Source organism: Phaseolus vulgaris, chromosome 7, assembly GCF_000499845.2.
Source record: "Phaseolus vulgaris cultivar G19833 chromosome 7, P. vulgaris v2.0, whole genome shotgun sequence".
Lineage (NCBI taxonomy): Eukaryota > Viridiplantae > Streptophyta > Magnoliopsida > Fabales > Fabaceae > Phaseolus > Phaseolus vulgaris.
The window spans coordinates 8,304,316-8,360,325 of record NC_023753.2 but is presented as its reverse complement, the minus strand read 5'-3'; the positions used below and the strand labels follow the sequence as shown (position 1 = coordinate 8,360,325).

General features: G+C 31.9%; 6 protein-coding genes across 6 annotated transcripts; 4 read left to right on the top strand and 2 right to left on the bottom strand.

The window, feature by feature from the left end:
- The first annotated feature begins 2,034 nt into the window (after positions 1-2,034).
- Positions 2,035-4,793, top strand: LOC137828536 (uncharacterized). Its single transcript, XM_068635154.1, has 3 exons — positions 2,035-2,342; positions 2,565-2,645; positions 4,077-4,793. Exons 1-3 carry the CDS (start codon positions 2,184-2,186, stop codon positions 4,446-4,448), a joined length of 612 nt encoding a protein of 203 aa, XP_068491255.1. The 5' UTR covers positions 2,035-2,183; the 3' UTR covers positions 4,449-4,793.
- Positions 4,794-17,302: 12,509 nt separating this feature from the next.
- LOC137829991 (uncharacterized) lies at positions 17,303-24,031 on the top strand. The gene is made up of 3 exons (XM_068637047.1): positions 17,303-17,444; positions 18,265-18,890; positions 23,566-24,031. Exons 2-3 carry the CDS (start codon positions 18,337-18,339, stop codon positions 23,633-23,635), a joined length of 624 nt encoding a protein of 207 aa, XP_068493148.1. The 5' UTR covers positions 17,303-17,444; positions 18,265-18,336; the 3' UTR covers positions 23,636-24,031.
- A 1,236-nt stretch (positions 24,032-25,267) lies between these two features.
- Positions 25,268-28,288, top strand: LOC137829990 (light-harvesting complex-like protein OHP2, chloroplastic). The gene is made up of 2 exons (XM_068637046.1): positions 25,268-25,888; positions 28,022-28,288. Exons 1-2 carry the CDS (start codon positions 25,485-25,487, stop codon positions 28,134-28,136), a joined length of 519 nt encoding a protein of 172 aa, XP_068493147.1. The 5' UTR covers positions 25,268-25,484; the 3' UTR covers positions 28,137-28,288.
- Positions 28,289-33,079: 4,791 nt separating this feature from the next.
- On the top strand, positions 33,080-37,884 carry LOC137829534 (probable serine/threonine-protein kinase At1g54610). The gene is made up of 7 exons (XM_068636355.1): positions 33,080-33,837; positions 34,501-34,785; positions 34,870-35,187; positions 35,362-35,583; positions 36,003-36,097; positions 36,805-36,904; positions 37,377-37,884. Exons 1-7 carry the CDS (start codon positions 33,412-33,414, stop codon positions 37,722-37,724), a joined length of 1,794 nt encoding a protein of 597 aa, XP_068492456.1. The 5' UTR covers positions 33,080-33,411; the 3' UTR covers positions 37,725-37,884.
- Positions 37,885-46,768: 8,884 nt separating this feature from the next.
- Positions 46,769-49,471, bottom strand: LOC137829535 (peroxidase 12-like). Its single transcript, XM_068636356.1, has 3 exons — positions 49,035-49,471; positions 48,451-48,645; positions 46,769-47,570 (listed from the first exon to the last, which is right to left on the bottom strand). The coding sequence occupies exons 1-3, from the start codon at positions 49,281-49,283 to the stop codon at positions 46,950-46,952; spliced, it is 1,065 nt and encodes a 354-aa protein (XP_068492457.1). The 5' UTR covers positions 49,284-49,471; the 3' UTR covers positions 46,769-46,949.
- Positions 49,472-52,257: 2,786 nt separating this feature from the next.
- On the bottom strand, positions 52,258-54,546 carry LOC137827881 (peroxidase 12-like). Its single transcript, XM_068634240.1, has 3 exons — positions 54,255-54,546; positions 53,790-53,975; positions 52,258-52,997 (listed from the first exon to the last, which is right to left on the bottom strand). Exons 1-3 carry the CDS (start codon positions 54,543-54,545, stop codon positions 52,383-52,385), a joined length of 1,092 nt encoding a protein of 363 aa, XP_068490341.1. The 5' UTR covers position 54,546; the 3' UTR covers positions 52,258-52,382.
- Positions 54,547-56,010: the final 1,464 nt, after the last annotated feature.

The following is a 56,010-nucleotide window of genomic DNA, read 5'->3' as shown; positions in this document are numbered from 1 at the left end:
TATTAATTTCAAAAAAGGAGGTGCATCGAATTATTTAATCTGGTATAGAAGAACAAAACAAAACAAAAATACGTGAACAAAAACGATGAAGAAAAACACACAACTCACCATCACCACCAAGAATCTGCAACAAACACCCACCGCAATGAACCACAACCTTCAAAATGAAAAAGAACTCACCCAGGATAAAAAAAACCTAACATCTATGAAGGATACAATTGGTATTTAAAAATTATATGGAGGTGCAGGAAGAACCAATGAAGGTGCATGGAGAATTTTCTATGTAAGGGTGACAATAAGGGCTCGTAGACCTACATGCTAGCCCGCATAAGAAAAAAAAAATCTATTTTTGAAGAATTAGATTAAATCTAACATAATGAAAATGTCTATCAAAAATACATCATTACATAAGAGAACAATTGTAACATGTGGATAAAGAAAATGAGTAAATTGTTATATTATGACTAGGAAGTCTCCATAATTACAACACCACATCAAACACATTTGTTATACCATTTCAAGAACATTGGATGAAGCCTTAGAAAAACTTTCATCTTCCACTTTTTTATAGTTATAATTTTTCTTATCATCTGTATAATGACAATGAAAGAATGAATATAAAATAAAAATAATACAATAAAAATATGAACTGATAAATAATTAAATTAACCCACAATGCCTCTAACATGAATCAATCTAAAACAATAAACAAAAATTATCATAACCAAAAATATTAAAATAGAAATAATATTATGACATGCTTATTTTCATTCAACGAATTTATATGTCATTTTGTTATTGGAATACACCAAATGATATCAATATAAAATCCATAAAACAAACACCATAAAAATGAATACAAAGAAAAGTTTGTAGTTAAAATAACAATTTCACTTTAAATGAGGAAGAGTGATAAAAATTGCATATTGAATGGATGAATTTTATAAAATTAATAGTCCATATTCTATAATATTAGATTCATAAGTCATACAATAACTCATTAAGTAGCAACAAACTTAATAAAAATATGCTAGTGGACTGACTCATCTTATTTTATTATTAGGTCACGCAGACTGTAAGACGAGCCTAAATAAATCAATTGGCCAAAATAGTGAAATCATCCCGCATTTTTCGTAACAGTGTGTGGACGGACCCATATCTACTCGCATTGTCACCTGTACTTATATGGTTGTGAAAAAGAAAAACGAAATACATATTGCATACTATATTTTTTGTTATTACATTAAAAATAACTTTTCTTTTCTTTTTTCATATGATTGTTGCCTAAATAAATAAAAAAAGGTGTTTATATTTGCAAATTAGACTATATGTCGTTCCACTCCCTAGTGTTACCAAACAAAATACAATACTTTCTTTCTCTTTTTTCCATTTCTATGCTAATAAGCCTGTTGTGAATGGAAACAAAGCTTAAAAATATAAAAAGTAATAAAATATTTAGTAGTGAAAATGCGATAGGATGCAAAAATAATAATAAAACAAAAAATATAATACTTCCTTACGATTTTATTATAAAACACATCTTAAAAAAATATTAGTTATTTTTATAAGATAATTTATAATTTCTATATTTATCTATTTATTCTATTAATTACTATGGGTATTTGTATTTTATATTAAAAATAATTTTAAAATTACTAATAATAAAAGTTATTTTATTACATTGGTAATAACTTTTAAATTTTCAATTAAATTTAAATTAATTTTCTTTATTATTCTATTTAATTTAATTATCTTAGAAATGTCTGGTATTAAAGATAAGGAGGTAATAATCTTCAATGTTATCTAATAATTCAATATATATATCACCAATAATATTATATGATTCCTTATAATATCTCACAATAAAACATTAATTACAATTTTGGTTCTATTTTATCACTGCCATTAGCCCGAAAAGAAACAAAAGATTGTCTCTTGAAAACGTAAAACAAAAAAGAAAGATTGAATAAATAGCATTGTATAAAAAATGAGATTAAATCGATTTAAAGTTGGATATTTTCACCAAAGTGGTTCAAAGCAAAAGACAATCTTTTATTACCAATCCATGGAGTGGAATAATTTTTGTATTGGTGGAAACCGATGAAAACCGAAACGCCCTCTTTCTCCTTCACGCATAAATCCCACTCACAACTTCTTCTCTTCAATTGGGCACAGGCGCAAGCATGGCGAAGAAGAGAAAATCCATAGCCACAAGCATGGACGAGGTGGACCGAACCATGTTCTCTTCATTTTCCACTGCTGCCAATTCTCTCTCACACCTCTACACTCTCTCCATGAACCACCACAAACTCTCCTTCCAAGCCGGTGAACGCCACTCCCTTGTAACGATTTTCTCTTTTATCCTCCAACCCCTTTTCGTTCCATCAATTTCCTGGACTTTTCGAAAACAAAAAAGCTAACTTTTTTAATTTGGGTTTTAAACTCTTGTTCCTGTGTGCAATTGAGTCCTTACCTCCGCATTTTAACTGTTTTTGTCCTTGTGTTTAGGGTTTAAATAAACTATGTAATTTGTTTTAATTGGTGTGAGCTGTGTCTGATTTCAGGAAGAACTTTATCAGTGGATCCGGAGGCAACAAGAGGGTGGATCAAGAGTTGCAACTGTCGATATACTCGGCTACATTAAGGTTGGTTTCATTCTCTGGCTCTTTTTGTGTTGTGAGTATCATTGTGAAGCAAAAAAAAAATGCTAGAGGGTGAGGAATTATAGCTTGCTGGTTACTGACAAGATGGTGCTCATGTATCATATCATACAGCAAGGATGATAGCTAGAGGAGCCTTGAACTAGTTTTGGGTTGTTTCTTCCCTTGAGACAAATGTAAATTTTTGAAGGACTTTAAACCAAGCATAACTGAATAAAAAAATGGTCAATTTTTGCCCAAACCTGTTTGTTACCAATCCAAACGGCGTTGTGTAAGCCTTGTTGTCAACCTCACTTGGTGGGATAAGGCTATGTTGCTTTAGTTGAAGCTTGCCCAGATCACACTCTTAAACAATGCTTATGGAGAAGAAAAAAAGTACTAGAAAAAAATCTATAAAGTTCATGTTAGTCTTGTTGTCTTTGTTGGAGATTTTGATTTCGTTCTCTGGTATTGACGTTTGCTTAATTGATCAGTTGTTTTGTTTCTGTAGACTGGATTAACGCAGGTCTTTACCTTTTTCTAAATTGCTTTTTTTTTTTCTGTCTTGTCCGTTGCAGTTTTATCTTTTTATCATTCTTTTATTTGTCTCTGTTCTTTGTGGAATGTCTAATTTTTTGTTTCCTTCAATTAATTGGTGATTATGCTGATGAACTGAAATTGATAATATGAGTCTTTTTGTTTGGCTATGTGCAAGTTATAACAGAGAATGTTGGAAAATTTTCTTGGTATGGGGCATGAATTTTTCACTAGAGAAGGTCTGGAAAATTGGGTAAAATTTTAAGTGGGAGAAATGCATCTTAATTTGTCCGATGGATGTTGCCCTTTTCTTTTATTTGATCCTTTGTCTGTTTAAATTATCATTTTCTAAAGTTATTGAAGAGGTGGAATCTTTAGTGTAATTGCTATTTTAAATTTTTTATGGAAACAAGTGTTTCAAATTTTATGTTTCACTTGTGGGCTTTGAGAAGTTACAGAATTACATTGGGATTGCTGATTGCCAAAAGAGGTAGATAATACAAAGGATAGACAAATTTCCCCAAATTGGAATGGCAAGTATTATGATTTAGTCACTTAGATATTTTTGTAGCAGTTTAGTTGGTATTTATCGTAATTCTTGAACTATATTACATGGTTGTAAGGGTGTCTAGGAAGGATAGAAAAGGCGATGAAGCATTATTTTTTTTCCCTTCCATTTTAAAGAGTTGTAAGATTGTCAGTTTTTAAGAAATTGTTGTCTCAAACTTGTGTGCACTTGTGGCTAGTTTGATATCTTGCAGTTCTGAAAAAAAAAGTGGTTGATAACATGGCAGGTTTGGGCTACATTGGGATGCCTTTGTACTTCATTCAATGTAATATTGGTTTTTGTTGTTACAGATCACTGATTGCATAAATGAAATTTGATTTTTCTGCTAACAGAATGAGCTGGATTATTGTGGTGAGGAACCGAGTATGTCACCTAGAGCTCCACAGCAACACCAACAATCACAACCACTAATGCATGCAACTGTCACTGGTTCAGGCTTTCCCGTAACTACAGGATTTCCTGGCCAAACAATTATGGGGCAGGGACTCAGGTCTGAGCACTGCGATATTCAATCAAAGAATTCCGTGTTTTCAAATGTTTTGTCAAATCCTGTTCGTCAATTTGGTGAGGTAGGTAACTACTCAAGTGGTCTCTCCATGGGGATTGGAAGCCGTAACACCGAAGGCAACTTTCTTCATCAGCAAAGCAGGGACTCTGCTGCATTCATTTTCAATGATGCTGCCATGGACATGCATGCAGACTAGTCTGCTGTTTCATCTACTGAATGTGTTTGCTTCATCAACCCTCGACATTACCTGCAAAAAGAATTGAATAACCAACAGAAGGGCATATCTGAGTCTTGCTAGTTGCATCCTACAAAAAACAGCATTAACTTATTACAATGCATGCTTACACCATCCAAGTGGAGTAATATAGCTTAGGTGTTCAATGTTCTTTGTAAAGTTTATTGTTGAAATAGTTTAAAGGTATTAAAATTTGTACCCTGATCTTCTCTCAAAGGCAACTTTATTACAATGTAGGCATATCTTAGCTCAGGGATTTTTGGTGTCATGGATGTCCTTCTCTTCTAATCATTAATTTTTGTTGTATTTTTTGCTGCAAAATTATCCATAATTCTTTCATAGACAAGATTTTTTTAAAATTTGTTTTCAGGAAAACTATTTAGTATTTTTTGTGACACGGTAAACCACAAATAAAACTTTAATAATTTTAGTTTTGAATTTTTTTCCAGCGTATGCAGTAATAAGAATGGATAATATTATTCAGTAGTATTTTAACAGTTATATGTGCAATGTCTTTAAAGAATTCATTATCATAAATATAATTTATTACTCATTATTATTTTATAAATAAAAATACACAAAACATTAATTAAATAATTTTTAATTCTAATGTGTATATACAGATTTTTTTTGTGCCTTCCGAAGTGGTTCACCTTGACCATGCAGAAGGCCACTATCAGTCCATCTCACAAATTCTATATGCTGTAATTCACAACTTCAGCATCTTTGGTATATCCCTTTGCTTTTCATATCTATTTTGTTAATCCTTATAGCTTCTTCTCTGTTATTGTCTTTGTACTATTGTCAATTTACCAAGAGAGGGAATAAAGACACCCATTTAGCTGCAATTCACACAGCCTTTTTAGGATGAACTTAACAAAGTTCCTAGGTGATGATGCATTGTTGTATACGTTTGATCAAAGCTTGGTAGTTTCTAAAAGAAAGAAAAAAAAAAGGGTCTACACTTGAGAAATGCAGTGTTAAAGCATGGAATGAGAAAAGAAGGGAAGAAAACTTAGCATTGGAATCGCTTGTGAATGAGATGGCTTTGGCAGAGAAGGCATCTTAGCATCAGAAGAATACTTGAAGCTAAAGGATAAGATTGTGTCCATGTGTACATCTAGTATTATTCCAATACTACATACGGAAGAAGTTATTGTCTTAAAATTTAAAATTTCTACATATAAATATTGATCATTAATTTTAATTATATCAATCTCATTGTAAAGTTTTAACACTTAAAACACATGCATTTTCATATTTGTAAACGTGCAATTATTGAACATAAAAATAAAATATCAGTATAAAATTTTTTAAGAACTCACTCTTTTCCATCAAAATGTATAGTTTTTTAAAATTTATTTTGTTCATAATTTTTTCATTTAATAAAATGTGTGAATAAGAGTATTAGAGTAAACGTCCTTTTATAAACGGGTGTGGGAAGTGAAAATTTGAGGAGCAAATAGTAATAACCATTTGAAATATGGATATTATGAAAAGCCCATATATATACACGATTTTTACTGAATTTCGTATCGTCTATATATTTACAAATGACTAAATATATTATTAGTACAAAAATGAAAAACAAATAACATATTATTCTTACTAAGTTATTATATTAAACTCGTTTTCTCTTTTTGAGATTAGTATATTAATAAATATAGTTTATGATTTATTAATAATTAATATTCTAGTTTGTGTATTGCACAAAAATAAATATAATTTCATACAACTAAACTTATGATAACTAAACAATTCAAATATATAAATTATATCATAATTAAAATTGTAATGAACAAATATTTTTAAACTTATAAAATATATTTTAGATTCATGATAAATAAAGTGCATCGTGGTATATTGTTGTTTTTAATTATTGATATTTTTTAAGGTATTAAAATTTAAGTTAGAATTGAAAATCTTATATTAAAAGAGATAAAAAGTTTAATCATTCTTCTAGTATTGAAAGCATAAGAGGAAATGTTTGGACCTATTTGAATACTAGTTTCCTACTAGCTGCAAACGATTATTCATATTCAATTACAACTTGTTAATTTTTTTATTTGATATTTAAAGTTAGTGTAAATTTTACTTGACTTTAAATAAAGTAACTAAATGTTATAAAGTAATTTTAACTTAAGGTTAGTGAAGGTAGCTTTAAGTCAAATTTTAATTTGATATCTTTAACTCGGTTTTATTTTTAAGACATTATCATCATACGTTATTTTAAACATAGTTGTCTCAATATCAATTAGGACATCTTCAATTTAACATAAAATATCATTAACATTATTTTAATTAGAAAATCTTTAAAATATAACTCAAATTTTTAATAAGAATTTATTATTAGAAAATGTATTTTAGACTTAATTCAATCCTATAAAATCAGTTTATAAGGTGATATTTGTATTTACTCACATACTATACTATTAAATGTTCTTATATTCTTATCTTTAGTTAATTTATATCTTCAAGAAAAATTGTCAACTCATCCATGAGACTATATATTTATGAATGATCCAATAGCAGATGACCTGATAAATCAAACAAACTGTTTTTATGATAGACTCTAAATGACTTTGATACCATATTAAGAGCTGAATTTTAAATATAACTTAACCTTATAAAATTGACTCATAAAATGAAGTTTGCACTTACTTATATATTATGAAATGTCATTATCTCTAATCGATGATAGATTAATATTTATTTTGTTTTAAGTAGATGTTTTTACCTTTGAACTTTTACAACTTTGACTTAGAGATAGACTAATCTACTTTATTCAACAAAAGTTTCTCAATTAGACTTTTTTTTCGATTCCACAACTAGACACCACTTCACATTCAAATACTTCTCACCCTTCTTATTCAGATGACGGGTAGAACTTGAAAACTAAGGTCGCCACCTTCTTGTTTTTTGTTATTGAAATGCTTTAAAAAACGGCCAACATTTATATAATATATAGGATTATTAATTTAGACTCTTAATGCTTATATTAATGTTTGATATCACAAATAATAAGAAGGGAATTAAATTTGATCTTTTATCTTTTAAAATAAAATATATTATATTTAAACTCAGTTTGTAATATGATATCATAGTCTATTCTATTGAGATTTATTAGACACATACTCTCATCTCTTTCCGACGTTGCTAGATTACTCATAAATATTTAATTTCATACATAAAAAATATTAATATTTTAAAGTATAAGATGAGTTAAAAATATCATATAGACAAAAGATAAGACTAATTTACAAATTCCACTTTATATAATATAATTTTATATAATTTTGTAACAAGGAGTTAAACTTTAAATTATGATTTATGTTTTGATAATGAATAGATTAATACATTTTTTTAAGAAATTGGTTATTAGCTAGGTAGTTGGTGGGGTAAAGATTTTGGTTGAAGCTAAAGCATCCGACAGTGTAGCCACCACAGATTCTGGATCGGGTCCAAAGGAAGAGTAACCTTTCCATTATTTGCACCCGTAAAATTATATGTATATGTTAGAAATTTCGATTATCTAAACGTAATTATTGATAAGTTTTCTTAATCTTAGCTTCACAATATAGTAATATCTCTAGGTCTGGAATGAGATGAGACAGCAATTGTGATTAATTAAGATAACAGTGATTGAAAACCATTGACACTTCCAAATGAAGTCATTTAGTATTCATTCCAATCTCAATGACATGTCATCATTATTTTTATGATGTGTTGCATTAGATTATAAAATGCTACTCCATTTTATAAATCTAAAAACTCATGTGATGTAAGTTTTATTTATAGCACGTGAGAAAAGGAAAATATAAAAACTATTTATATGTTGTTATGTAAAGCTCTTTTTATTGAAGAGCTTAAATGATTTCATAATTTGGATGTAAAAAATTTGAAAGCAAAATAATGATTGATGCAAGAGAGTGGTGGGCTACAGTGATGCTCACACAATGATTACGTGGATGACCAAAAAGATTGCACTTTCGTGTTTCACTCTTCACGCGATCATACCAATCAATTCTTTATACTACTTCTAAACTTAACTTTAACCGTATTTAAAATTTAAATTAATTTTATTATTGTAACTTATATTTATAAATAAATAAATTTAAAATTATTTTTGAGTTTTAAAAAGATTAAACAAAATGGCATTTAGGAATATGGTATGATTAAATCTAAAATCTATAATGCATTTTTTAAATATGGGTTGGAGTAGTCATGTTCATTTTACTTTTTCTTTTTGCACGTCTACTTAAGAAACATTCCATTTTTAATTGAAACTAGCATGATACTCGTGCGTATGCATGAACCTTTTTTTTCGTTTGTAATTTTAAATTTATCATTAAAATTTAATATTTAATTTTTTTATATAATAAAATTTGAAAATTTTAATATAATATATACATTGTTATTGAAAAAATATGTCTAACAATAAAATAAGAAAGTTTTTTATTGTATGAAAATATTGTATTTTATAAAAAAAATATTTTATATTAATAGTTATTATAATTATATAAACAAAAGGTATTCAATCGTATCTAAATTACCATTTCGGAATTTTTAATGGAATTAATATCTTTGAAAATATTTTTAAATTTACTATATTAATGGATTATATATTTAATGTCGATAGTTTAAATTCATAACTTTTTTTAATGATCATAGTTAATAAATTTGAATAATATAATTCTCTCTAAATTTAATATTACTATCATAACCCTTTAAGTATAGTACACCTTGCATATATTACTTTAAATACAATTATATACATAATAATTTTTGTTACTCGTATCTATAAGGTACATTATACACAATTCCTTACAATAACAAAACATAAACAACTGTGAAACCTAAACATCAACATCGGTTTACCTAAAAAATAGTTTTTTTTTTCATTTTGTACTGTATTTTTAATTGCTAACAGTTGTGCTGATGCTAGTTCATATAACACTTGATCCTCAAATTTAATCTTTAAAGACAACCTTTTTAGATGATATTATATACAAATCAAGATTTAAGTCATGATTCACTATTTAAAAAAAAAATCGTTGTAAAATTGAAAATATATATATTAATTGTTAAACGAAATAAACTTACACTATTGTTCAAGTCCAAAACAATGCAATAACCATAAACTATATTCAAACACAATTAACATTTAAACTCACAAAAACATATTAGTATAAACAAAAAAACAAAACTCTTAGTAAAGAGAAGAGTAACAATGTATATAGTATAGCTTTCAAGCAAAACAAAATAATATAGTAGAATTTTTAGAAGCACAACTTTAATTATCAGACAACAAAACTCCTAATAAAGGTAACAACAATGTAAATACATTATTGTTATATATTTGAAACAAAATAAACATATATTAAAAATTTCGTAACATCAAATTTCATAGAATGCAGGGATCACAAACTATATTGAAAAATAGTTAATATATTTGTTCTTACCTTATGCCTCGATCTTACAAAGACCTTAAGTTATTACATTTCCCTAGTATAATATGATGTGTGATGTTGTTTTAATTGTGGTGCGATTTTGATACTTGATGGGCTCTTGATGCAGGTTGATATTAATACTAAAGTTGGAATGTGTGTCTGCTCTCTTATTTTTCTGTTTGTAATATTTTACTTGACGTTGGATTTTACTTTATGATTTTGCTCCATTACTTAGGATACCTTGGCCTATGATTTATATTATCCATAAAAGTCACTAGTTACTACAAGAGTCATGGAACATCTTCATTTTCACCAACTTCCAGTTGAAATTGTAAACTTTTTGCTTCTTTATTTATCTTCTTATTATTTTATGAATAATTAAAATATTCTAACGTACTTACCCCTACCCATTATGTATTAGAATGTCATTGTGGCCATTACTTGTTATTTTGGTTATAATCAAGCAGATTTTGTCATCATGAACCAATCATTAATATACCGTGAATTCTTTCAATCTCTTTTTTTTTCTCGATCATATAGGTATGTTTGTTGCTTGCTATTAGATTTTTTTTTTCTTTTGATTGGTGTTTATGATTTTTATGATATGTTGCATTTTCAACTTTTGCAGAGATGAAGAGAAGAAGATGGGGACCCTAGTCAAGGAAGATTTTGGTCGTCTAGATAGAACTAACACCATGGTGAAAAATTGTGTTGTTGGAGAATGATTCTTCATGTTTTGCAATTTTTATTTGAAACATATCAGTTTCTTGTCTGTGGTTTATGATCGAGTTTCTTTTCCAAGACTTGAGACATGGTTCTTATGATAAGTTGGATGATGATGGTCTTGCACCACTTATAAGTTTATGATTTTGTTGTTTGTCCCCAAGAAATTGAATAATAACTACTTTTTTTTGTTGTGAAATAGGGCACGAGAATATTTGGTGGGGATGTTATTATTAGAAAGATGTGTTGGAACATTTTGCTCAAAAAAATATTGTAGGAAATTTTGTTATTACAATACTAGAACTTTGAACATTTTTTCTTGTTGCAATCTTCTCGTCTTTCTGGTCTTTCGGTTAGGCTTCTTTTGGTTGGATCTTCTTTGGTCTGGACACGATGGGGGAGTACCTGCAAAGACACTCCGACGATCAAATCAGACCGAAAGCTAGGTACTAAAAGAGTAGGGAGTGAATAGTTACCTTGGGTGTTGTGCCTCTTCTGCTATTTATACTGCTCTAGATGGGCTATGGTTGTTATGGGCCTGCTTTAGGGTCCAAACGAAGGCCCAATTGTGCCTTAACCGTGCTTATCACCTAAGTTGGCTTGTTTATACCTAATTACATGTTTAGCTTTGCATCTTGTCGTCTAGTCGGCCTTTCGACCATCCGGTAGTACATATGCCCCAGGCTCGAGTGAGTTGGTTTAAACGTAACATAGAGTCGAATTGCTGTGAGTGTTCGCAGGCCGAGTGTGTTCATGATTGCTCTGTTGCTGGATGTCGAGTGTGGTGACTTGTACTCAAGGCGCGTGTATATGTAGTGGTGAAAAATGTACGCTAGATGTAATCTTTGGCCGAGAGGTTTTCTTTGGAACTCTCTTGGTCGAGAGGTTTTATTGCGTACTCTCGGCAGGGATTCACGGGTGAATTCTTCCTTGGCCGAGAGGTTCTCTTTCAAACTCTCTTGGCCGAGAGGTTTTTATTTCGTACTTTCGGCAGGGATTCACTTGGGTGAATTCTTCCTTGGCCGAGAGGTTTTCTTTCGAACTTTCTTGGGCGAGAGGTTTTTCTTTCGTACTCTCGGCAGGGATTCACTTGGGTGAATTCTTCCTTGACCGAGAGGTTTTCTTTCATACTCTCCGTAGGGATTCACTTGGGTGAATTCTTCCTTGGCCGAGAGGTTTTCTTTTAAACTCTCTTGGCCGAGAGGTTTTCTTTCATACTCTCGGCAGACATTCACTTGGGTGAATTCTTCCTTGGCCGAGAGGTTTTTTTCGAACTCTCTTGGCCAAGAGGTTTTCTTTCATACTCTCGACAGGGATTCACTTGAGTGAATTCTTCCTTGGCCGAGAGGTTTTCTTCGAACTCTCTTGGCCGAGAGGTTTTCTTTTGAACTCTCTTGGCCGAGAGGTTTTTCTTTCGTACTCTCGATAGGGATTCACTTGGGTGAATTCTTCCTTGGCCGAGAGGTTTTCTTCAAACTCTCTTGGCCGAGAGGTTTTTCTTTTGAACTCTCTGCAGGGATTCACTTGGGTGAATTCTTCCTTGGCCGAGAGGTTTTCTTCGAACACTCTTGGCCAAAAGGTTTTCTTCGAACTCTCTTGGCCGAGAGGTTTTTCTTTTGAACTCTCTCGGCAGGGATTCACTTGGGTGAATTCTTCCTTGGCCGAGAGGTTTTCTTCGAACTCTCTTGTCCGAGAGGTTTTTCTTTCGTACTCCTGGCAGGGATTCACTTGGGTGAATTCTTCCTTGGCCGAGAAGTTTTTCTTTCGTACTCTCGGTAGGGATTCACTTGGGTGAATTCTTCCTTGGCTGAGAGGTTTTATTTCAAACTCTCTTCTTCGCTTTTCTTTTTTAACAGTTCCATCTCCTTTTGTATCTTCAAGATTAGTGCCATAGGATCTAGGTGACTGGTTTCCTCTTGTGCATTTTTGTCGTTGCCCGTCATGCTCCTCGTAGTTACCATGTGGTTATTTCGTGGGGTTTCCTTCTTGGCCCCACGGTGTGCGCCAAAATGTTCCTGCAAGACTAGAACTCTGCATAACACTTCCTCTTGTTGCAATCTTCTCGTCTTTCCAATCTTTCGGTTAGGCTTCTTTCAGTTGGATCTCCTTTGGTCTGGACACAATGGGGGGGGAGTACCTGCGAAGACACTCCGACGATCAAGTCAGACCGAGAGCTAGGTACCAAAAGAGTAGGGAGTGAATAGTTACCTTGGGTGTTGTGTCTCTTCTGCTATTTATACTGCTCTAGATGGGCTATGACTGTTATGAGCCTGCTTTTGGGTCCAAATGAAGGCCTAATTGTGCCTTAACCGTGCTTATCACCTAAGTTGACTTGTTTATACCTAATTACATGTTTAGCTTTGCATCTTGTTGTCTAGTCGGCCTTTCAACCATCCGATAGTACAAATTTGATACAAACATCTATTAATGAGATGTAAATTAGTATACTTAAAATTTTTATTATAATATTTTTATTTTTAAAAAAAAAATTGAAAATCAACTTTAAATAAATTTTTATTTATTTTAGGCACAACATGTTGGAAGTGGTGCTCTATAACCAAACCAAAACAATGTAGGATCAAGTGAAGGGAGTACGACAAATTAGGATGTGTCTTGTACTATGTCAAATGTAGAACAATTATTTTAAGTTATCATTTTTATGCATTTGTAGTTTGGTATGCTTAGAAATGATATATGAACTTTGATCTATCAATGAATGAATGAAGTCTTCTTTTCTTATAAATTTGTGTATATATTATTCAATTATTAGTATTTATGAAGTTCAATTATATTATGAAATTATTTTGTAAAAATAGGATTAATTATATCACGAAAACATGTTCAATTAAATTATAAAAACAAGTTCAATAAAATATTAAAAATTAAAATATTTAATACTCGAATTATTATAATTGTAATTAACGTATAATATTTCATAATTTAATATAATAATGACAATTACAAACGTCATTTTATAATGTATAAAGTGACATTTCATTATTATTATTTTTTTTATAAAAGTTTTCATGTAAGATTTTATTATGCAACTTGACATCTCAACTAGGCTGACACATCAAGTAACAACAATCATATGTTATCAAACACAATGTAAAAGGGCTAACATGAACGAGGTGACATATTAAGAAGTCATTCAAAAAAACGTCATTATTTACGCTAAAATTATTTTAACCAGTTAAAAAATTATGACATCTATAACTAATATAAATTGCATGATTAAAACCTCACTTTATATAAGATGTTATATAATGGAAACTATGACGGTTCACAATAAATCGCCATATTATATTTTGTGACAACTAGATCTATGACGACATGCAAAATCATCATACACATAAATAAAAAAAATTTATAAATGATATTATATATAAAAAATAACTGTCATTAAATACACATATTTTTTCTAATAAAAACAATGGACGAAGAGAAAAAAAAATAACGTATAATAAAAATGAGTAAATATGATGTACTTTATAAATATTGTGACTTATTACATCGATATATATATATATATATTATAAAAAATTAATTAATTAATTAAAAATATTATTGCCTTTTAAGTTTTCTCTTATTTAAAGTGAATTACTAAATAATGTATTTTGCTCCATGTGAATTTCCATGATCACTATTTACCACCTGTCCCAATAACTTTATTTAGGTGTATTTGAAAACTTTAAAAATATATCTTTATTTTTTCTGTTTCCAATTTCTTGTTTCCACTTTATTCTATAATCTCAAAAGAATTAAAATATAAATGAAAATATAGTAAAATAAATAGAAAAACTAAAGAATGTAATAAATTGAAATAAACTTTCCCGCTTAATGACAAATATATTGTTGATAGAGCTAGTTTTTTCTACCCTATTCAAGAAATATACTTCTAATATAGAAAATAGTTAATATTTTTTTTCTTTAATTTGAGACATATTTTTTATATGCATGATAATACCAATGACATTTTTTTATATTAGCCATGACTTTCAATTTTTTAAATAAGATTCTAGATGTGATAGTGTACAGAAAGATAAGTGTACATTTCATTAATCTCAGTTTTTTTTTTTACAAATATGTAAAAATTACAAAATGAAAAAAAGTGTTAAGATTTTATTTTTTATTATAGAAAATACTTGTAAGTTTGTAAGAAGTAATTCATTGTGACTGGTTTTGCCTTCAACCTTTGATGCAATTAGTTCATTGTGGATGAAACGGTTGCTTACAGTTTTAGTAAGACAATGGAATTGCTTTGAAAACATGACATGAAAAGTATAAAGGAAATAATATTCTTGATGACAGATACAAATAATCTAACTATTGACCTAATTAATTACCTTTCTAGATAAACACATATTTTCTTTTTAATGGTATTATCCTTTTAACCCATTGTGGTTTTGCCTTCTATATATTTCTTTTTTCATGGAGATTAACAATTTTGTTTGGTTCGTAGCTAAGTTTTAACAACTTATAGTATTAAAAGCCTCATTCCCCAGATTGCAAGAAAACAATCAAAACATCAAAAGCTATGCATCATTACAAAAATATTATATTATACAGATTATAATATTAGGTTAATTCTCTTATGCCTGTGAAATAGTCATCAATAATTATAAATACAGAGTATTAAATTTTCTTTAAATAGTTAAGATAATTTCTAAATTTGATTATTTATTCAAAGTTGTACCACTTACATAAGCAGAGTTAGGCCATGTTTGTTGAAAAACTTATTTTTTGACTTGTGAGATATTACAACTCAAATGGAAACATTGGAAACATCTCCAAGCCACTTGCTAAATTAAAATATTCTTATTTAATGCATCATGTGTAAATTTTGATTAATGCATTAGTAGATATGGATCAAACTACAATTATCTTATCCTGAATTTGTACTATAGTTATGAAACAAAACTAAATTATTAAACAACTATAGTTTTGAAATGAAAGAAAGTGTAAACTACTGTTGTATTTCTTAAGAGAATTAAATTAAATTAAATTAAAATATGTAGATAAACATGAATTAATAAATAAAATAGTATTTAATAATTAAAATTTATATTTATATATTATATTTGCGCATTTTCAATTTATAATATCATTATGATTTGGACTTTATTTTAAGAGTAATCTTATAGAGCGTTGAGAGATCCTCATACTCTTTTGACAAATTAGAAAAACTCCAAGTGCCCTGCATGTTCAATAAACCGTACAGTCTCACTATAGAAAGAAAATATACTGATTAATTATAATAAAGAAACTGTTACAATAAATATTTATTATTATTTTATTTATTTAAGAAACGAATTTTTAGTTTTCTGTAATATAATATTATAACATCTACACAAATGATAAATTAGGATGAAATATTTAACATTTACATGAAAATTTATTTATCACATAAAAAAATTGACAAAAATTTATTTAAATAATTTTTTTATTAGAAATAATTAGGAAGTCTAAAGTTTGGATTAGAAATAAAAATTAATTTTATGTGAGTGTACAAAAATAAAAAATATATTTAATCATTTGTTTTATATTAATACTATAGTGTAACATGTAGGAATGATTAGGGTGTTGATATGTTATGATAATTAAATCGATGGCATAGAAATCAAAGAAGAGGAATGGAAAATAACTCGTGATAACCGAACTTTTTTGCTGAAATAATCTCCTCTTTGTTCTGAAATTAAGGCTACTTACTTACCTCGTAAAAACTATCTCATTCTTAAGTGATTTTTCACTATAAATTTGACACTGTTTTTTGTTGCAGTTACACAAAATAGCTTTTATACTATACACAGTTTCCACACATTTGAATAATCTAACTCACTCTACAAACAATTTCATTTCATCTGTTGTAATAATTGGTTCAACTTACTTTTGAGACATTAAATAACAAAAAGTGTCCACTTTACCCAATGAGGGAATCTGGCCAATAAGAACACAGAACTGTTTCAAAAAAAAACTTTATGTCTGATTTAATTATAAAAATGTCAGTGTTAATTAATGTGTACTTGGGGAGACACATTGTATCCATTACTAAAACTTGCTCACTGGAGTTTTCTTGGGTAAACATATATTGACTTGTCTTAATTAAGGAAGAAGAACATTTTTTTTTTCAAGTTGATCCCTCTTTTTGTTGTCAAAAAGCTGAACGAACCAATTTCCACATATCAGTTTCATCATCACTTCTAATATTTTAGTTGACGTCTTATCTTCACTTAAGATTCACCACACAAAAAGCAAAACAAGTTAAAAGGAGGTGTAATTACACTGTTTGGCTAGTATTTCCTTTTCTAGAATTTTCCAAACATCATTTGTTTCTTCATTATTGAAACTATTTTGTTTAACTTTTTACTTCAAAGGCTTGCTTTTCTAGATTTGTCGTCACGATTATTTTTTTTCTCGAGAAAGAAAGCAGAATAAACAAGCGATTAAAATTAACTATTCTTTAACTACCAAAGAAGTAAATAACGACAGCTAAAAATAAAACAGTTATGTTAGACAAATTAATTAATAAATAAAAAACATAACATGCCATTGCGCACACTGAAAAATGGGGTCACGTCGCTATCATGCGCCGTGTGGGTCACTATCCTATCCTCCTTTTAAATAATTGAAACCAGAAGAAAAATATACAGAACCGGATTTTTTTTTCCTTCTTATTCATCGTTCAATTCAATTACTCGCCGAGTTTTTCGTCCGGATGCTCAAAATAGTTGCTGTCCATCCACTCGCCGGCGACCTACCGTTCTGATTCTCCGACACCGTTTTGGTACTGTAAACTCGCTCCTTCTTCTTCGATCTAGGATTTCCATTTTGTTTCCCGGAGAAGTGAGGGAAAGCCGACACTTCGAAATCTCGCTCTGTGTTGTTCGATTTGAGTGTGATTTCAGTGTGCTCGGTGTTTTTTATGTTCTTTCTCATGCATTTTCAAGTAACTCAGAAGCTTTGTGTTTTTTTTATCTTACCTATTTTTGGTTTTTGCAATTTTATTTGGTTTCTTGGATTTTTTTATCGTGTTCGAGAAATTGCTCACCAACGTATTCTCGGAGTGGTTGCATTGAGGTAGAGATCTTCCTGTATCTGTAGTGAATCAAGGGAAATTGTTTATTTATGTGTGTATCATATGCATGTTCAATAGGACGGTAAGAAAATATGCATGACGGATTATATAAGATGGTTGGGAGTATTGATAAAGCGAGTTGTGTGGATTTCGAGTTTTTTTCTTTACAAATATTTTGATGATTTTGGCTCTAAACGTATCTCAACTTGTGGCAACTTTAGCTGCGTGGATTTATTACCTATTTACTTTGAACAACAGATTCACCACGTTTTGAGCATCTGGAAACTTGAGGATGCCTCGAAATGGTTTTAGTTCTGTGAGATTGTGCTTCTCTTAACTCTTAAGGCTTTTCAAATCTGTGTTTTTGCTATGAAATGTGCTTTTCTTATCTAATCGACATTGAATTGGCTCGACGGAGCATATTATGGCTTTTAATAGTTGAAAGAGTAAGTGGAATGAAAAGTATTGTTAAGAATGTTTTATAACTAAGGAAAATCATTCTGATCTCTTGTTACTTTTGGTTGATAAGGCTGTTAGGTTCTTCAAAGAGAAGGGAGCCTTACATAGAAATCATTTTATGGTGCGCCGATGAGCAGAACTGATGTTATTGGCAGTAGAAGGAGGAGGATTCTTCTCTGCTTCGGCTTCAGGGTATACTAAGGGCCTGAGCCTTCTCCTCTTGGGTCAGAGGGATGAGGATAAACCCATGAGAGTAGCGCCGTGGAACCAGTACCAGTTGGTAGACCAAGAAACTGACCGCGAGCTCCAGCTGGCTTCTACAAAGAATCGCCTCTCCCGCGGCTGTGCCTCCTTTGTTTGCTTTGGTCGCACTTCCGCAGGACTTGATACTCCGTCTCCTCTTAAAGTGGGCCCTGCCCAGCAGCATGATGTCTCTCCAGGGCCTCTGGTTTCCAACAAGGGAAATGATCCTTCTGCACATCTAGATGATGGAAATGATAACAGAAAGCTTACACTTAAAAGTAGTATAAAGAAGCCGCAAATTGTTAAACCCGTTAATGTTGAGGCTGCTGGTGAACAGGAAGCAGCAGGTGGACAGGGGATTTGTGCTCCTGGTGGTCAAGCAGAAAGAAGGAAAGTGCAGTGGACGGATAATTGTGGTAGCGAGCTTGTTGAAATTCGAGAATTTGAGCCCAGGTATTTGAATGCAAAATTTTAACTCTCTTGTTTATCGGACTTTATCATGGAAACTCCTGATACTTAATATTGTGTGATTGACATCAGTGAATCAGATATACTTTGCCCTTTTCATTTCACCCATCTTTATTATAAATGACACAAACATCTGATGTTGTGATAAATATTATGTGAAGCATTTAGCATTTTGGCTTGAGGCTAAGTTGAATGAAATGAATTTTCATTTTTTTCAAATTGAAGTGTGAACTGAATCTGATTAGAGAAGGAGCATCTATGGTTTCTCCAAGCCCCTAAGGAGTTTTATACTCATTGAATCTAAATGCTGTTAGGTCTAACTGGTATCTTGAAGGCTAAACTGGTAACTGGGCTTGATAATTGAATGAAAATGTGTTATGCCACCTGGACACACTTTGTGTTGAAAGATTGGCATTCACACCTTCTATTTTCTACTCTACCAAACACACCCTAAACAATCAAGGGGTAAAAGGTGTGAAAAATTGTTAAGTCAATCGCATGTTTAGTTTTTAAAAATATGGCCTATAGAATAATAGTAAAATAATTTTTCTTACTCAGAATGATTAGGAAAAAGTCAGACTACATGGCTGAGGTCTAAGATACGTGTTCTAACCTCTAGTTCTACTGAATCCTAGAAATGTCTTGTGGTTAGGATGACCTTTCTTGATGCTTTATTAAGGTTTTAACTTTCAACAGGAGTTTGAAGTCTGTTCCTCTTTTCTTTCTCTGGTCAAGTTCTGTCTGGTAATTTACATAATAATAGTCATTATGGAAATTTACCGTTATGTGTTTATTCATTTCCTGTTTTTATTTTTTGTTTTTACTTAACCCATGATCAACCTATTACTTCAACATTTTTTCAGATGCTTTAATCCAGGATAACTAAAAAGATTTGCTCTTAATAGTAATCCTCTAAAACTCATTGTGTTATTATGAGCTTCTTTACTTAGTCTAAAACCAAAGCCATTTGTTTTTGCATTGTTTAGCTTTTTTGTATTTGTAATGGATAATGGTGGTATGACTTAATTTTTCCTTGCAAACTTAAGGCCTATTTATTTATTTTTTAAATGTGCAATTTCAATTAAAAGTGTTAAAAAGGATGCTTTTCTCGTAACCTAAAAATAATAGCTTTTGAAAAATGTTCTAAAAGAAGAGATATTTCACAGGCCCTTTTTTTAAAGCTTAAACAAATGGGTCCTTGACTTCTTTTATTTTAAGCTGTTTTTTGATGGAAAAATTAGTGGCGGTGCTGTGGCAACAATCAACATGACTTTTTTGAATCTTTAATTGGAGAGGAAAGATAAATATTCAGGGAAATTTTCATTTCTCGCGCTTGCTTTCCTATGGCGTTTGGTTTATGGCTTTTGTTACATGGTCTATATGAAGTGGATTTGTAACTTGGAAGGGTTAAGTTGATTTGATTACCCCTTGTGTTTGGTTTTTCTCTTTGACCTTTTATTAAAGGATGCCTTACCCTCAATCATTATACTTAATTCCATTATGATCAAATTATTCTTTTGTCCATAGGAAGAAGTATATACAAGAGATTCCTGAATTTAGTTTTTTGTTGGTTGTGCAATAGCTTAATTTCTGCTATTTCTCATTTCTTACACCTTTTTTTTTATCTGTTCTGAGCTTGATCTTGTCAATCATCATTACTAAACACAAATGGCACTTTTCTCCTTATTTTGAAGTTTAAACTTTCTATGAGTATATGCACATAATGCATACAAGGTTCTACACCATGTGTTTATTTAGTTATTTATTCAACTTTTATTAAGCTGTACTACTTTTGTGATCTTCAGTGGGTTTATTCGTGTTGTATGAAGATTTCCATCAATTACACTAAAATAATGCTCTTTTTGCCAAATAAAAAATGGAAGAAAATTTTACTAGTAGTAAATATTTTTTACTCTCTTGTTGAGCCATGGACATCTTTTGTTCTACTGGTTTGGCATAAAGTGTAAGTAGTTTGCATGTTGGTTGGGGAGATTAACTTGGAAACAGCATGAAAATGGAGCATTTTCTAGCATTTTGATACAATGGGCATCAATGTTGGAGGAATAAGAATAGAGTCATAGATTCACCTTGGTAGCGTATGCTTGCTCTTGATCTTTTGTAAATCTTTTCAACGTTCATACACTTTCTTTGTATAGTTGAGTTTTGATATCAGATTCAGCTTGTTTTTCTGCTTGATCGCATAAAGTCTATCACAGGTTTTACTTGAGTTGGGGGACTTGATTCCTCTAAAATTAGGGGTGTACTTTAGAGGACAAAGTACAATTACAGCAGTTGATTAAAAATTAATTTGGTTGAGATTTCATAGTCTGTTTTAGGCATGCTATATTTATTTAAATCTTGACTGTTGATTTTTGAAAACCAATCAATGGTTATAACTATATTTTTGACCTCTAAAGTGCATTTCCTCAGTTTAGAGAAATCAAATCCTTGGGAATGTTGTGGTGTTTGATGGTGTCTTCTTTTGACAACAAAAGCTGCAAGTTTGTATCTGACCATTTTTTTTAAGTTGTCTGAAAATGAAGTTTCTTTTGATAAGCACACTGGGGATTTTTTCAATACTGCACGACTTTTGATAATGATAAATGTACTTAAAATTCTGTTGTTGATATTTTAAATAAACATGCAAGGAGGTTTTTCTTCTGTGAATTATCAACTTTCCAAACCTTTGTTTTAATAGTTCTTTTGATACTTCAGATGATCATAGCAGTTTTACAATCAATTTTACTAAACCCGCCATCAACCTGTATAACAGGCAAACCATTTTAGCACACTTATTTTAAACAAATTGTGGATATTCTCATACAACATCTACTTTTGGAGGCTAAATCATGGTATACATAGGGACCTGCAGTTGAATTTATTGCCCTCCATGCGTGAATTTGTGCAATGTGTTAGTGTTCTCATGATCAATTACTCTTGTGTCAGTATTGATCAATTTGATTGACTCTAACTAAAGTTCACCTTGCATATACGTGACTGTTTTTTAGGGGTAAAAAATCTTTTAGCACTCATAGCTTCACATAATTCTTTTTTGCATGCACCTTTTCCACATGTGTACACCTTTCTAAGGGGTTTTCTATGGTGATACTACATCTTAGAAATAATTTTTTTTTCCTTCGGTCTCCTGTGAAAGTTCTTCACCGGTTCTCGTTTTTCAACCCTACAAAACTATCAAAATTTAAAATCCAATATTTGCAACTTCTATATATAGAAGTCCTGTGACTTAAACACTTGTCCTACTCTGGTAAATATGCATTTTTTGCTGTGCTGATTGGTGCATTCAGCATTTTTGTTTGTTGGTGATTGAATGTTCCATAACCCAGAAAATAGTTTCCTCTGGATTTCTAATGCTTATTTCCTGGTAAACACATCTTATAACCATTCTAAGCGAGTAGATTACAATTCCTTTTGTAAGGACAACTGTCATGTTTTTTGTTCCTGTCATCTTTTGGCTCATTTGTTTCAGTTCAGCACTCCATAGTAGGTTGAACTTTTGAAAGTCTATGACCCTTCAGTGACTAATGGTCCTATCCCGTCCATCTGTTTCTGGACCTGATGGTCGTTTGATCACAATTTTGGTAGACCGGATGGCAAGGAATGCATCTATGGTCTTTTGAAATGTTTTCAGGAGATGATTGGGTAGTAATCTAATTCACAAGGGACTTTGTAAAGGAACGTGCTTTGGTTGTTAGAGATGAGCAGGTTTTTGGTTAATTCTAATTGAGGGATGAAAACATTGAATTCTCACTTGCGATACTATTGACACGGAAAAAGTTAGCTGATGTGTACTAGTGGTTTTTGCACATGCCACATCAGCAGATTTTTGCATTATTATTTCTTGTGTCAGGATCCAATAAAAAGTAGAATAAGAATACAATTGTGGGAACTCAATTTAAAGAGGCAAGGATCAAGACTTGTTTAAAATTGCGTGTAACTACAGGGTCATGTAAAGCATGTTGTAGTAATAGGAAAGCTTGAGATTATGTTTCTATTTTCATTCAATATTGCTGTTTATATATCTTTAACGAGTACATTATAAATGAGACCATGCAACTATTAGTTTGTCAATTACCGGTCTAGTGCCCCCGTAGGGATGACACTCGCACAGAGTTAGGGTGGGAAGTACGTTCCCATCCCTTCCCTACTCCTATCTCCTGACTTTTCTCCTGTCCCCCAATCATGATTCCCTCTGTGTTAATATTGATTATAAGTATTCAGAAAATTCAGGTCTCCTTCAATAAATTCCAAATTGTAAAAGTTGTAAGAAATAACGTTTATATATTATTTATTAATAGACACACTTATAGAGAGAGAATGATTCTCACTTTAAAGATGTGAAGATAATATTGTGATTATGCATAAAATCTTAAAGAGTCAATATTTATTTATTATTTTCACTTCTCGTAATTATGTTTAGCCGAACTATAGTGTGATTTTTTTCATTCTTAATCCCAGGAATGGATAGGTTTGAAACCCTTAATTCTATGTATTCGGTTGTACTACCTTTATGTATTCATACATGAGTTGATTGAGATGAAAGTTTATAAACTTTTTCCTTGTGATATGTGTATTTTGCTTTCATGTTTTACTATCTACTTGTAATTGATTCAATACGTTGCAATTTGTCGATCAACTGCAGTGAAGCGGATGGATCGGATGATGAATTTGATAGTGGAAACGACAGAACTTGTTCCTGTGCGATTATGTAAATTGGAGTTTCATTAAGTTGATAGGTTCATCGGGGCCACTCACTGTTAAAACAACCCATCACTCGCGATGAGGCAAAAGAGGCAAAGGTTTCAGTTCCGTGGAGATATATTCAACCAACACCTTGCCTGAGTGATGCGTTTGTTATTGCTTGCTGCGGCTTTAAATTTTGCTCCTCTGCATCAATTTGTATAATTCTTGTCATGTGTGAATTCTTTGCCTTTGATTCATCATTTTTATGCTACTTCATGTTCTTATTTTAAGGATTAACCCAAGTTTTCTTTCTATGATCTGGCGTTTTTTTAGAAGAAAGAAATATACAAATGTAAGATTTTGTAAAACATCAGTGTGGCAACTTGGTAACAAAGTTATGATGAGACGGGGATTGTTAAGGTTTATTATCTGTTTAGAGGATAAAGAAAAGCGCATACTGCTGTAATTGCTTTATAGGTTGTCGAAGATTGATCGGGATTTTGCCATTAGTGTCCGTCCATCATGTCTAAAAGATGAACCACTTTTCTTGCATTCGGGCTTCCTGCAGCTCCCATCTTGGATATGGCGTCATTAAGATCCAATCAATTAAATTAATTTGATTTGTTGTCATATTCATAGATTTAAATTTATACCAAAATTAAAATTAAAGTACATTTTACTGTAGCGTTTCAAAATTGTTTTAAGATAATATATTATTATGTTATTCCAAATGTTTTTTTATTAAATATGCGGTATTATTAATTATTAGTACATAATTGTTGGAAAAAGGTAGAAATCATAAACGAACACAATATAAAGTCGAATTAAAACAACTCTCAATATTTATCCAAACGGAATTTGATAATAACACATGTTGAGTCTAATTTGAAAATAGAAGTTAATATTAGACAAGGTTTGGTTGGTAAGGAAACAGGTAATTAACAGTACTACTACAGAAGGATGATTAAAGAAATATTGGAAAACAGTTTTGTTTAGTTCTACATAGGTTATATAGGTAACATAGTTTTGGTGGCTATTGTTTACTTAATGAAGTGCCACTTAGCTTATTTTATAATTTTTATTGATTTTCTACGAGTGCCTTTTTACAATGAGAAATTATTTCAATTAATAATATTCTCAAACTTATAATATGTTTAATTAATTAAACTTTATTTTTAATCACTTGTCATGAATTATAAACATATATAGCCAGTAATTGATGGAAAGGGAAAGCAATTATACCCAAATGTAAATAATTAACAAGACTGATATTATGGTAACTTCACTGAAAAGCAAAACAAAGGTAATGGGTAACAATTCTAATATGATTGAGGAAACGAAATTTAACCCAATTAAATATTAAGTACAATATTTAAAGTCATAATCATACATTTTTTTTTACCAGCAGTCATAATCATACATACAACCAAACCAAAAATAAACTGGCGACCTATTACCGAATATGGTATTCCATAAATTTTAAGATTCACATAATTTTTCTATATTTATAAAATAATGGGAGTAGAAAGAGAAATTAAAAAACAAAAACAAAAATAGTTGTAGTGCGTATTCTCTTAAGTCAAACACTAGCAGAAATCCAACGGTTGATGTTTAGCGACCCAAGAGGTATAAAGAGTAAACACGACATTCATGTCATTGTGCAAGTTACAGCCCTTGCGTCTCTCCACAAAATGAAGCCACCTTCCATTGGATACTTGGCCAAACCTTGTCCACACACTCACTTTTTCATTTTGATAAGACCATATGTCCAACTCTAATGCTCAAACAAAGGCCAACTGCTGAAAAAGTTAAAGGCACACAAAAAAAAATAACAAAAATAAAATCCAAGGATTGAGTATCACCTATCCAAAAGAGAAAATGTCTGTGACATCTTCATTCCCATGCATCAAAATCCCAGCTTGTTCCTCCTCTCCTTCATGCACATCTTCATCAAGTTCATCCTTTAGATTTTCTTCTTCCAAACCTTATGCTGCTGTTACTGTAAGGAATTCTCAGACTGAAGGGCCTCTGAGAAGACCAGTGGCTCCTCCTGTTAGAGAACCATCTAGTAGCATCCCTCAGCCCCTGAAGCCTTCACCTCCTTCTCAGCCTCCATCCCAGGCTGCCCCTGTTGTTGGAGATGATAGGAGTGGCATTACATTAGAGTTTCAGAGGCAAAAGGCTAAGGAGCTGCAGGAGTTTTTCAAAAAGAAGAAGCTTGAAGAAGCAGATCAGGGTCCTTTCTTCGGATTCATTGGCAAAAATGAGATTAGCAATGGAAGGTAATTTATTTAATTTTTTTTTTCTTTTGGGACCTTTCAAAGTTGAGTTTTTCTTACGTTGGTTTATGCTAATTGCAGTTTTTTTAATGTCGGTAGAACTAGTTAATTGTGAGCTACCATATATTTGGTTGAATGTTGGGGGTGATGTGGTGTTGATCAAAATGTTGGCTGAACGTTCTAGCAAATTTCGAGGGATAGTACTTCTAAATTGGTTTCAATTATATTCTCCCCCTTTTTTTTGACAGGGCTATATATCAAAACTCATTATTCAAAAGCATAGCACCTTTCACTGTGATGGTAATCTTAGATCTGTAGTTATGATGAAGTAGGAAAATCAAGATGATAATAAGTTTATCTGTTGTTTGTGAACAATTTGTAACTCTAGGTCCCCTTTTTTGTCTTTTCTTTCATTAATTGGAATGGCAAACATTTTAATGTGTGTTCGGTTCAATTTATTTTGGAAAAATAATTTGCTTATTTTTGTCAAGTTTGGTGGAGGATTGAACCTCCAACATCAACGGCACACCAAAATGTTAACAAAACTTGTCCAAAGTTTGCTCATTTTAGGAAGTGTTTCATGAACAATTATTCCTGTGTCAGACAACCCCATACATTTTTTTTGGCAACATTCACTCTTATGGTGATTAGTGTGTAGTATAAACTTGCGAATACTGAACTGAGTATAGTCCTCGGGGATTATGTCCAAATAACACTTTCCAAGTTGAACAACCATCTACACTTATGTTTGGGATGAAGGCTTTTTGGAATTTCTTTTAGGAGTTTAAACAACCAGTAAGAAGGCAAAAACAGAGATAAAAATACTAGGGGACTGATTTCTCTTGATTATGAAACCAGACACTCCCTAGATAAAGCATCCTTTGAGTTGCCACTTCCAATTTCCTTGTTGCAGATCAAATTCCCTAAATTAGTTATAACCCTGGTTTCCTTGATGCAGAAACTTCACCCAAAGTCTACTAAAAGGTCGAGTTTTGTAGGTCAAATTAAGGATGTAAGGTCATGAAGTTTTATGGATTTCAAGCAAAGACCACACAAACAAAACTATCTATATAGTTAACTTCATTCATAGTCATGCTCATATCTCTCACTGTTCCTAGCATAAACATGAGCCGAAACAACAATTCAATGGTGATTAAGCATAAAAAAAATTACGCATAGCAATTACAACTCAGATAAAAGAAAATATTCATAGAATTACTCAACTAAATTAAATTAATTTAAAATATCATCAAAGCCAAATTAAACCATTACCTTATGTTTGAGATTCTACTTGTTGGGCATTACCAGGCCAAATTTGCTCTTATGCTAACAAAGGATATGAATACAAGACTTCTAAAAAGAAGTTAATATCAATTGTCTTTTCTAATTTTTAGTTATTTCTCTTTGTACATGTTCTAGTCTTTATTGGCTTTTTGTTTTACATTTTGTCTATTTAGCTAGACCTAGAATGAGTGTATTACTTGTATATATTCAGATCCTCTGCTTTGATTTAAGTAAGGAAAAATAAACCGAAGAAATATTCTTTCTCATATTCTTTGTCTTCCTTTTTTCTCTTTTGTTCACAGTTCTTTTTTATAATATATGTGAATTCAAAGTAAACACATAGGAACTTAGGTATTGTGATGGATGTTTAAATCTCAATTAGGTAGTATGAAATGCTCTATAAAGCATTTAAATGTTTCCCTCGTTTTAGTAATTAGCTTTTGAGGATGGATTCCCTAAGGGCTTGGACACCAATGAATTGGTGTCAAAGTTGGTTGTTTCTACCAACGAAGTAGAGTTCTTACTCTCTTTGACAATGATGTAACTTTATATAGGTGTGGACTTTTACTGTGTAAGTTTACTTATCAGCTAGTGAAATAGACTGCTATTCATTCTATATGAAAGGACATATAGATTTGCACAATTAGTTTCTCCTTCAGTGCTAATCCAGCCATTAATTACCTGATACTCGAAGCTTAAGCTCCTCTTTAAAGACCATGTTTTCAGTAACATGACTGCGTATGTATTCATTTTGAGATAATATATCAGATACTGTATGAATATGTACATGCTTATGCTTGTTCTGCTTTGCCTTCTCATTTTGATTTTCATTTGGGAATTTTATTTCAACAGATGGGCAATGTTTGGTTTTGCTGTTGGATTGCTAACAGAGTATGCAACAGGCTCAGACTTTGTTGATCAAATAAAGATCCTTCTCTCCAATTTTGGGATAGTAGATTTGGAGTGAATACCACAAGATTATATACTGTTAATAGTTTCTTGTACCTTATCCTAGCACAAACAATGTTCATCAATTTGTTTCATCTTCATATATAGCAAGCAATCTTGCTCTTTGTCTCACATTTATGAAACAACAATAATATCACGATTTTCCTTTTACTTTATGCTTAAAGTCTTGCTAATATGGTAAATTAAGTACCAATACGCTATGACAAGATTGACTAATAAGCAAGCATGTATCTTGAATTTGTGATCAATCCATGTATACGGTGGAATATTTCTTAGAAGTTAGTTAATTAAATAAATCTTACTTAAAAAATTATTGTTTACTGAAATGATGTTTTGATAATTCATTTTTCATATTTTGACAAATAATTAAATAATCATTAATTTGTATAACCAATATTAATTATCAACATATCCTTTGTATATTCTTTAACTCAGATTCAATAATAATTATGAACGATGGTAATAATAGTTTATTACATACCTTGAGAGAGGTAATCTTTTCAATAATAATTTAAACCATAGACGGTTTTCAATGGCACAAACTATTTCATATAGAAACGGATGGAAAATCATCCAGCTGTCATTCATAGAATAAAGAGATTGAATATTTAGAGCTTTATTCAATATGACTTATTAGCATATGAGAAGATCTCTATACCATTAAAAACAACTAGAGCATTGACTTTAGTAGGATTAAGTCATTCACTTTATTTATATATGCAATATAAATAAATATAAATAAGACAGTTCACTATATATAAATCTGAAATTGAGATGTGTTTTGGATATGATAATTCGCAATACAATAATGTCTTCCGAATATTAAAATCTGAATTTTTTTTTTTATTCTATATGTAAAAATTCAAAAAAGATGATAAGAGTAATTTGGAATTTAAAAATAAATGATGGGTGTCGATGAAAATTGATCTAGTAGGGAGAATTAGCCTTAAGTCGTTACTATTTTGGGTCAAACTTTATTTGATTAATTGTATAGTATGGAGGCTAATTCTTCCTAGACCTCCATTGCTCCTTCCTGCACCTCCATTAGCTAATCCAAAATTACATTTGTACCCTTTATTAAAATTTTAAAACCCATATTTATCTATTCCTATCACGCTGCAACCTTTCACTTCTTATTTCTTTCCAGCAGCGCACCTCCATTTCTCTACACAGCTGCGACACCTCCGTGGTCTAAGAGTACTAGCGAGGTTTGCAAGTGCTGAAAGAAGCATTATAGTGAAGGTTCCTTTTTCTTTTTGTTCTGAATGTTGCAACCACCATTTTTAAATTTTCAAAAAAAAAATCGCGTTGAGTGCCCAAATGTAAAAATTGGTGTACATTTTTTATTAATATATTGATTAGTACATTTTATTATGTATAACCAGATTCAAATATACATACTAAAATGTACAATCCGGTTTGGATGTATTTTAAATTAAAAATTTAATGTTATTTTGTTTTCTATTTTATGGAATGTTGTTTGAAATGACATTATGGCTAGGACTAGAGGTGGTGGATCATAGGTTGATGGGATTGATGGTAGGTTGAAATCTACTACATTTGTGCGGTGAAGAAATTGTGATTAAGGTGTTGATGACATTGCACCTCTTTACAATATTTTTTTCTACTTCTTCACAATCATTACTCTACATCACCTGAAATAAAAAAATGCATTAAACATAATAAAAAAATCACAAATATTTTGTATATCGGATTAACCAGGCTGTTGCACCTATTTTTTGAATTTGAATACCAGAATGAACAATCTAGTAGTTGAAATAAAAAATGGAGATGTATATCGAAATGTGCAATTTGGTTTCCATTCATCATTTACAAACCAGTTTTCACATTCTGATATACATTCCTAAATCTGATTTCAACTACTAGATTGTTTATTTCGGAATTCAAATTCAAAAAATGAGGTGCACGGACTGCCCAATCCGCTATACATATTCAAAACGAAAAAAAAAACTAAAAACAGAAACAGTGGCACCAAAACTCACCGCAGCTAACCTGAACCACCTCTAGCCACCACCTACAACCATAACAACCATGCAAAAATCACACCACGGTTAACCAAAGAACTCAAAATGAAGAACAAGTGAGCGACATAGCCAAAACCCTAAAATATATTGTCAAGAGTATATTTGGAATTTCAAAATTATATGGAGCAGCAGGGAAAATTTGCCTAGTATAGATTAGGATTTCATAAGTCATGTATTGGACCAAGTAGTATAGAATAATTGGGCCATGAGTTTGGACAAAGTAGTAGGATTTTGGGTTTGCATTTGGACTATGTTAGATTAAGGTTTAGTAAACCTAGTTAGAGTTCCAATTAGATTTCTAATGACCTAAGAGAAACCCTAAACTAGTCACAAAGGAATGTGTGTTCTAACTTCAGTTCCAAACTATCCAAGTTTCATTCATGTAAAAGGCATGACTAGACTTAGACTCCAAGTTTCAACTTGAATCTTTCCTCACACTCTTCCTCGTTAAACGCCCAAGTGTCCTATAAATAGGAGTAATTTTCTCTTGTATATTTTAACTTAAAATTAATAATAGTCATTCTTGTAAACTTACGCAGTGTTTGCTTTCGCAGTTCCACTATTCATGCAGATCTAAACGAGGGTGACACTCGCGTTTGTTTTTCATTCATTGTTGTTGATTTGCGAGCGCGAAATGACGAGCATATGTTTTTTTTTTCTTCCTCGTTCAAGTGCAGAGAAAGCATGGGAAAGACAACGTGGCACATATGCATTTTCCATAATGCCCTTTGCGTTTTTTTGACAAAATTCGATGTTGCATGGTCTTTGAAACAGTGGAACATCGATTGTCCATGTTATTTTTCAATGAATATCAATATTGGGTGCCATAATTGATGTTGGTCTTTTTTCCACTTACATAATCAATGTTGTGGTGCTTTGTCCATGTAGAACATCGATTATCCATGACTCTTTTTCATTGAACATCGATTCTACATACCCATAATCGTATTGAGTTGATTTTTCAGATTTTTTAAAATACTTCTTTAAATAATATAGATTTGTATTTTTTGTGATTTTGAATAATTTATGAATTTTATTTATTTCAGATTTTTATTTATATAGGACATTAAATAATTTAAATTTGTATTTCTTTTAAAAAATAATTTAGGAATTTATTTATTTCAGATTTTTATTCAAATAAAACATTAAATAATTTAGGATTTTAAATATTTTAGGAATTTTATATATTTTAGATTTTTATTTAAATAGGACATTAATCAATTTAAGATTTGTATTTATTTTGAATTTTGACCAATTTAAAAAATTTTATTTATTTCAATTTTTTATTCAAATAGGACATTAAATAATTTAAGATTTGTATTTATTTAAAGTTTTCAATAATTTAGAAATTTTATTTTTTCATATTTTTATTCAAATACAATATTAAATAATTTAGAATTTATATTTATATTTATTTAAAATTAAATAATTTAGAAATTTTATATACATTCCATTTTTATTTAAACAGGAACTTACATAATTTAAATTTTGTATTTATTTAAACTTTTAAAAATTTAATTTATTTTAAACTTTTATTAAAATAGAACACTAAATAATCATTCAAATATGTCAATCCAATAATTCTATATCATTTATATTTTTTTATTGAAGTTAATACTAGAAATAATTATTAATTAAAAATAATTAAAATTCACAAACAAATTAATTAAATTATTAAAAAATAATTTTAAAATTAAATATAAATTTATAAACTTATATTTTAATAAAAAGAAAAATTTCAATCATATTTTTCAAATTTTCATAAACATTTTTTATTTTATTTATCTTAATTCAAACAACTTTATTCTCATAAATTATTTCAAATAACTCTGTAATTCAAATAAAATATAGAGTTGCCAATACCTATCACATACTCGTAGTCACAGTGCAGGAAGAACAACAGTTTTTATGGAGAACTGCATTGTTGATTCCCCTGTCTCTTCATATTTCGAATCTCGTAACATCCAAAGAGTGAACTACACCTTGTATTGTCATACTTCATTGCTTGTCAGCACTTTTAGTATAAATAGGAACACTCTATCTTCCACATTTTTTTTCATATAAACTATTACTACTTTAATTCTGCACCTATTCTATTTTTCGAGATCTATAATGTTTGGTCACATCAAATGCCTGTGACTTTCATCTATAATATAATTCTCATACCTTCTCCAAGGACTCAAAATGACATCATAAAAAAATCTTGTTACAATTATTTTTTATAAAAAAAATATACATTGATATAGATATTAAATTCCTGACTCATGTGGAATGTCATCTCAAGGAAGAGCCTAGATGGATTAATTATAATGACCCAAAAGTATATTTATTTCCTAAAATTTATTTTATATATTATAAATTTTTTAAGAAAATATCGATTTTTATAAATAGTATGTATTTTAATGTAAAAAAATGCATTATTTGTTTTAATTATTTGTTGACTACAATCAATTACATTCAGTAACCCTAAGCAAAAATTGATTTCTAAAGTTAATATATGGCAGAATAAGCTTTTTCTTTAAATTTTTCTTTATATCAATTAAAATATATTTTTTACTAAAATGGTTTTTCTTAATATCAGTTATTTATTACTTTTATTAAAGGAGAGGCAATTTTCCTTTTATTTCATTTAATTTTAGTAAGAAAGTATTTTTTGGTAGGTTTTATAGAAATAAATTTTTTCTTTTTTTATTCTAATAGTCTAAAACTAAATAGTAAAAAAAGTGAGAAATGCAGTGAGTTGAAATTTGAGTAGTAGAAGAAAATTACATTGAAGAAAGATGAGATGGTGTGTTAGCATGGATATACGAATCTTGGTGGGTGTCCGTACTCTGCAAAGGTTGCCGGCTGTGGGACCGAAGAAAAGAATAAAAGATCTAACATCTCTGCCATACACAGACACGTGCGCCCAACACTCACTCACGCCATTGCCTACTGTCACACTCCATATGTCTCTCCATCTTCAAAGTTTCACCCTTTCCTTTCCACTTTCAAAACTCTCTCTCTCTCTCCTATTCTAAGAACTGCGCAGTCATTTTCTCTCTCTGCGGAAAACCCAAAGAAGAAAACACCCCATTGTTTTTTCCTGTGAGTCAAGAGTGATTTCCCACAGCAACATTCCAAATGTGCCGTCCGTGGTCGGCTTCCACCATTATTCTTTCTCTCTCTCTATATCTCTCATTTTCTTTTCTTCCGACCTGCATTCATAGAAGCTGAGGAACACCTGGTATGGGCTGTGTTCAGGCCAAGCCATTGGATTCGGAAGGTCCAGACTACAGGAGCCTGGAGAGGTTGAAGTTGGATAATGGGTATGTCGCAAGTTCTGACTTTGTTGCTCATAGGAGATCCACTGGTCAAAGACATGACCCCAATAAGGACCATCACAGGCTGCATCAGCCTCAGAGAGAACAACCCATAAAGCATAAACTTAAGTCTGGTGTTGCCAATGATGGCGCTGGGCATCATAAGGGCAGGGTGGTTGGAAGAGAGGGGAAGCGAGTCACGCGTCGTGATGATAAGAAATTGGCAAACAAGTGTTGCTTTGAGGATGAGATGGTAGATGGGTGGCCAAGGTGGTTGGTTGATAATGTTCCTGCACAAGTGTTGGCTGGCTTGGTTCCTAGGAGTGCTGAATCCTACAAAATGATTGATAAGGTCTTTCTTTCTTGGCTCTGTACGAGTTTTGTTTATGATATGGATTAGGCAAGGATAAGAATTATATAAACGGTTGTGGATAATTCTAAGTACAAATATGCTTTTACAGAATTTTTCTTGCAAAATTATTTGGTTATTCTGTGCATAGTGAAGACGGTTAGCTGTAGGCTCTAGCTCATCAATACTCCACATTGGGTTTGAAAAATGATCAGACATTTTTTAACATGTGGAGTCAGTGTTCTGCAATTTATAATTATCTCTGCTTGAATCTAATTAGAGTTTCAGGTATCTCCACTTGCACTGAGAATAGGTGATTTGAATTTGGTGATTCATGCAAGCAGACAGTTCAATTTTTTGTGCAATGCATGATCGATTTGAAAGCTTTATTAATCATAATCATACGTACTTAGTTTAATCGAGGTTCGATCAGTTATATAATGAAAACTTCAAGCAATTGAATCATGATATTGATTTCTATCTAGATTACAGAAGTTTTTATCCACAATGGTATTCAACTACTTCTTAAGTTTTATTGTTTTCAAACTATTGACAATCTACTATGCGAGTTTTGTTCATTTATAACAATCAAAACTGAAGTGCTGTCCTAACTGATAATGGCAGGATGGAGCAAACTAGTTGACTTATGTTATTTACGTTTTGCAGGTAGGACAAGGAACCTACAGCAATGTTTATAAAGCTCTGGATAGAGACACAGGAGAAATTGTGGCCATGAAGAAGGTTCGCTTCAATACATCAGAACCTGAAAGCATAAAGTTTATGGCAAGAGAAATTACGATATTACAGAGACTGGATCATCCCAATGTAGTTAAACTTAAAGGATTAGCCACTTCAAGAATGCAGTACAGTATATATCTAGTTTTTGACTTCATGCAAACAGATTTGGCACGAGTTATTGCTCGTCCTGAAGAGAGACTATCAGAACCACAGGTTAATAGATTCTCTTTGATGCTTTGGTCGTTTTGACATTTGGACCCTTTTATTCTCCTTAATGATCTTAAAAAGTTAATGTAGGTCAAGTGCTATATGCATCAATTACTTTCAGGTCTGCAGCATTGCCATGACAGGGGAATTCTTCATCGAGATATAAAGGGGTCAAACCTTTTGATTGATAAAACTGGGATGCTTAAGATTGCCGATTTTGGACTTGCCAATTTTTATGGTCCAGATCATCATCAGCCTCTCACTAGCCGGGTTGTGACACTATGGTACAGAGCTCCTGAATTGTTGTTAGGAGACACAAACTATGGAGTTGGTGTTGATCTGTGGAGTGCTGGATGTCTCCTGGCAGAAATGTTCAAAGGATTACCAATCATGCCTGGCAGAACTGAGGTGATGAAGATAATGGCTTCCTTTTATCTTCAAGCATCTTTGGCTATTTCTGAAATTCCTTTCTTTTTATACTGTCTTTAATTTTTGTTCTGTATAATTTTGTGTTATGTTGTCTGCATTTCTTACTGACTTCAATTTTCTAGATCTGCTAATCATGAACTTTCCCTGCTTCAGGTTGAGCAAATTCATAAAATTTTCAGGCTATGTGGCACACCATCAGAGGAGTATTGGAGAAAATTGAAACTTTCTATAACTTTTAGACCTCCAAAGTCTTATAGACCCAGCCTTGTAGAAACTTTCGGGGATCTCCCTCCATCTTCTTTAGGTCTTTTATGCACTTTGCTTGCTTTGGATCCCGCATTCCGTGGAACTGCATCTAAAGCTCTTAAAAATCAGGTTAGCAAAGAGTAAAGACAATAATTGCTATTCCTAAGTTATTCTGACTCCAAACCATTAAATTACGCAATGCACAATACATTTCTTGGCTATGAATTTTCAATTTCGCATGCCAATTTGCAATTCCAGTTGCCAATTAATAGAATATATATGTTTAATGCGCATTTGTGTGTTAATGGCTTAATAACTTCGTGCATTTTTTATTTGACTAATCATCTTCAATGAAAATTACATTATATAGATTTAATGTTCTCGTGATGATTCAGTAGTGACTCATTATCTTGTAGAACTAGTAGATATAGAAAAACACACACAAAATGCAATAATATTAAGTTCATCATGCAATTCCAGCAGTTAGGAAATAATTAAATGACTTAATTGCTCACAATTTCCAACGTACGAGTGTCTTTTGTGTGCAGTTTTTCTTTACAAGCCCATTGGCATGTGACCTCTCTGGTATGCCTGTAATCTTCAGAGAGGATGATGAGCGTGTTCAAGCCAACGAACAGATCAAGTAAGTACTTTTTAGCTATAAAGGTTTTGAAGGGCTTCAGTCATTTTATTACACATTCATACATATCCTTCTTCTGTTACATGTCTACATGTATGTGTGACAGTGATTAATGGTATATCTCTTATTTTCATAGTAAGAGTAAGCCACATGGGTAGTTCTGTTTTCAGAATTTTGCAAATTGTTTCATTTAAGCAGTATAAAATGCAGCTAGTTACCCGAATGACCATCTTGTGACGAACTATTGGATGCCATTATTTTTATCCTGTATCATGAGAGGCATTTGCCAATCTCTGTTGCCATCATTAATGTAATTTTATTTTGAACTTCCTAGTAGTTGAGTGCAAAACAATGCCAAATGCTTTTAAATCTATATAAAATCCTTTTTGATTTTTGAGGAACAAGAGAAGCGAGATTGTAGGCAACAATTCTGATGAGAGCAACTTCATATACGCAACCCTTGTCCCAAAATGGACAACTAGATTAACAGTTCATACATAAGTTGCTACATATTGGTATTTGTAATTGGGTTTGGTGATCTGACATATGTTTATGCTATGGAATTTTTGTTCAACATGTGTCATTGAACTATTAATCCAGATACATTTGCTCAAATGTGGCGATTATATAAAGAATTATTGTCTTGAAGATTAAAATTCATAATTTCAATCCTGGCATCAGATATCTTAGTGTTTTGTTGATACTTACAGGTACATGAACTCTAAAATCAGGCGTTCTCGGACATATCTGGAGCGTCGTAAGAATTCAGTATCTAAGAGGCCAATAGAGCATACTGTATCTTCTAAAGAGGTATTAAACCTTGTGCTTTAGGACTTCATACGAGTGACTAATGAAAAATTGAGATTTTCCACTCTCATGCTTGATGGAGTTAGATTCAAATTTTTCTTCTGTTTGGTTTCCTAGTAGCTGTCGTTGTGTTGACTTGTTTCTCATTGTGCCAGACAAAGTGTTTGCTTGGAACACTTTTTGTGGTTGATATATCTCTCTGGTCCACGCTTGTTATAGCTGGAATATTGCTCATAGTAGACCATATGTTAAAATAAAGCTGACACTATCTCTGCAGGGACACAGCACCAAAAGGAAAAAGATAAATGCATCAATAATTTAAACCTACAGATGTTGTACTGTAGTGTATGTCTTCATATTTATAGCTTGATCTTTAGCCATACTTTTCTTGTTATCATTTTGGTTATGTAATGCTACTATTGCAACTTATTTGATGTATGTTTCATTGATGTATTGGTTTCACATATTGTTTCAGGAATTGGTAAGGAATGCTAAACCTGAAACTTTTGCTCCAACTGAAGACATGGATAGCACAAGCAGTACCTCATCTAGTGTAAATCCTGGAGGGGCTAAGGACCAATCACCTTTTTTTCTATCTCCATTTGGGGAATTAGATCGAAAGCTATCTCCAAAACCTCACCACCATGTTAATGTTGGTGAAGAAAACATCAAGAACCTTCCTCCATTGCCCAAGTCAAAACCAAATGCTACCAAGAATGATGTCAGTAGATACAGACCAGACCAGTTTTTTAGGTCAGCTTCCACCAGAGAATTTAGATACTTAAAAAGGGAGGAGCGTTTACTATTGGAATTTGATGATTAAACTATGGGAGAATGTGAACCCAAAATGGTTATTTTTATTTTAGAATTTGGTGCATTCTGAAAAACTTTACACATTCTTTTTCCTATTGCTGTGGCATGATTTGTCTTCTCCTGACATTTTGATTCTTCAGTTCAATAAGCATCAGCCCAAGTTGCATGCTTGTCCAAATCTCTTTGATTAGATTGTAAATGAACTTTACTATTGTACTATACATGTCATAGGCACAACTTTATGCACATGGTTCAAATCCCCTTGAGCATGGAATAACTGATACCATATGATACTGTATATTTATTTATATGCTGCACACACATCTCAAAATTACTCTAAAATTTAATGGCACATCAATTTTCTGTACTGTACCGTTAGCCCGTTAATTTTGGAAATTTATTTTTTACAGGCGTGTGTAAAGGAAAAAAAAGAGTTGAAAGTCCAAATAGGCATAATTTTATCAAGGGTAAAATGTAATGTGAATTATTTGATATTTAAATAAAAAGTTATTACGGAAAAGTTAAATAATTATGCTACACACATTCTAGTGCCTATATTCATGTGGGACTAACTACACAATAAAATGCTTGCAAGCATGAACGATTATGACTGCAAGTGATGTGTACCTAGCATTATTGTCGTAGTAAATAGATAGTTCGTTTTATTATTGGGGGAAGAAGCTTGCACTGAAGTGTTCAATCTTTTGGTCCTGCTTTTTTACACAATTTGTAAAGGAAGAAACTTTCACGCAGTTAATCACAAAATTGTCAGCTTCCAGAAGGAAGTAAGTAATGAATGTAGAGCTAGAGACATGCAATTGGGTTTGGAACTTGCAATTGATTGTTTTGCACTGTTGTATCAATAATTAAAGCAAGTATTTGCTTATTCATATCATTATCGAGCCTAACAAATTTTAGTTGTCCACATCAAACAAGACGATCTGTGAGTTGGGGTGTCACATTACATGATAGCCTTGTCTAAATCTCTATTATCCTTCCTACTTGTTTGTTTCAATCCTTTGTCGTTTTCTGTTTCATGATCAATTGAAAGAGTCCAGTCATTGAATTTGGATTTCTGGATTTTAAAGTTGGATACTGAGTTTGGAGGGTTAAAGTTGTTAATAGAAATAACTGTTACAGATTGGGACTCATACATACAAATTTGGTCAGAAACTATGCATCTCTTTTTTAATTACAGGGTTTCTTAGAACCATGTGTGGTGTTGAACATTGCGGCTCCAACGACCAAATCCAACAACAAATATGAAGATTGTAACAAGGGCAGGCTAAAATAAGATTCTTAAGAAAATTAAATTAGGCAGGTTTAGGCTAGAGCTGTCTTCATCTTGAAAAAAGTCATGAACAGATATTGAAGCCACTTAGAGTACTGTGTTTAGATTGCAGATATTGAAACATTGTATGTACCATCACCAAACTTCTGACCAGGAAGTAATAAATATGTATATGTCTTGCAAAAGTGAAGGATAAAGGTAAGTTGACTCTTATACCTTGAAGCAGGGAATGTTTTAAGTTACTTCATTATCTGTACTAGATAGGCCTCAAATATGTAGTTTCTAGAATAAAAGATAAAGCAAAAGGTTTATTGTTAAAATTGTAAAGTAGGAAACCGTATTAAGATTTTTACTATTTCAGATCCTTGGATAAGAAGTTCAGAGCACAGATCACATATCCAAAAGAGAAGAACTAAACAAAGAAAAGAGTTTATTACTAATCACAATTTTTAGAAATATTTTGAATTCTTGCTTGTTTGATACAAAGCACGCTAGTTTGCTCTCCCTCATACCAAAAGACCAGCCAAGAAACCCTTGATTGCAACAAATATACGTTCCAAACCAGCCAGTGCTCTCTCATGTTTTATGCATAACATCTTACCTCATAAATACACCACTGCAATATTTCCTTCATAAAGGCCTTACCTTCAAAGTTGATATTACTGAACACAAGCAACTCCTACGGTTGGTCATAGTTCACACACCATAGCGAATGTCACTGAACTTGTTCTTGATCCACTTGAAGCTGTTTCTGACACTTGTTTTAAGCTTTCCTTCGGCTGTCAACACATTATAGGCCTTGATTCTTTTCTTCCTCTTGAGCTCTGGATCATCTGATGTAATAAACCCAGTTCCCTTCTGGGTCGGCCCATTAAAATTATATGAACTGGACCGATCTCTGAAACCAAATTCAGTGTAAGAACAGGAGTATTCAGGAAAAGACTTGCTTTTCTCCATGATCTAATCCACCAAGTTTCAGAAATAAACCTTCTCTTTGATCTCTCAATGCATGAAACAGGAAATATTTGTATTACATAGGTAAAAATGGACAACCTGGTAGAGGGTTTTTAGAGGGAAGAGCTACATCATGATCCTGTGTGGTGGCACCCCATGTGTGGTGTTGGATAGTGCCCTTTTGAGCTTTGAGAATCATTAGGGTCATTGGTAGTGTGGGAAGTGGGGCACACTTGTAGAAATAGGAGATGCCACCATCTACACTAGTGATGACACAATATGAATTCTCATGGCCACCCTTTATAGTGGGGGGTCCCAAGTTGTTGTTTTATTTAGTTTTTGATACTGAGATAAGGCACTAGACTATGCTTTGAACAAATGCTGATTTGCCATTTGCAAGCTATTATACATTCACATTTATATTGTTTGGTCGTGCCAAACTTCTAGTGTCCTAACCATTTCTTAATGAAAATAAAATGGGACTCATCTCTCTCTTTACGTCAAAATCAGTGGCTTAGTGCTCTGTGGTCCCTGGACTTTCATTCATGCAGATCAAACATTGAAAAGATTATCTTCATCCGTTTGATTTGGGTGAGAAATTATGTAATGCGATTACGATCTGCTATATATGTTGACAAGTTTAGTATCATTATTTTTTGCACAAATGGGACAAAACCATATGTGCTCCACATATTCTGATAAAAAAATTTATGAAGTGAATTTCATAAAGCCTTTCCATTAGGAATTATTCACTGAATTTTATCCAACCTATTAATTGTTTCAACACAAATAATTGAGGAAGTCGCAAGGCTGTGCTTCTGTCACATATGAAGTTGCATGCTCAAACCTTTACTTTCATTAATGAAATTCAATTTAATAATACGTTATAAAAATTCAAAGAGAAATCAGAATCTCTGTATGATTTTATCAGAAAACTAAAAACTGAAGACTCTGATACACGGTAGACCCACATGTATTATGGTATGGCTACAAAATCAACTGGCCTATGAAAGCTTTGGTTCTCCGTGTTCCTATAGGCTCCAAAATATATTTATAGCTTCTAAATGAATCACTTGGTCGATCTGGTCTATTCAGAAATCAGTATCTTCATGAATCTTCTCAATTTCAAGAACAAAAGATTGCCAAAATGAAATGGTAATGCCTATAAAGAAATAAAATAAGTTAAATATAGTCTGAATTCTTCGAGAATTGGCATCTTATCAATTTGAATCCAAAAGTAGAAAACTAGCAAGCCTCTACCAAAAGAAATGCCCAAAAGGGACCTTTCTTATTTCGGAATACCACAATGGCTCAATTGATGGATCATTTCAGCAACCAACCTATGCATGAAGGTTTATGCTCCCCTCCTGTTCCTTTTTTACTTTTCAGCCTCTGCTAATGAATATTCCAATGTTCTGATCTTACATTTAAGGGAATAAAATCCAATATTTTACATAGAAAACCATTGATCTTTATTTAAAAAACTTAGGTATTTATTCTCATTTAATGTTAAAGGACGTGTAGGTGTATTACTCTAAACCTTAGACTAATTTTGTAACTGTTGAAACTATACATGTACTTGCATGGAACCAAGTGAAGACAATAAGAACACTTTCATGCTGAAAGCAAATTAACATGCAACTCATAATTAACCTGGTTTTGCACTGACTAAAGGTGGGTGAGTGCCTCCTCTCATCAACCTAAAGTTTATTACAGCAAGCAAAGCCAGCATCATGATGCTGATACCAGAAGCATCCCTCCCTTGGCATTATGCAGTACTTGTGATTTTTTACCATTAATCCTTCAATATTTAATGACTCATAACAATGATTGAACCACATTCCATTGCTCAATTACCTATTCTGATCCAATAATGATATGCGATTATTTCATTTTGTTTAGGATAAATTCAAGTAGAGACTTTCCCCTTTTAGTCCTAGGCATGCAGATAAAAGACTTCACATGACAAAACTGTTCTTCATATGGAGTGAATATGTTGCAAACTGCAATCATGTTTTGACAAGTGGATTATCACTTTCTCTCTTTTTTTTTCTTTACACTGTTATGATCATTATAAGGGGAAAACTATACATCAAATTAACAGTATGTGATCATACAGAATATGCTTGTGAACATTGCAAAGTAATTTGTAGAAACATCTTGCCGTGAATGTTGATCTTTCTCGAAAAACGTTCTAAGAAGAGTACAATATAATATTAGTTGTTAAAAATTGTAATTATCGATCATTTTAATCTTTAAAATTACGAAGAAAGAAACATACATAAGTTTGTAGAGTAAAAATAATGAAAAATAAAATTAAGGATGTCACCTTCTTAGTCCCCCAATCTCCCTACATTATTATTAAGTACCCACCTTCTTGTCTCTTTCCCTCTCTTCTATTTCACTTTCCTTTATTTATTTCCATTTAACCTAATTGCTACTTTCCTATTTTCATGCTAATTCTTTCCCAATCTGAACATGGAGCCAACTCGCATTAATCACCTTAGTCTTTGTTTGGATTGAGATGGAGTAAAAGGATTAAAGAAAAGTAAGTAAAGATGAATGTAAATAATTTGACTAATACAATATAATAATTTGCTGTATATTAATATATTTAAAAAGCAATTTGTAAAATAATTTGTATATTAATATATTATTTAATTACTCATTTTTTCTATACTTGTATGATTGTTTTATTTTAGTTGTTATATTTTAAAACTATTTATGTTAATTTATATAGATAGATAGATTGATGATTTGCACATAAAGTGTTCGTCAATTTTTCCTCACAAAGACTGTAAGAGAATGGAATGTGGCTTATATTTTGTACATGCAAAAACCGAAAGTTCGTTTGGTTAGGTATTTTTCTCCAATATAATAATAATTAAAAAAAAGTAAAATTAATAATAAGAAATAAAAGAAGTGGGTAGAGAAGTAATTGTGATGAGTGGTTTGGAAAGGGATAGTTGGCTCCATGAGTGTGATTCCCTTCTACCAATTATATTCAGATTGCTACTAATTAATGCCTCTCATAATCATCATTTATTTTCTTCATCCACCTTTTATTTTTCCTTAGTTTCACCCCTGTTAACAAAAACAAGATTCCAGAGAACCCAAATCCGCCAAATTACGGGCCAATGTTAACGAGGCCCGATATAGACATTTCTATCATTTGGGCCCGATGATCCTGCTAATGCAAAAATATATTACAAAAAAATGATGATAAGGAAGATTTGGTCTACGACAGCACACCTGTTGCATGGTGGAAGAAAAGAAGAAGAAAACGTGGAAAAATATTATTGACTAAAACATATTTCTCAAAATCTGTGAGACCTAGTCTGCATGACATAAAACATAAACTGTATATTTCATATAAGAAAACATTTATTAGTTTTTCTTAAAGTACGGCTCTCAAAAGGCTTTTCCGACTTTTTAAAGAGTGGATTCTTTTTAATAAATCTAAAAAAATGATTTTTTTTCTTATTATATTTTTTTCACAATATGGATTTTCGAAAATGGTTTTAAAAAATTATTAACTTTTAGATTTTTGTTGAGGATTTCGATTGGATCTCTCAAAATGCGATTAAGGAACTTGAGAGGTCAATCTCTTAGAGATCGATCTTCTCAAAACCTTCTCTAAAGATTATCTTACGCACGATAGGGAATTTGAGCGATCAATCTTCTAAAGGTTGATCCCCTTAAAAGTAATGACTAGATATCACCCTACAGACGATAAGGAATTTAAGGGGTTGATCTCTTATAGGTCAATCTCATCAAAATCGATGACTAGAGGTAGTACTATAAATAAGGTCTACCGGTCAAGCCTTTTAAAGTCCACTGTGTCAGAATTTAGGCTGAACAATCAAGCCTTTTGAAATCAACTGGTAGTACTAGAAATTAGGCTGAATAGACAAGCCTTTAAGGATTGCCTGAAAGTGCCAGGAATTAGGTCAATCGGTCAAGCTTTTAAAGTCAACTAGTAGTACTAGAAATTAGGTCAAACTGGTAAGCCTTTAAGGTCCGACTGATAGTACAAAAAATAAGATTGATCGATCAAGCTTTTAAAATCAACTAGTAATACTAAAAATTAGGTAAAATTGTCAAACCTTTAAAGTTCATAAGTATCAAGAATAAGATCGATCAATCAAGTCTTTTAAAGCTCCATTGACAATATCATAAATAAGACCGAAGTCTTTTCTATGCCACTTAATAGTGTTAAACCGAACTTCTTATTATGTTTCCTACTTATGTTTCTAGTCCAGTTGTATTGTATTTGGGTACAAATTTTAGTCTTTATATAGGATAAGGACAATGGTGAAATTTCGTAGTAGTTTTTTATAGATTAGTAAAGTATTTAATGTTAGATGAAAGTTTTATGTTGGATGATAACTATATAGTGTTATCCTCTATCTTGTCCCATATCTTTTCTTTGTATGTATAGGTTAGGACAATCCTTTTTAATCATTTTCAATTTATTTTTTATTGTTGATAAAAAAAAGTCGTAACCTCGAGAAGAAGGTGTCATAAAAATAACAAAAGGTCCTCGACATGTTGGTTCTTGCATACAAGTTCATCCTCTTCATAAGCTTCTAGAACTATCTCTTATTCATTTTGATTTGCTTAACGACTGAATGTTGTTTAATGTTTTTAGGATTTTGGCTTAGGTATGACCAGTAGTTTAAAAAATCAAGTTAGATTTGGTCCATAATGTTGTGTTCTTCCATTCTTCCTAGTTATTGACCTATTTACACACTTTCAAAAACCTAGAAAACCTCGAGATTCAACTAAAGCAAATAACACAAATACCCATAAAAAAAATCCAGAAACATCTTCAGGTTCAACCCATAAAAAACTTGGAAAGTCAGAAAAAACATATAACACCTTAAGATTCTACCAAAACAGAAGTACAACACAAGCAGAACCCAGAAATGCAACCAAACCCAAAACCCAAGGTGTGACCCAATCATAAACTTGCCCAGAAATTCAACCAAACATAAACTCAAGCGAACAAACTCAAACCACTAAAGGAACCCACAGAAATTTGAAGAACTAAAAAGCTTCAGTTCACTATAAGAAAATAATGAAATAAAAACTAATTTTAGAGAAAAAAATAATTAGCTGTTATAGTGACTAAATTAGAGATCATTCTAGAAGCTAAAAAAAAATAGTGTGTAAATTAGTTTTTATTATTGTAATAACTTAGATTCTAAATTTGATAGCAAAATCTTTGGTAGCTAATTAGATATCAATTTAGAAACCATTTAACAATAATAGAAATTAATTTAGAAACTAAAATTTTTTTTAGTCTCCAATTTAATCATTATAGTAACTAATTATTTTTTGTCTCTAAAATCGTTTCTATTTCATGATTTTCTCTTTAGCATGTGTATGCACAACAAATATTCCTTGACCGTTTTGCATTTTCCCACTTAGGCTTTGTTTGCTTCTATGGATGTACTGTTCACAGGGAGAGGATATTAGTTATTTAGATCCAGGGTTTTGTAGGGAAGAGGATGAGAGGATATACCTGTGAACCTTAAATATCCTCTCCCCTCAAAATGAAGAAGAGATGTAGAGAAAAAGCCACATCAACATGTGTTATTTCTGAATTTACCCTCATTCCTCTACAAGGGTTTTTAATATTAAAAAATAATATTTTTTTTTTATTTATATACGATGTGATTTATTTTCTAATTTTATAGTATATATTTAATATTTTAAGAAATTATTTGAAGTTCTCTTTTTATTTAATTTGTTGTTGTGTTTATATTAATATATTTGTTAATAATTATTATGTTATGAGTTAGTAATTTATTTGATAATAGTTTTTTATGAAATTATTTTCTATTGTTAATTATGTTATATTATTTTTAGCATTTTTTTATTATTCTTATTTTTAATAATAAAAAATATTATTTTTTATTTATATAACATCTTATTTATTTTCTGACTTATTTTTTAATTTTTAATGCATATTTAATATTTAGAAATTACTTGAAATTTTATTTTTATTTAATTTATTAAATACATTCTTTTCTAATTATAATTTTTAAATTATATCTATTTCTATTTAATATATATTTATTTTCTAATTTTAATTTTTAAATCTATATGTAAAAGTTGTTTATTTTTAAATAAAAATAACTTATTTCATTATTAAAAAAATTTAATAGGTAAGGATAAATTTGTAAAGTAACATTTAATAATTTAAAAAAAATTAAAATTTTCTCAAAATCATCACATCACTCATAAACTCCTATAAATTTTCCTACATCTATTCTAACATACCTCAATCAAAACATTTTCACTTTCTTCACACTTTCTTCTCTCATCTTCACACATTTACTTCTCCATACATCTACTTCATGGAATCCTCATAGATCACCTCCCAATCCAAACGCATCTTAAAGTGGAAACACCTCAATCATATCGCTTCCAAAGAATTCTCGCTTTTAGGCTCTGCTCCTTAAAGGCTTGAGCACTGCGGTGTCTACTTCCATAGCTCGGATAAACTCTTCTAAATACCCATTGATATTTGGAGAAAGTCCCCTGAAAGGAAATTATGTAGAAGATACATTGTGCGCATAATGAACAATTTAAAGAATGAAAAAAAAAATGATCAGCAAAAGAATAGGTATCTCAACCCTTTACACATTAACAGGCATGGGATAGCTTCATAGCTTCAAACCAAAACGGATAGAAACTTAAGAGGAAGTAACCAAAGTTATCAGAATTGGTATCTTAATTTCAATTATGTCCTGATTAATAAGAGCAAGTCTATTACTAACTATTTTTTTTTACCACATATATATGGAAATGAGAAGCTCTCATTCAGATTTTTCAATTTATTACAACTGAAGTACGTATAACATTAGACAACAGTTCCTTACCAAGTTAGATCATCCTTCAAAAAACCCTCAAAACAAGAAACAAGAGACAAGGGTCTACGCATTATTCATGGTCATAACACATACAACAAACACGACCCGGTTACATTTCTATGAATTCTTGGGCCACATTTTCCACGACAGAAGTCAAGAAGGCCTTGCTATTGGCATTCCTGACGGAGCAGTTGGCACGAATCTCCCCTTGATTTCCCGTCAGCACACTGAGCTGGCCCATCTTCAGCATGGCAAACACAAACTTCTCAAAGAAGAGACCCTGGTTAACGGCAAAGCTGGTGACAATGCCTTTGGTCCTCGTATCGGTGTACAGGTCTTGGTCGGAGGTGAACAGGCCCTGTCGATTCATGAGGTCAACGTAGTACTTGTTGTCGAAGGTATTGGGGGATCGAATGTCCAGCACTGTGGTGTTGACGGTGGTGTTGGTGGGGCAAGTGAGTCTGAGGTTTTTGCCAAAGGTTTTGTCCATGACAGGGTCCTGTGAAGGGTAGAGTCTGTTGGTGAAAGAGTTGCAGTGGCTGATGCCTATGGTGTGGCCACCAGAGAGGGATACCACATCGGTGGGGTCAAGGTTTTTGGTGGCAAGGGAGTTGAGGATGGTGGTGGTGTTGCTTGAGGGTGGTGGAAGGTTGTCCAATGTTGCTTGTCTAGAGGCAAACGTTAACCCATCTCTCCTTCCCAAGGGAATGTTATAGTCTGGTCCTCCTGACTGTCATTCATAATAAAGAAACAATTTGGATAAAGAAAGATAGAAAAGAAAGTGTGAAATGGAGAAAAGGTAAAAAAAAAAATGTTGATGATTGTTTAAGGGTATGGTTGAATTGAGTCACTGGACATCCTTTTATGTAAAAAAAATTTCATGCATATGAATTATTCCATTATGTTTTGTATGTATTATAATGTAAAAAAGAAGAAGCAATTGCATTTGCATTACTTAAATGAATAAACCATGTATTTAAGTATTCAAGTGACACGCCTTAATTGACTGATAAAAGAGAAGCGAGAGTGAAAAATATTATATTTAAAGAATGACAAAAAAAATTAAATAAAAAAAAGACATATTATTTTTGTTTATATATGTTTAACTATTAAAGGTATAATGGCACTTTAAATATTTTCGAATAGAAAGGAAAGGATTATAGTAAGGGACCATGATTTCTTTTCTCATCTCTTATGAATTAAATGAGGGAAATATTCTTTTATAAAGTGCGGATTCTTTCTTAATGTTGTTGTTTGTCATGTCTTTTTCTCGTATATATAAACATGTGTTTTTCTCGAATCAAACAAAAGTTGTAACATTGTTGTGAATAAAAATTAAATATCTTCGTGTTTTGATATTATTTTAATTTCATTTAACTTTAATGATAAAATTATTGATTCTCGGAAGAGCAAAAAGTGTTTTTAGTTATATATATATGTGTATGTATGTATGAAAAAATTCATGTCAATAATAATAGTTTTTCAACTTCGTGTATTTGTTTAGTAGCGATAAAATCACATATGACAAAGACCAAAACATATTTTTCTAATTTTATAATAATGAAATGAATATGCAAACTGGGAATAATAACGAAAATAATGTTACTGACAAGGAAAACAGCATCGCGTGCAGCGAGGGTAGTGATGTCTGAACATGAGACGACTCTTCCACAGCTCTTCTCTAAGAGAGCACGAAGCTTTTCGATGATCTTAAAAGCTTCAGCTCTCAAAGTCAAGTTTGGTGGCGCATCTTTCTCACTCGGCCCACTTGCTGATCCATCCAATAAAACTGACCCATCACATCCCTACATTTTCAATTTTTTCATCTAACCACAGTTAATAACCAACAACACTCATCAATGCATTTGTCACCATATGTTTTCTGTACATCCAAATGAACGAAGGTTTCATAACAGCTAAATGTGGATTAATTTGGCCTAATGACAAGAGACACGTTATATATAGCTGATTCACACAATCACCATTTATATGTAAACTTCATTTATCATCTTCAAAAAAATGTTTAGTGACTCTAGTGTGCAGGAGTGCCAAAAAGCTAACCAGTGTTTGTGTTTGAGTTTGTTTTTTCACCATTATTCGTTCTGTAAACTACCTATAAGCATATATAACATGAAGTTTCGGCAGCAGAAAATCGTGTGTTAACAAGCATGAGATGTTGTGCATAAGGTCCTACCTGAACAAAGCAGTCGTGGAAGTGAAGGCGAAGCAAGCCAGCAGCTTGACCAATGTCGTCCTTGAAGACCTTTTTGAGCTCAGTTCTAACGATAGATTTAAGCTTAGGGCAAGTTTTGTCATAGAAGTTGTATGATAGACCTCTGGCTGTAGGAGGCCTGGCTTGTGCCTCACACACTTTGATAACGGAAACAGAAAGAAAGATTGAGACGAGAAGAAAGCTGAAAATAGCAGTCTTACAAGAAGCCATAGTCAAAAGTAGAATGGTAATGGCTTCAGATGTAGCAAGGCATCTCTAGTATTTAAAGATAAAGTAGTGACTCTGAACGATGGACCACTGCGTGCGAATAATATATGTTCATAATTTTTTTAGGATGTGAATAATACAAATTGGTTTTTGCAATTTATGGTTAGGGGATTCTAAGCAGCCGTGTGGTTAGTTGAAGGCTCCAGAGGAAACAGACAAATAATTAGACAATGACTGAGGCAAGTGGGTCTTTCACTTTGAATGGAACCTAGTGAAACGATAAGCATGTCACATAGTCAATGCAAGTGGGGCTGCATGCACGGAATTTTCATAGAAAAAAAATGTTCCTTTATAACTTCACCAAGAAAATTCATCTCCTATTCATATTTCAATAATAATAAAAAAAATTCTTCTATTCTTAGTAGTGTTAGAATATAAGAATATTTTCATCCTTTGCTATTGTTAGTGGAACTGCATAAATCTCCTCCAATCAATCTAATTTCTTAACTAGTGTCTAAATTTATTATTTTTATTGATAATAAAAAATATAATAAATAGAAGTATTTAATGAATACTTCATCCTTATTATAAAAAAAAAATCTATGATTAGTTAAAAAGACTCTTTTCACACATCCGACCATACACATAAAAAAAAATAGTTTCTACCGTAACAGCAAAAATTTATGAAGAATAATATATTGACAACTTGCTTCACTATACAACATCTAATTGATGATATAAAAAAAAAGTATTTTTGTTATTTCATACTGTACTGGTATGGACCAACAGTCAAATGCCATAACTAGGTTTCCATGACCAAGCCCAACACGTTCGTGCGGGCTGACCGACACATTCAGTCCATTAACGCTCAAATCAAGGTCAGCAAAGCTAAACTATCATTAAGAACTAGATAATACGCCTTTAAGCACGATTCACTCCACTAATCTGATCCAATAAGGTAAGCCCATTAAAATAATATAAATCACATTACAAGAACAAGGTACATTTTTACTAAATATACTCTGACAACCTAGCAGCGAGTCCCCTTTGTTGACTTAAGCGTTGGAGTATCTTCTGCAGGTACTCCCATTCGGCATTCACCTGAGATAGAGCGACCGAGACCTAAAGGAGTAGCACTAAGGTGAGAAGGAGCAAGCTGAAATTCTAGCAGACTGCCCGACAGGAGGGAGGAAAACGAAGTCAATCAAAAGTTCTCTAGGTCTCATCTCCCTAACAGGAACAACATGCAAACTAGGTACATATTAAAGGCTTATAAATCACTATGTTAGGAATATATTTTCTTTAAGGGTTATGATATATATTGACACCTACCACGCAGAATACAATTGTATGTAAGATGATTTTTTTTTATTGTACTATGGGATCCATGTTGTTGTGGACAAATTCAAAAGGTGGGATTCAAATTAGTGGTGATATTTGGGGTTCTTCCCCATTTTATTTTTAGGTTTTGGAAGAAAGCGAGTTGAATTCGAATTTCCATGTGATTTAGAATGCACTTTGCAGTGTGATTTGGGGACCTCAAAGGAAGTTTGTTGTCGTTTGGTTAGTTTGATTGCATTTTGGTTTTGATGTTGGGTTTTTTAGGGTTGATGTGTGGAAATGTGATTTTTTTTTCTCTCCTTTTGTAATTGGGTGTCATTGATTTCCGATTTCGTAGTGTATATTTTTTGTTTTCGTTTTGGGTTTTGATTTTAGAGATTATGATATTAGATTTTAAGGTTCTGTTTTTTTGTTTTGATTTTAGGGTATAAGTATTTATTGGTCAAAATAACGATTAAAGTTGAAGGTTTGTGAGAGTGTTTGGATGTTTATTCACTTTAAATTTTTGGTCGGTATGATTGCTTAAAAACTTTGGGGTAAAACTAACAACTTTTTATAAGTGTATAATATATAAAACCAAAACAGGATTTTAAAATTAAGTTATTTTTATATTTATTAAAGTTGAATATGGGTATCTTTGTGCATGAGAGATTACCTTATGTGTTCTAGATATTTGATATGAGACTTTAATGTTCTGGAGATCTACTTATATAAATCACAATCTAAAATTTCAATTGCATTTCATTCATTATTTTACATTTTCTCTTCCTTAATGATTTCCGGTCATTATCAACAAACTACTCCTTATTAACCTAGTTACTATTTATCTTTCATTATTACTTTATTTATTTATTGATTTTTTAAACAACAAGTCATTTGTCTCTCACATCTCACCTAAGACATAAAATCTTACATTATCCCAATTGACTCATGTGATAATGTATACATTCATAAACCAATAAATAAACAAAACACAATGTGCATTAAGAAATTAAAATATAATTCCATAATCAAGAATAAGAACTAATTGAGTTATGACATTTGTATTTGAATGTCACTCAATTATCATACTCCATTCATTCCATGTAACACAAACTATATTTCTTTCTAATAAAAATATAATTTGAAACTCATAATTCGTTCCTCAAACTCATATTATAAAAGTTAAATATATTTTTAGACACCAAACTTTTTATGCTGATAGATAATAGTATAAATCAATCCTCTCACTAAACAAATAATCAAAAGTTAGACTTTCACTTATGTGAAACACGTGAACTAACTACATCTTTTTAATAGAATTTTGGATTTTCAAAATAAAATTGAAACAATTAATTTATAATTTCTCTGGAGGTCGAAATTCAATTTTACCTAAAAATAAATGAAAACATATTTAGTTATATATATAATAAAATTAATTTCTGATAATTGTTGAAGATCCCACATCGATTAGAAATTAAAGTCTTTCATAATATATAAGTAGGTGCAAATCTTACTCCATGAACCGATTTTACCATGAACCGATTTTACCATGAACCGATTTTACCATGAACCGATTTTATGGAATTGAGTTAGACTTAAAGTTCATTTGATATGATATAATATATATAATATCACAGTGATAAGTATGAACAGGTTTTATTAGCTTAAAGTAGACTTCTGTTATTATCAAAAGGTAACCAAGTGAACATAGAAATTAAGGATTAGACATTGCAGACAGGTCATTAATTTATTAAGTTAAGAAACAAATATTCCTTAATCTCAGATGTGACCGCGTAAATCCATGTCTTCTTCCACCACTGAGGTCACCACCAAACCCTCCTTCTTCGTGTTGGCCACGGAGCATTTGGCGCGAATCTGTCCCTGTTTCCCCGTCAACACATCCAACTGGCTCAACTTCACCACCGCATCGGCAAAACTATCGAAGAACACTTTCTGATCGGAAGCAAAGGAGTTCACAATCCCTTTTGTCCTCGAGTCGCTAAACAGGTCCTGGTCCGAGGTGAACAGGCCCTGGCTGTTTGCCAGGTTCACGTAGTACTTGTTATCGAAAACGTTCGGGGTTCGCACGTCCAGCACCGCCGTGTTCGAAGACTGCGAAGTCGGACACGTCTTGCTCAGGTTCTTGGCCAAGAACGGGTCGATTGGTGTCCCCGTCTGGTTGATTCGGTTGAAGAATGTGGAGCAGTGGGCCCGCCCGAATGTGTGCGCTCCGGAGAGTGCCACCACGTCGGTGGCACTGAAATTTCTGGCGGCGAACGTGTCGAGGAGCTTGCCAGTTCTGAACGACGGTGGTGGAAGGTTTCTTGTGCCGTTTATGCTGAACGTTAGACCGTCCTTTCTTCCCAGTGGCACTGCAAATTTTGGACCCCCCAACTAAACCAAAGTGGAAAAACAACCATCAAGAGAATGCTAATCATTCTTTATACATATAAACAATACTCATTAACTCTTTCATCAAATAGTTAAGACTCTTTCTCATATAAACCTTAGGGCATGCTCTCTTAAAAAGATGGAGCATAATAATTAATAGAAATAATATTTTTTTGTTAAAGTGGTATGGTTCTTTGTACAAACAAAAGAAAAAGTGTTCTCCTACTCATCCTAGTAGAAAATAATCATACTCCTTCTTTTTAGGTGAAAGTGCTGTCAATCATCATTTAAAAGATGACTTCTTTGTTTTAACTTTTGTGGAATATTTTTTAAATGTCCACCTAGGAGAAAAAAAAATACATCTTTTATACAAGGTTCTGCACAGATATTTATAAAAATAAATTAAAATTAGTTTGCGAGTAAGTTATTTTAATTTTTTAAACCTTTTAAAATTCTTATTTTAAATTTATATATAAAATAATTTTAAATTTCAGAAAATGGAAAATTTCAGAAAATGGAGTGAGTCTAGCATTCATATTTAATATATTCTTCATTATTGTAGATAAAAAAAATATGCAGCTTTTTTTTTCACATAATATGTTGTTCTCTTTTTCTTATATTGTAGATGGTCGTACCTTAATTTAAATTACACTTTCTGAAGTTGTAGGATGGCTTTGGGGACTTTTCTTTGTGTGTATTTTGAAGTATATATAGTAGTGAGTTTTGTTGCAGATTTTACTTTTACGTTTTAGATCAAAAAAATAAATAAATAAGGCATGAAATTAATTAATTTACCAGAGAAACAGCATCGCGAGCTGCTAGAACAACCAGGTCTGCGCAAGAGACAACTCTTCCACACTGCTTATGAACAAGAGATCGAAGGTCTTCAATGGTCTGCAACGCCTCTGGCCTTATTCCTATGTTTGCTGCTTGATCCTTTTCATTTGGACTTCCATCCAACAATATTGACCCGTCGCAACCCTTTATCAACATCATCCAAAATACATTAAAACCATCTATGCATCCAATATTTCCTGTATTCTAACATTATTCAAGCATGTTTATGCTACTTATATCCTTAAATGAACTGTTAATGTCTGATTATAAGTAACACGTTAGTTAAAAATTAGGTCAGATATAATTTATGTATGAACTTGAGGTCCAAACAAGGATACTTATACAAACATCGTAAGAAAAAGCTTTGTGATAATACAATGAGATGAACATAAAGACACTGCATAAATCGTAGTTATTATATACCTGAACGAAGCAGTCATGGAAGAAGATCCTGAGTAAAGCAGGAGCTTGACCACTGTCCTGCTTGAACACCTTCTGGAGATGGCTTGTCACTGTCCTTTCAAGCCTGGGACAGTTGGTCAAATAGAAATTCCATGATAGTCCATCCACAATTGGAGGCCTTTCAAGTGGTTCAGAGGAAGCAGAAAGCAAGCAAGAAATAAAGAACAAAATGCAGAAGGAAGTAGTGGTAACAATGCCACTAACACTAGCCATAATTGATTTGGTTAAGTGGTGTACTTGAAAAAAGAGCATCTATCCACACTTATTTATAGGACTTGGAGCCTTTGTGGTGCCCTTCCACATCTTCACTGAGTCTCTTTCCCACTCAATCAGAGAGTGCCACGTATGTGCCTCCCACTTTGTTTCATACATGTGATCGTCATCATTATTTTTCAGAAATATTCAATCGAAAGGTAATAAAGTATAAAAAGACACGTACCGAACAAAATAGTGAATCAATTTAAAAAAATATATGTGCAATTTGTACTCTCTCTATGTTCAATAATTTGTATACACTTTCAAAATATATAATAAAATTTTTAAATAAAAAAACATTACTTTTGTCATAAAAATATAAACAACACCTTTTTTAAAAAAAAATATTATTAGTTAACCCTACACATCAATCCATTTGCTAAATAATTTATTTTAAATTATCTCCATTAAAAAATGATTTTAGTCTCTAAAAAGACTACTTAAAATTTGAATTACAAAATAAGATATTAAATTAGTTGTTAATTGAAGTATACGGGATAAGTATGAAATGAACAGGCCAGTTCACCGGCCCACAAAAAATGGGGTTGAAGCGGGTGGGTTTATCATACCAAAACAAGTTATTTTGGTTATTCAATAATTTTTTAAAATTTAAAATTTTAAAATTTGTTATATATATTAAAAGTACATTAATTATATAAATATTTTCAATTTTTTAATTTTTTTAATTAATGTTTCTAATTAGGTAAAGTAATGCTGATAAAAAATAGATAAATTAAAATATTATTATCTTTACATGTTAAATTATTTCATTATAATTTATTTGTAAGTGATAATAATTTAAGTTATAATACTAATGCATAATATAATGAAAAAAATAAACTATTTTTTTAATTTAAATAAAGAAGCATGTTTTCAATTTGGTAGGTTATAAGGATTGATCCTGCCTGTTGACCAGAACGTTGGAACTTGCCTCGTCAAACTTGGATCGACGTGTGCACCGCTTCAACTTCCGTCCTTCTTCAAGATCCACCTCAAGAACTTGCAAAAGAACAGAGCGGCGTCGCTGCGGCCGATCGCACTCCAACGCCCAAGTCAGTGACCGAACCACCAAATACTAAGAGCAAAAACACTCAAGAACTCTCAAGGAGCCGTGCAATGTTCTCTCTCACAGTATGCTCAAGAACTCGCAAGCGTAAAGAGTGTAATCTGAACGTGCGTACCTTGAAAGTTCGTTGAGAAACCCTTAAATACCTGGTCACTTTCTCTCTCCTGGCAGTTACAGACCTGGACACGTGGCTCGCATCCAGTCGTACACGCGCCATCATCTGGAGCCTCCTTGACTTGGGCGCTGCTTCTACTCTCATTTGGCTAAGTTACTTATGCATGGTACTGCCCAGTGCATAGCTAACTTGGGAGCAGGATCTCTACTAGACTTGGCGAGTTAAGGTGCTCCCGTACACCTTCCCTGTGGTCTCGCCGGCCGCCTTCATAATCTGCACCA

Excerpts from the sequence above, each read along its gene's own strand:
- LOC137828536 (XM_068635154.1), top strand. The coding sequence starts at position 2,184 with ATGGCGAAGAAGAGAAAATCCATAGCCACAAGCATGGACGAGGTGGAC. Across the intron at positions 2,343-2,564 it reads CCGGTGAACGCCACTCCCTT|GAAGAACTTTATCAGTGGAT; the intron begins GTAACGATTTTC and ends GTCTGATTTCAG. Across the intron at positions 2,646-4,076 it reads ATATACTCGGCTACATTAAG|AATGAGCTGGATTATTGTGG; the intron begins GTTGGTTTCATT and ends TTCTGCTAACAG.
- LOC137829991 (XM_068637047.1), top strand. The coding sequence starts at position 18,337 with ATGTTATTGGCAGTAGAAGGAGGAGGATTCTTCTCTGCTTCGGCTTCA. Across the intron at positions 18,891-23,565 it reads ATTCGAGAATTTGAGCCCAG|TGAAGCGGATGGATCGGATG; the intron begins GTATTTGAATGC and ends GATCAACTGCAG.
- LOC137829990 (XM_068637046.1), top strand. The coding sequence starts at position 25,485 with ATGTCTGTGACATCTTCATTCCCATGCATCAAAATCCCAGCTTGTTCC. Across the intron at positions 25,889-28,021 it reads AATGAGATTAGCAATGGAAG|ATGGGCAATGTTTGGTTTTG; the intron begins GTAATTTATTTA and ends TTATTTCAACAG.
- LOC137829534 (XM_068636355.1), top strand. The coding sequence starts at position 33,412 with ATGGGCTGTGTTCAGGCCAAGCCATTGGATTCGGAAGGTCCAGACTAC. Across the intron at positions 35,188-35,361 it reads TCATGCCTGGCAGAACTGAG|GTTGAGCAAATTCATAAAAT; the intron begins GTGATGAAGATA and ends TCCCTGCTTCAG. Across the intron at positions 36,905-37,376 it reads ATACTGTATCTTCTAAAGAG|GAATTGGTAAGGAATGCTAA; the intron begins GTATTAAACCTT and ends ATATTGTTTCAG.
- LOC137829535 (XM_068636356.1), bottom strand. The coding sequence starts at position 49,283 with ATGGCTTCTTGTAAGACTGCTATTTTCAGCTTTCTTCTCGTCTCAATC. Across the intron at positions 48,646-49,034 it reads TCCACGACTGCTTTGTTCAG|GGATGTGATGGGTCAGTTTT; the intron begins GTAGGACCTTAT and ends TTGAAAATGTAG. Across the intron at positions 47,571-48,450 it reads CACGCGATGCTGTTTTCCTT|TCAGGAGGACCAGACTATAA; the intron begins GTCAGTAACATT and ends TATGAATGACAG.
- LOC137827881 (XM_068634240.1), bottom strand. The coding sequence starts at position 54,545 with ATGCTCTTTTTTCAAGTACACCACTTAACCAAATCAATTATGGCTAGT. Across the intron at positions 53,976-54,254 it reads TCCATGACTGCTTCGTTCAG|GGTTGCGACGGGTCAATATT; the intron begins GTATATAATAAC and ends ATGTTGATAAAG. Across the intron at positions 52,998-53,789 it reads CTCGCGATGCTGTTTCTCTG|TTGGGGGGTCCAAAATTTGC; the intron begins GTAAATTAATTA and ends ACTTTGGTTTAG.